The sequence below is a fragment of the Barbatula barbatula genome (genome assembly GCF_947034865.1).
Source record: "Barbatula barbatula genome assembly, chromosome: 1".
Lineage (NCBI taxonomy): Eukaryota > Metazoa > Chordata > Actinopteri > Cypriniformes > Nemacheilidae > Barbatula > Barbatula barbatula.
Genome location: NC_136766.1, coordinates 17602784 through 17668982, shown reverse-complemented (window position 1 = coordinate 17668982; position 66199 = coordinate 17602784). Strand labels below are relative to the sequence as shown.

General features: G+C 38.9%; 2 protein-coding genes across 6 annotated transcripts; both read right to left on the bottom strand.

Annotated features, from left to right (window-relative positions):
- Positions 1–5912: 5912 nt before the first annotated feature.
- On the bottom strand, positions 5913–20306 carry lpcat2 (lysophosphatidylcholine acyltransferase 2). 5 transcript variants are annotated; one of them, XM_079454733.1, is made up of 14 exons: positions 20123–20306; positions 19431–19573; positions 17541–17758; positions 15829–15941; positions 14492–14552; positions 13475–13533; positions 11523–11557; positions 11186–11240; positions 8765–8847; positions 8374–8499; positions 7883–8036; positions 7581–7679; positions 7162–7303; positions 5913–6898 (listed from the first exon to the last, which is right to left on the bottom strand). In XM_079454733.1, exons 1-14 carry the CDS (start codon positions 20231–20233, stop codon positions 6708–6710), a joined length of 1590 nt encoding a protein of 529 aa, XP_079310859.1. In that variant the 5' UTR covers positions 20234–20306; the 3' UTR covers positions 5913–6707. The 5 variants fall into 5 exon arrangements, with proteins under 5 accessions (XP_079310859.1, XP_079310858.1, XP_079310862.1 ...); XM_079454732.1 differs by having other exon boundaries at positions 5919–6898; positions 19329–19573; XM_079454736.1 differs by having other exon boundaries at positions 5919–6898; positions 19431–19560; positions 20123–20286.
- A 1366-nt stretch (positions 20307–21672) lies between these two features.
- mmp2 (matrix metallopeptidase 2) lies at positions 21673–34461 on the bottom strand. Its single transcript, XM_079457484.1, has 13 exons — positions 34088–34461; positions 33579–33805; positions 31754–31902; positions 31527–31655; positions 31156–31329; positions 30851–31024; positions 29658–29831; positions 29078–29233; positions 28780–28906; positions 25245–25381; positions 24749–24908; positions 23352–23461; positions 21673–22657 (listed from the first exon to the last, which is right to left on the bottom strand). The coding sequence occupies exons 1-13, from the start codon at positions 34238–34240 to the stop codon at positions 22554–22556; spliced, it is 1974 nt and encodes a 657-aa protein (XP_079313610.1). The 5' UTR covers positions 34241–34461; the 3' UTR covers positions 21673–22553.
- Positions 34462–66199: the final 31738 nt, after the last annotated feature.

Below are 66199 nucleotides of genomic sequence, written 5' to 3'. Positions count from 1 at the left end.
TTTTGTAGTGAAAACACCACACAAGTTATGTATTATAAAACCTAATGGGGCCAGGGCTCAGTGTAAAAATGTGGGGACATTCCTGACAGATCAATATTGCAAATATTGGCTCATGTGGGTTATTAAGGACAATAGTGTTTACTGTGGCTGGGAGGATTAGCATTTATTTTCTCTATAATTTTCATTAAAATGAACGTATTTGCTTGTCTATCATGCCCTAGGTCCTATGTAATGTTTGATATAGATTGATCCTTATTACTATTCACAATCTTTGAATGAGGTTACACTTTAACATGGAAATCACATTAATAGGACAGTCAGATTGTTTCTAATTTTACATTGACTTCTTGCTTCTTCTGTTTCTATGCAGTGCACTTAAAGTACATTAATACATTTATCAGACATATTCATCCAAAGTGATTTGCAGTCCTTAAAAGCTGTACATTATCTACATTATATCATCAGATGTGATATGCTTGATGATTATCTAAAATTGTTAGGAGTCTATTATTAAAAGTGTTTTTTATATTGTATACATTTTATTTATCCTGTTTATTTGTACTTTAAAATGATCAATCCGCCAGATTAAAAGAAAGGCTGTGTGTTCTGGAGGCAGCATTATTACAAACCCTTTATTTATAAATATAAAAAGTAAAATATACAAAAGATTGTCCCGTTGCTGATATAGGCCAACTTTAAAAGATCTATAAATAAATAGTAATAGTTTATACCCCCATTAGACGTTATTATATAAATGCTAATTCTGAATTTTTTTGGAATGATGTACATTAGGAGAGTTTTAGGCATTTATTATAGTGCAGGTCACGATTAAAAATGTATTCTTGTCTACAAAAACTTGCAGCCTACTGCTTTCAATTTAACTAGAGGTCAATAGAAATGGATCTGTGTGTGACAACCCGCATGACAGTAATACAAGCAAAGGAGTGAATGCATTTGTTAAAGACTAGGAGAGGAGAGACATTACTTCAAATCTTTGATTATTTGTCACTATGAGTAATTTATATTCTGTGTATAGAAAAAATCATAATGCTTTGATAATGTTAAACGAGAAAGTGACTGAAACACATTCAGTTTGAACAACAACAACTTCTCTTCTGAACTAAGGAACAAAGAAAGATCTGCTGTTTCTAGTATCTAACATCAGCATGATCAGACACAGAACTGAAGTTAGACTGAATCTGTTGAGCATTCTGTTCATAAATGTCATATCTGTCACAGATGTCTCATAATAATATTATGGTTCGTTTTAATGCTGTAATATGTTGATTTAGCTAAAATAGTAGCCTAACATAAAAAAAACATTTGGTCCGGTATATGAAATTTAGCGGCATCTATGTGGTGCGAATTGCAACCAATTGCACATCCCCCACTTCCTCTTCCTTTCGATGCACTACTGAGGCTGACACAGAACCAAAATATCGTCACATTTTCGCTTCTTTGTCAAAGGAGATAACGTTTTTACGAAATGCGTTCTTTAGAGCAGTTTGTCTGTTTAGGGCTACTGTAGAAACAACATGGTGAATTCCATGCAGGGGTACCCGCAGGATATGGAGACAGAATTAGCTCATTCTAAGGTAATAAAATCATAACGCCTTATTATCTAAAGACATAGTTAAGTATATTATATTGCACTTCTGTCAATAAAAATTACAGACATTTAATATTTATAAAAAGGAAATAGACAGCGAGAGAAGGGTTTCGGCAGCTAAAACATGGTGTAAAATTGTACCATGCTATTCTCAACCTTGAGATAACGGTTTTGAACGCACTTGTCAATTAGATATAAGGACCAATCAATAAAAAAATACAATGTAAAACAGGCAGTTAAGTTATCAATATTAAACCAACCACAATACAACACCAATGAAATAAATTGTCTACAATGATAAATTAGCAAATTTGATAAATGGAAAAACAGAGGTGAACTGGTGGTACATGGATACCCAAAAGGATAGTAGTATATGAATATGTTACCTACACTCTCTACTCTACTTCTTTATCTCAAACAAACTATTTTCTGTTAGTCACAGAGACCTGGCTGAATGCGGGGGAAACAAGCCCTTTCTCTGAACTAGTGCCCACAAACTGTTCTTTTTTGAACCGCCCTAGACTTTGTGGCAGGGGTGGTGGACTTGCATCAGTGTTCTAAAGCAGTTTCTGTTGTAGAGCTTTTAAGATTGAATATTTTTCAAGTTTTGATGTACTTCTATTCCAGTAAAATTAACATAAATTAGCGATCGCTATGGTTTATCGTCCTCCAAAACCAGATAAGGTTACTTAAAATAATTGTCAAATTTCTTAGGAAAGTTTTCTTAGATATGACAGACTTTTGATCGTGCGGGACTTCAACATTCATGTTTGTTGTGAGCTAAACTCCCTGGCCAAGGATTTTATTAGTTTGGTGGACTCTTTTGATTTTGCTCAAGTGTAGATCTTGTATTGTTACATGGTATTTAAATCTGTGAACTTGAAATCCTTGAGTTAAGATTTTCTGATCATATGCTTGTTATATTAACGTGCAAATCTTTAATTTAGATTCTATAAAAAATCCGACAAGTAATGTTTATTTTAATACTGTACATCACCTGCAGTATGTGACAGCTGTATACATTTTTTTAAAGATAAAATAGTTGACATAAGACATCATATTATACTGTACCTCCAATATTGTGATTGGTCTGATCCCTCTCTTTGTACTTCTAACTTTTATGAATTCCAGACAATCTCTTTAAAATCCTTGAAGCAGCTAAAACCCACTACATGTCCGCAATACATTATTCCTACATGGTTCTTGCTTCAGGTCTTGGAAGTTATTGGGCCAAGTATTTTAGCTATAGTAAACACGTCTCTTCTTACCTCAAAAGCATGCAATTGTAAAACCCTTGCTTAAAAAATCTAATCTTGATCCTACCATCCTATCAAATTGTAGACCCATTTCAAATTTACCTTATCTGTCAAAAGCCTTAGAAAAGTTTTTTAGTCAAACGATTTCAAAAGATTTCAATCTGGGTTAAGGATAGCACTGAGACTATATTATATTTTATTATTTGTAGATTCAGGGGACTCTTAGATTTAAGTGCAGCATTTGATACTATTGATCATAGAATCCTTATATCCCGCCTTGAACAACGTGTGGTCATTACAGGATAGGCTCTTGACTGGTTTAAATCCTACCTTGAAGACAGAGTGTTTTCTGTTTGTCTTGATGGTTTCTATTCATCCAGCTCTGTCTTGCATTTTGGAGTTCCCCAGGGCTCCGTTTTGTCCCCTGTACTGTTCTCATTATATATTCGTCCTCTGGGGTCCATTCTTTCCAAACATGGGGTGTCAATTCAATGACACCCAAATCTACCTGCCCTTGAGGAAGAATCATAAAAGAGGCTAAGATTTACTGAATACGTGTTTGTTTGATATTAAGTCTCGGTTCTCTTTAAACGTTTGGCATCTTAATGAGGGCAAAACAGAGGTCTTTGTGTTTGGGTTTTCAAAAGTTGGGTGTTACTTTCGATTCTGCACTCAAGTTCGATAAACAAATAAATTCTGTAGTCAAAAGCCAATAGTTTTCTATCATTTCAAGAGTTCAAGAGAGTGATCCATGCCTTTGTGTTATCATGGCTTGATTACTGTAATTCCTTATATCTGGGAATAAGTCAATCAAATACAAATCGACTTCAGATGGTTCAAAATGCGGTTGCCAGACTTCTGACTTGCACTCGCAAATTTGATCATATCTCCCCAGTATTATGCTCTGTGCACTGGTTGCCGGTCTGGTACAGAATCGAATTTAAAATGTTACTGTTTGTTTTTAATGCTGAGTGGAACGGCTCCTGAATATCTCTGTGATCATTTAAACCCAAATACATCTGTTAGATGGCTGAGGTCCTCTGAGCAAAGAGTGCTGATTGTCCAGAGATCTAGATTTAAGTTGATGGGGGACCACCGTGCTTTTTCAATTGCTGCTCCGAAACTTTGAAATAGTCTTCCGGTCTCCCTCCAATTAGTCTCTTCCGAATCTGAATTTAAATCCAAGTTAAAAAGTATAACTTTTTTCCAAGGCTTATGACTCTCCTTAGAGTATAAGGATCTGTGACCTATCAATGTTTGTTTTTGATTCTTTCCTTTTTAGTGCGGTCCAGACTGTTTGTATTGATGTCTTTTTAGCAAAGTTTTGTACAGCACAGTGGTCAACTAGAGTTGTTTTTATTGTGCTTTCTAATTACATTTTGATTTGATTTTTTAATTTACTGTACAGTCCCAATTTACTTCCTATCTTCTTAACTAACAAGTCCACAATGTCTTTCCTCAAAGGGTAAAACGATTCTGATGATGCTCTCAACTATGTTCTTTAAGACAGGACAAGCAATACACAACTTTGAGGTGAAGATACAACTGTTGATAGAATTAACATGATTTCATCCACAGGTTTGATGGAGGATAATGTGTAGGTTATGTTCTCTCTCTGAGAGGAACTTTATGATGATTCCTGCCACTGTCAGGGCCTCCTGCTCTGTGGCCAGGGTCACTCTACCTGTGTAAGCAAATAAAGAACACTCATAAAGAATTGAAATATATAAGCCACAATGATTCAAAACAATATCCTGACAAGGGAAATTAAAGCTACTGTAAGGTCTTACAGACGGACAGAAAGAAAGAGAATATAGCGAATAGACAATTCATTGCAACATTCATTGTCTGTGTGTGCGGTGGGAGCGAGGGGTCTGAGATTTGTAGTAATTTCGCAAGTCGTCAATTAAGTGATCAGCCTGTCGGCACTGACCTTTTCAGACGAGCCCCTTCATCTGTTTCAGCACAGACTGCCCTGCCAAAGCCTTAACAGCAAATGCTTGTTTGGTGTTGTGCAAATAAAACCCGATTACTTGGTCTGATTGTCCACAATTTGACTAGGCAGACTCACCTCAGGCCGAAATAAAAATGAATGCAGTAATATTGGGTACGAAAAAGGGCCAGCGTGTGTAAATGGAATAGAAACCGATAGAGAGAAACAGAAGCAACAATGTGACTTAATTGATTCCATGCAATCTCATCAATTGTGATTAAAATGAAATGCCCCCCTCTTGTTTGAAAAGGTTAAAACAAATTGACGGTGGAAATCACAGCTGGTTATCGCTGCGTGTGGAACAGCAGGGCTTTAATGAAGTGAACACAATCTCATCCTTCATCCTGCTGTATCTGAGGAAAGAGAACATTAGCTGCTCAAAGGACATCATCACTATAATCGTCCCTGACTTGCCCTATGATGACATTTTATTGACAAATGTACTTTGTAAGTCACTCGTTTAAAACTCTCTATTGTGCTGTAGTAAACAATGTCCAATAATGTCTAGTTACTTGTAGAGATCAGTATGGCAATACCTTTTTGCCTTAGTGTTATGTGGTACTTTGACCTTTGACCCTTAAAAAGTACTGATATACTGTATACTGTATGTAGATAAGATGAATATCATTTTCTATGTATGTCGTCGCTGTCCTTACAAAACCTTGGATGCTCAAATTAGCTGATTTTCAGGAAATGGAAAAAAACTGTACTATTTAAATGTTTAAATACAGTGTTGTCAAAGTTTACAATCATTTTAAATACGTTTTAGTGGTTAGATATTTGCCAAACGCAGTGACAAGCATGAAAGGTGACCAATAATGATGATTTATCTCCACAAAATATGGAAATAAAAGGTTTCAGAAGAACAGCAGTGACATGCACTTATGACTCCAACTGTAATACTGTGAGCTGCTGACACCAAGTGGTTGTTTTAGGTATGAGTGTAAGTGTTAAAAGTCAGCTTTAGCAGTTTTCTATGGTCTCTTGATAATATAAGTGTAAAAAATCTGGTAACAAGTATTCATACAGTCAAACATAAAAGGCAAAACAAATAATAGTTGAAATTCAAAGGATTTTTTAATTGCAAAAGAAGCGATTTATTACAAAAATCATAATTGCATACTGTATGGCTAAATAAATACGACTACATTGGGATATTTTGGAACAAAGCCTCCATTGTGGGTGTGTTGCAATGCCTGTTTGCTCACAAATTGGCCTATTTTCAATGGATGCAACAGGGTATTAGTCTGAACAAGCAGCAGGGATAGAACGCAAACTCAGCAACATCTTCTCTCAATTGGAATGTAAATAAAAACAACATGCAAAGCAAAACCTTTGATTACAAACGCACTTACTACACCAAAGTCCCTGAGTACTTGGTAAGAAAAACAAAAAACTGTTTGAGAATTATGTATGAACAATCTCTTTTTAAACACTTTCATCTCTATTTAAAAATATTCCCTTTTAGGGAAAATGTTTGTTTTCCTTTTAGGAAGACCTACATTCAAAGTTCAAGATAACCACGTATTTGATCAGCTTTTCTTTTAAAGGTTAAAAATAAGGTTTGAGTTACAAAACTTTACTTAAAAAAACAGAATCTTTGTTGAAACATATTCATAGTTTGTAAACGCTGATACAAAAAGCCTTTAAAAAAAACATTAAATATTTTATGATAAATGATTGAGTGGACAGAAAACCCAGATTTTTTAACTGTATGACGCGCATATGATTGTACAAATAGCACTCCACCCAAGCTTAAGGCACATTTTTCTAACGGTGTGTCAGAACTTTAATCTTACAGATGAACACTTGGCCTTCATTTTATGTTGCTTCACCATCTCAAACCATGTCAGTCATCTTTCTTATCAGAAGCACTGTCCTCTTGAGAAGAATGTACTGCATGAGAAGCACTACAGCCGTGAGAGGTGATGTTATATTCTGGCTCCTCCCCCTGGAGAGCCTGGTATCTCTGTAAGTCGAGGTAGGTGGTGAAGAGCTTGGCATACTCAGGGTGGGTAAGAGCAAAGGAACGGAACTCATCTAAGAGATAGAGGGGAGGAATGATCAGTTTATCTACTCAAGAGGAACTTGAAACAGATAATCTGAGGTCACTAATGTGTAGTAATTATTGGTCTCCACAAATTGTTGGGTTATAGTAAATCAAATTAAAGTAAACTTTGGCATTAATGTATACTCAAGTAGGTATAGCCAATATGCTGTTGGCGTCCTAAATTTGCTTTATTAAAACTTCAAGTATGTAAGATCTCATCACCTCATTGATTCATTAAATTTGGCATACACACCGTAGGTTATATGTCCTGATCCATCCACATCAATCTCTGTGAAGAGGCTGTGGACGTCCAGATCACACACCCCAAGAGCAGAACGTAGCAAACTGCTGAACTCCTCTTGTGTGATACAGTTGTCCTCATCAATGTCAAAAAGCTACAAAGAGAGTGCAGATTTCTAACATTTACTTCTTTCTTTTTATTTTGAAATCATAATGTGTGTGGTTATTGTGCTCTGCTGTTGACTTGTTGCGTGTGCTTCCTCTTTAGTTGGTTAATCGTTTTCAGTTAACCACCACTGATATATTGTTACGTTTATGGTTTAACTGCACATTACCACACTACACAGCTAGACTGTATTCATGGAAAGACTCCATTGAGAATTTATTGTGTGAATAGTCTCAGTTTCACATGAGTATCTTTGATGTCATTACCTTAAAAGCCGTCTGAATTACACCCTCATTGTTAACCGGTCGGCACAGAATTGTAACACCAATGACATACTCTCTGAAATCAATAGTGCCATCTCCATTCTACATAGACACAAAGGAAACATGTGTTTAAAATAGGCCTCAGTGCAAGTGAGATGATGTAGTAGATAAAATAAAGATTCATTAAGAAGATTTCAAATTGTATGACTTTTTGATTAATAAAGACTGAAAGCAAAGTGTAGATCTTTCATTCATGCACATTCTTATGTGTCTTACTCCAATGGGTTGGTTATGAAAATACTCACCCTGTCAAACAAGGAGAATAGTTCCTGCAGAGCAGGGCTGATGGGTAATTTCAGGAAGCTGGCAAACTCTTCAATGGTGATCCTTCCACCTTTGCAGGAACAGGCTATGTTTGCAAAACTCTCCAACTCCTTTTTCACATTGTCCCATTTCAGTCTGAATGCATAATAGAAACAAAAGCTTGTAGGATTTGATTGATCTGTCACCATTTACTTACCCTGTTGTCATTTTAAACCTGTGTGATTTTCTTTCTTCTGCAAAGCACAAAAGAAGATATTTTGAAAAAGTCCCCATTGACTTCTATTATATGGACCAACGATTTTCTGTTACCAACATTTTCAAAATATCATCTTTGGTGTTCTGCAGGAGAAAGACAGTTTGAAATGACAAGAGGACATATACATTTTGAAGGTAAACTATCCCTTATTATAAGCTATAATATTTCATAAAACCAAAATACATTTTTAATGTATATTAGAATAAACTGACATACTCCAGTTTTCTGCTGATCTTGGTAAACTCCACGAGTCCTGCTTCCATAGGCAGAGTCAATTCTCCAGCTGCAATCATCAGACGGCAATCTTCATAAGTGTGATCTGTGACTGACAAACCCAGAACCCTAGTGACACAAATACACATTGACATTAGGTGTTCATATTTCACGAGGACTTGCCATAGACTGAAAGTTTTTATACTGTACAAACTGTATATTGTATCCCCTAACAAACTTTTCTGGATTTTCATTGCATGGGTTTAAAGCTGTTTTCCTCATGGGTTTACCAGGATACACACTGTTGCTGTATTTTAGCAGCATTACAATATTGTTATAGTGTGCATAAATATAGAAACTCACAGTAAATTTAAATAGAATACTGCATACTCACTCTGCCATGACAGCTCTTACTGACTGTGCAAACTTTGCAGGACACTTTTTCTCTGTCTCATTAGGAATCATTGGAGGTAGAAACTAAAACACATGGAAAATCAGATTTGTACAGTAAAAGATTGAGGTGTGTGTGAACTTATCATCATAAAAACGTGCCGGTTACGACAGTAACCTCCGTTCCCTGATGTAGGGAACGAGACGTTGTGAGAGACTGACTGGGGTTTGATCTTGAGAACCTATCATCTCCGAGATAATTAATAAACACGCCAATGGGCTTGGCGAATGGCACGCGCACGGTAGTCTCCGCCCCGTACATACTGGTATAAAAGGAAGATGGTGGCGGTCATTCACTTACCCTTTGTACTGAGGAACCTGAGAGCTCCTGCAGCGGTTCGGCGAAGTACTGTGGCATGAAGACACAACGTTACAGTCGTACCGAGACGTTCCCCTTCAGTCGGTATCTCGACGTTGTGAAAGGTCACAGATTCACTAACAGGGAAATCAGGAGTGAGGAACCGAACATACGGGACGACCCAGAGGGGAGTCACTACGTATGGGGCATTAGTCCACCTGAGTAGGGATGACTCTACCAGTACTGGACTTGGTTCTAACAGACTGCTCCGCCCAGAATGCCAATGCCTAGTGATGGATGTAATGCCTGTACTTCGTCCTGAGCGGGGGACAAGTAGGGAGGCTACTTTCATTTTGGTAACAGACTGGGCGGAGCAGTCTGTTAGAACCAATGGAGGCGAGCGCCATCAAGAGTGCCGTCTTCTTCGTCAGATCAGGAAGACTGGCGCCTCTGAGAGGCTCAAACATGGCCCTGTAGGACCACATTGAGGTCCCAAGAGGGTACGGAGCCCGGTTGAGGTGGATTCACCCTTCTCGCGCCCCTGAGGAACCTGGTGACCAGTTAGTGCTGACCTAGAGACTTACCCTCCACAAAATCGTGATGAGCGGCAATCGCGGCTACATACACTCTCAACGTGGATGGGGAGAGGTTGCTCTCGAGTCTCTGTTGTAGAAAGGCCCAATCGAGCAACTCCGTGGGTTCTCCCCTCGGGGAGAACACCAGGACGAGAAGAGGCGCCACTTATAGGCGTACAACCGCCTAGTGGCGGGGGCTCTAGCCTGTAAGACGGTCTCAAGCTCCTCAAGCTCTCCTCGTCCCATCCAGGGGCCAGGCATGGAGGTTCCAGAGGCCTGGGTTGGGCTGCCAAAACGTGCCCTTCCCCTGCGACAGAAGGTCCTTCGTCAGGGGAATTGGCCAAGGGGGAGCTGCCGCCAGATCTACCAGATCCGAGAGGGCACCACCACCAGAACCTGATGCCCCTCTTCCCTGACCTTGCACAGGACCTGTGGGGGAAGGCGTACTTCCGCTTGTCCCGTGGCCAGCTGTGCGCTAAGGCATCCGTGCCGAGAGGGCCCTCAGTCAGGGAGTACCAGAGCGGGCAATGGGTGGAGTCCGGGGAGGCAAACAGGTCCACCTGTCGCCTGGCCGAACCGCTCCCATTTGAGCCAGACTGCGCCGGGATGGAGCCGCCACTCTCCACGGGGAAGTCTCTGACGAGCGAGCCTATCGGCTGTCTGGTTCAGGTTGCCCGGGAGAAATCCCGCAGGGATTTGGACACCTGCTGACTCCATAGGAGGAGGCGTCGGGCGAGTTGCGACAACTGCCGTGAGCGCCCTGGCAATTGATGTACGCCAAGGCAGTCGTGCTGTCAAACCGGACTAGCACGTGCTTGTCCTGCACGAGGGGGTGGAGCCTCCATGACGACCTCCGGGTGGCCACGTTGCGGCGCGATCTGCTTAATCGCCTCTGTTTCTGGACCGCGGAGAACTGCTGCACCATGTCCTCCATGGTATCACCGAACAGCCCGGCCTGCGAGATGGGCGGGCCTTCTGGGAGTCGCCCATCTGCGCAAGGTTTAGCCACATATGCCTCTCGTGGACATCGACTGACCCAGCGCACGTGCCGTGGCCTAGGTTGCCCGTAGCGCGAGGTCAGTGGCAGTGCGCAACTCGCCCATGCGAGCTGGGTCGGACCTCCCACCGTCCAGGCCCTTCAGGACTTTAGCCTGAAAGACCTGGAGTACTGCCATGGCATGGAGAGCGGAAGCGGCTCATCCAGCTGTATTGTAAGCCTTCGACACAAGTGTCTTCCTTTTATACCCGTATGTACAGGGCGGAGACTGGTGTGCGCGTGCCATTCGCCAAGCCCATTGGCGTGTTTATTAATTATCTCGGAGATGATAGGTTCTCAAGATCAAACCCCAGTCAGTCTCTCTTACAACGTCTTTTACAACGTCGAAAGACTGACTGAAGGGGAACAGCTTTTCACAGCTACCTAATTAGTCATGAGGCTCTTTTTAAATCTCTCTATTGTTGTTCATCGAGAGAAAAAGGACACATACTGTACCTCAATCTCCACAGTTGTATAGAGCTGACAGAGTGTTAGCAGCAGAAGTTTGGCCCTGAAACAGGAACTTGTGGTGAGATTGCGTCTTTATACTCATGACTGTGCAACAGCACTTACAACACACAGTACTCGCAGGGTCTAAAACCAAGATTTTATAAAAGATCTGCAAGATTTGTTCTGCATACTCATATGAGGTGAACAAGATTGAGATCCAGATCTGATAATTTAGTATGACAGCAGGCTCACAACAGTGTTCATCATAATACATCTGCTTGACCCCTCAAATCTCATGTTTCTTTTACAGATTTGTTTTGTGATTATTGTTAATATTACTTACACTTTTGGGCCCTGCCATGTCCACGTGACTGTGTCCTGTAAGTATAAGAAAATTACTAAATGATATGTAAAATCTTCAAATGAAAGATTGAAATAATGTATGTTTCTTGTGCTGAAATACATATTGCTGTTTACACACACAAGATCGTAAGACAGCTCAATTGTACAATAAGAGCTTTTGACTATAAAGAATTTGGTGTCCATGTTTTATTATGTTTTTTTACCTTGAAGTTTACATGGTTAATATGTACAGTACAGATGTGCTCAAATTTGTTGGTACCCTTACAGCTCATTTAAATAATGCTTCATTGCTCCTGAAGAGTGATGAAATTAAAAGCTATTGTTTAATGTATACTTGCATGCCTTTGGTATGTCGTACAGTAGACTAAAACAAAGAAGCTGTGGAAAGAGATGAATTATTGCTTATTCTACAAAGATATTCTAAAATGGCCTGGTTGGTACCCCTTAGAAAAGATAATACATCATTGGATTATACTGATATTACAAACTAATTTGTTTCTTTAATTAGTATCACACATGTATCCAATCTAATCAGTCATTCAGCCTATTTAAACGGAGAAAAGCTGTGCTGTTTGGTATCATTGTGTGCCCCACACTAAACACGGACCAGAGAAAGCAAAGGATAGAGTTGTCGGAGGAGCTCAGAAAGAAAATAATAGACAAGTATGGTAAAGGTAAAGTCTACAAGACAATCTCCAAGCAGCTTGATGTTCCTGTGACAACAGTTGCAAATATTATTAAGAAGTTTATGGTCCATGCAATTGTAGCCAGGCTCCCAGGGCAAGGTCCCAAGAGGAAACCCAACCCCAGATTGAACAGAAGGGTAGTGCGAATGGTAGAAAAAGATAACTGCCAAACAGATACAAGCAGAACTCTAAGGTGAAGGTACATCAGTTTGTGATAGCACCATCCGTCGCGTTTAGAGCAAAAGTGGGCTTCATGGATGAAGACCCAGGAGGACTCCACTTTTGAAAGAAAAACATAAAAAAGCCTAGCTGGAATTTGCTAAAATTCATATTGACAAGCCACAATCCTTCTGGCAGAATGTCCTTTGGACAGATGAGTCAAAACTGGAGCTTTTTGGCAAGTCACATCAGCTCTATGTTCACAGATGAAAACATCGAGCTTTCAAGGAAGTGAACACCATACCTACAGTGAAACACAGAGGAGAGGAGGCTTGGTTATGTTTTGGGGCTGTTTCGCTGCATCTGTCACAGGGTGTCTTGCATCTCTGCAGGGCACAATGAAATCTCAAGACTATCAAAGCATTCTGGAGCAAAACATTCTGCACAGTGTCAGAAAGCTCTGTCTCAGACGCAGGTAATGGGTCCTCCAACAGGATAATGACCCACAACACACAGCTTAAATCGACCAAGAATGGATGAGAACAAAACTATTCTATTCTGACTATTCTGAAGCGGCCTTCTATGCGTCCTGATATGAATCCTATCAAACATTTAAGGAAAGAGCTGAAACTTGCAGTCTGGAGAAGGCACCCATCAAACCTGAGCAGCAGCAGGGGCAAACTACCCGTTAACAGGTGCAAAAGTCTTATTGAGAGCTACAGAAACCTCTAAAGGTTGTGAAACAAAATATTTGGTTAGGGGTCCCCTTATTTTTGTCAATGACATTTTTATTTGTTTTATTATTTACAATAATATGTTAAATCAAAAAGCAAAGTATGATTTCCAATAAATATGGAATAAACAATGGTGGATGCCAATTACTTTCAGTTTTAAGTTATTTCAGAGAAAATTGTGCATTCTTCGTTTTGTGGAGGGGTACCAACAAATTTGAGCACGTCTGTATATGCATCTTACTGTACTTATGTTTAAAATCAACCCATTTTCTTTTTAATTCTTCCGAAAGTACCAACATATGTGATGACAGCATGAGAGTTTTTTTTTGAACTTCTGATGCCTTCATACTGACCAGCTTATTTGGGTATCTGATAAGAACAGGCTGTACCGGCACCCCTGGGACAAAGGCACCTATGATGCAGAAAAAGAAACACATTAGCTCTTTTATTCATCCATTCTTTTGTTTGTTAACCTTCTTCACCTGTGCATACCTCCTAAACAGCTCAGTACAACAGTCTTCTGTCTCTATAGTAAATGATCTGACACTATATTGATCGCTCCATGCCCTACATACTTTATCAGGTCAAAGCTATTGTGGGTTAGGATCTCAACTAGACAAAAACAACCAATCCTTATTAATGAAGCAAACACTGTCCTTTTGATTTGACCTGAATTTAGAACACACATGCTAAGACAATAATAAACAAAAACAATTTGTTTCTGTCATGTGCTGCTGGTTTTGCTAACCCCAGCCAGCAGGCCCATTATAGTGTCTTCAGCAAGCCGAAACAGTGTATCGAGTCTAGTGACTGCAAGCACCTAACATTCATTATGCTTTTTCTGCGTTCTTTGTATACATCTGCATTAGGTAAATAAGTTAACTGATAACATAAGAGCAACATGATTTTCATATGATGCAATTCATGTTCAACATTTATAAATTATCTCCTAAATTATGGACTACAAGATACTGTAATACAAGTGCAACTGAGGCTTAGCTATTTATCTGCATTTTTAGAATGATATCTAATAACATGAAACTTCCTACAAGACAGCAACAGTAAGCACAAAAAACAAGGTAATTTTAGTTAAATAAATATTTGAAAACAATTCTGGTCAGTGAAATCAAATCAAATATTGACCTAAATTGATAATTGATGTCTTTCATAAACTGAAATACATTTACAGTACCAAAGTTATAAAAGTAAAAAAAAACTAAAATAAGAATTAATCTTATATAGATACATAAACAAATAAATTATTAAATGATAAAAGCATTTACCAGTATTGACTTAACTAAATTTAACACAAAAATCTTGTAAAACTGAAATCAAAGCTATAATAACTGCAACAAACACATTCTTCTAACCTTGTTTGAAGGTAATAAGACATGACCTGTTTGTACATGTTCCTTCAGGAAAAAGGAGGACCTGGAAGAAAACCAAATCAGTAATGGGTTCAGTGTTACAGCTGAAGCTACTATTTAATACTATTACATGAACCTTATTATATTGTATATTATATAATAATACTGTGTGTAGCATATTATACTACATATATAATGTATCAGCTTGCTTTTGAGTACAGTTAATGCTTTGTTTCCAAAAATTAAATAAAGCCACAATATGTAAATTTGGACCGCTAGATGGTGCACTTTCAAAACAATAACAAAAGGCGAAGCTAAATGACCTTAGTTAGGAGAGTGGAATTATGGGACATGTCGTTTTTACCATCCAGAGGCGTATGGAGATCGCCCACCATGTTCACAGACAAGGTAATGAATGAATTAGATTTTATGTCATCGTAATGAATTAGCTTGCAAGAAACGTGGAATGTAATGCTACGTTAGCCCGCAAATGACATTGGACTTTGTCATTTGAATTGTTAGCGTAATGCTACACAGTTGTACGTGTTTCCTGCGGCAAGGTTGCGATATGCAACCAACCACTCACTCCAACCCCCCCACTTCCTCTAATCACTAGGACAGCTGACAGAACATGGTAAACATGGCGAATTACACTTCTGAAGAGACATAGCTTTGTATATTATACTGCATTTCTATCAATAGGTCATACCAAAAATTACACACTGGACCTTTAAAATATTTTTGTCTTTAATTGTGAAAGTTCTTCAAATCCACAGTTTTGCAATAATACTTTGAGATTTTTATGAAGACAATTCAGGAACTGGCAGGGGAAGACTACTGACCTCAAGGGTAATTTCCTGCTTTCAGAAATTGGAACATACTTTATTTGGCTCACATGAGGTAGAAGTTGCAACCTCTTTCACCCAAAAATAATTTACTCGCTCTCAAGTTGTCCCGAACTGTATACAATTTTTTGTTCTGTTTCACAAAATATTTTGAACAATGTGGGAAACTTACCAGTTCTGAGGCACTATTGACTAGTAGTTGTTTTTCTGTACTAGTGAAAAAGTCAATAGTGCCCAAGAACCATTTGATAACAAACATTCTTTCTAATATCTTGTTGTTTAGCAGAACAATTTACACAAGTGTGGAACAACTTGATGGTGAGTAAATTATGACAGAATTAAAAATTTTAGGTAAACTATCCCTCTAACCACTTTATTTTTATTTCTTAAATCATATGGAAATAAAATAGGAGATTGAGTCAATTTCATCATTTATGGTTAATCAAGTATGACTGTTCAGAGCAGAACTATGCTGTCAGAATGAAACACACTCACCTGTTGCCAGTGGCCACCTGACTTTGCTCTTCTGTCTATTTCAAGAATCGTGTTTTTACGGGAGTCTGGATCTTTGCGGGAAACAAGCACTGGCTGCACACAGCTCAAAAACCCTGAGAAGCATTACATTCCCTCATTAATATTAAAAGGCAATAACAACACATGCAATACTGACACCAGTAGTAAGTATTTATCTTTGACTAGTGCCTGACATGGAATGTTAAATGTTTTTAGAATTTCTTTTAGGAAATTTCACATTTGTACTAGTGACCACACAAAGTAGATAAGGCCTCGGTGCTGCTTTCATTCTACTTCACAGTAAGTATGCTCCCGATTTAGTTCTCTTCTGGACAGTAGTAGTCATGTAAAAAGATTTGCAGTAATATAAACCTGACAGATCTACACGATGCATGAACAGGTGTTCCCTCTCTCATTTGGTTGAGACTGACAGAATGGGGTTTGATTTGAGAACCTATAATCTCAGATTAAACTTTTGAAAAGGCCAATGAATTTGGCGAACTTGTGCCCATTCATTTACTTTTTAGTTCTTTGGAAGCTGCGAGGCTTATGCTGTGCGATCTTCGATTTCTCCAACTGGGTTTACGATGCAGAGCAGCGGAACTCGTCCGGGCGTTTCTGTAGCTGTAAGAGCTTTCCTTCAAAGAGCATATTTCTAAAAGAGCAAATTCTCTTACAGTGTGCACATGTCGCCGGGTGTGCATGACTGACAACACTTTATCGGTCTCAACACGGGCTCGACCGGCCGTAGCCACACTGCCTTCATCGCTGATGCCGGGGGCTTGCACTGCGTCGGATCCAGCTGTTTCGCTTCACGCCATGGCCATCCTGCCACCAGGCTAATGCGTAGAAGTAGTTAGTCGGGTTAAGCGTGACCCAGTGGTCAGGCAGGGACGTTACGACACGCCTCCCTGCTCGGCTGAGGTGCAGTATGCAACGGGCAGGCAGTGTCGCTGGGCGGGCCCCCACCTGCAGTGGCATCCAATTGCCCGGAGTTGCTGAATGCTTGGCCTGCTATGAGGAGAAACACTCCCTAGGGGCCCTACCAGCAATCGCTTCTGATGATCACTCCCCCTGGCCGATTCCCCCTGAAAAAGTCGTTCTCGGGGAAAGGACATGGCCTGGCTCCTGTGACCAGACCCCGCTGGAACCTCCCCTTTCCTCACCCCTGGACGGAACGAAGAGATCCTGAGTGACCTGTCTCCTGCAGTCCTGAGCACGGTCATTCAGCCAAGAGCTAACCATTTAGCGACTGTATAATTTAGTGGCGCCTCTTCTCGCCAAGTTCATTGGCCTTTTAAAAAGTATAATCGGAGATGATAGGTTCTCAAGTCAAACCCCATTCTGTCAGTCTCGAGACAACGTCTCGTTCCCTTCATCAGGGAACTGAGGCTACACTGAGACGTTTTCTGGGAGGTCCTAAGATGGAACCCAATTTTGTCATTTTATAAAATTTTGAATTTATAATAAATTCTGTGTACTCAACCATAAGAAAAATAAGGCCATCAACCAATTGATGTTGTTGCATTGGAATTTATGATCCAGCTTTGTGTAATTTAATACGTTTAAGGGATGACTCGATACAAGGGAAGCTCACAATGAAAAAATCTGATTTTGCAAATCAGATTTGGTGTTAAAATTTCCTGTAGTGTTCTATACTGTATAAATATATATTGTAAATATCCAATAGTTACTTCCAAAGATTGGTGCTTCCAATGACTCCGAGCGGGATACGGTAGAGGGTAGACCAGCTTCAACACTGACAATGGCATCAAAGAAAGAAGAATGAGGGGCCACCACCAGAATCGGTGCCTCTGCACTGCTGGCCTGCCTGCCCTTCACTATCACCCTGAAGCCCATCCCGAAGAAATAAATCCGGGCCAGAAAGGTCATCACTCTCTGACGCAGAAACCTGCCCGCAAAAGGAATTATGTGTAAACTAACAGGCATTCTTACGTGCACATAAGCACACTAAATGTTTCCTTTAAGTGTCATAGCAGTTTTATCAGTTAATCAGTTGGTAACCACATCCCCACGACAGCAACAGCTGTGTAAAGAGTTAACTCATCTGATCAAACAAAGAAACCAGAAAAATTTGTCTTTTGTGAAAAACAATGAGAAACATGAATTAAATAGAGTGGAAGAGGTATACTTTTGCAACATCCAGTAAACGGTGAAATAGAGTTCAAACCAGACGCTGTGTAAAGGACCAAATATTCAAACCTTCTGATATGAAAAACCACAATGTGGACAAATGTTCATGAACTCACACGTCCATTTTTATTTATATCACATACAGGGAACTACCGGAGGACACACACACACACACACACAAAACAACACAGCCCCTCACACCTTAATGTTTCACATAACTTGAAATGTAAATTTATCGTATGAAACATTTCCTCTTTAGTCTCAAACAAGAATTAAGACAAAAGTAGAAATGGTAATGTTCCGATATAATTTAAGTAGACATGACTTTGTTAGAAAATGTGTATCCTAATCTAGTGTATGCAGTAGTAATATCTCTGACTTTGACATGTAAATCTATAAACTAAAAGATAAGGAAGTTGATATATTTGCTTAATATATTTAGGCATAACCTCACATAGCTGAATAAAGTTTAAATGCAAATGTGGATGTTTATGGCTTGTAGGCAGAGGTGGACAATAGTGAAGTATTTTTACATACTTTACTAAACTCTATTATTTTTTATGTGCTTGTACTTAATCAGCATAATGAATCATAACATCATGATTTTGACTTAACTACATTTCATAATTGTATATAAATAAATAAACTGTCATAATTTTAACAAAATTAAAATTGTACTACATTTAATATTCAATTCAATTTTATTGATATAGTGCTTTTCACAATTTGCATTGTTCCAAAGCAGCTTTACAGGGGAAAATAAGAAAAACTCAAAAAAGGTCAAACACAGTAATGTCAGCAGTCTCCCGATGGTTTATTTTGCATATTTTGCACTAAGTGAATGCTTGGCTGAAAAGATGTGTCTTTAATCTAGATTTAAATTGGGCGAGTGTGTCTGATCCTCGAATAGTATCAGGAAGGCTATTCCAGAGTTTAGGTGCTACGTATGAGAAAGCTCGACCCCTTTGGTGGATTTAGTTATTCTAGGTATTATCAAAAGTCCTGAGTTTTGAGATATTAGAGAGCGTGATGGCTTGTAGTGTGATAGAAGCTCTGTTAGGTAGGTAGGGGCTAAACCCTTTAAGGCTTTATAAGTGATTAAAATAACTTTAAAGTCAATACGATACTTAATGGGTATCCAGTGAAGGGTTGATCAAATTGGGGTTATGTGATCGTATTTTCTGGACCTGGTTAGATATAATTCGTTTTTTATGTATTTACGGAATGTAGTGAAGTAAAAGTATGATATTGTGCTTTTTAAGTGAATCCAAAGAAAAACATCCTGATACAGCAGAGATCCGTGAAAATGTACTTGAGAGTAAAAATACCTCAGCTTGCAGGTAACCCAACAGCCCAATGCCAGAAACGGTGTCTTGAACTTGTTTTGGCCAAGTTTCTGGGAGAAGAACATGTGAGTGAACAGTATGTACCTTCTCCAGCCTGTCAATGGCTCCACGACTCCTTTCAGAGACTGTCTGAATGTTATCATGACAGCAACCGGCCACAAGACCATCAGGACAAGAAGCAAGATAACAGAACGGATTGGCACGAGGATGATTCCTAGAAGAACACACTACACATAGAGATGGGAGGATTAACAGACAAGGAAAAATCACATCATGTTATTTGTATTACATTTACATTTATTCGTTTGGCAGACGCTTTTATCCAAAGCGACTTACAAGTAGTTTAATACAGTGGCACATTACTGCAGAGCAATCAGGGGTAAGGTGCCTTGCTCAAGGGCCCTTCAGTCATGACCTGCTGGCACTGAGTATTAAGGCCAAGACTGTTGCAGCTGTATTAACATTCAACAGGAATCCAACTTTATTGGCATTCTTACACTTTATAACAGTAAACTTGGCATGAGTTAAGGAGAATATGCATAAAACAAATAGGATATTAGAACCTCAGTCGTTACCCGCCGGATCAGAGAATTGAACCGGCAATATTCTGGTCACGAGTCCGACTATCTAACCAGTAGGCCACGTAATTAATCATTATAGTTCTCAAGACAAATAACCAGACAACGAATCGCCATAACAGCAATTGTTTAATAGCCACATTTCATACTCGTGACAGCCCTAATAGGCTTTATAACAAACAAACGTTACAAACTCACTTTGACTGTCTCGGCTTTGGTTAGTTTAAGTTGGTGTACGAATGGATTTAGGATGGCCGGAAGGCGGAGGGAGTGTTGTCTGGGCAGCGCGACCACTCTTTGCAGCGACATCTTTACAGATCACAGCATCGTCTTCATGTGTGAAGTCTTCCCGTGCGCGCCTCTCATTGCACAACACCGGTCTGAGGCTGGTCTCAATACTTAACGAGCTGCCTAACTAGACAGCATACTAATGGGCCGTTTTGGTCAGAGATGAGTTTGAAGTTAGATGAGCCGGCTTTATTATAGTGAAACCGCAGGAACCATGTTTTCTGGCATGTTTTTTTCATAAGGGTAGTTAGTTGTTTGTATTCTGACTCTGTGCGCGGCTGTAATGCATCGTGTCTATGTAGACAGCTCGCTTGGTTTTGAGCGACCGCCCGAGCGTGTTTACGCCCCACCTCCCAACAACCTTAATCCTGTTTAGCCCTGTAGTTACAGGTGGTGCCCTCGCTTTTGTCTTCTCAAAAGGGAAGTGTTAGTTAGGTAGATAGAGACTTTATTCATCCCAATGGGAAATTCACATGCTGACAAACGTCAGAACTAAATTATGGAAGGCTCCTCTTTTCCACTGTGGTGAAACAGAACTCTACGCATTATTTTCAATAATACCAAAAATCTTACTTCATAAACAACTCAATGAGCAGATGCTAAATGTAATGGTGTACTGCGAAGTTGGTGTATTATAATATTACAACTATACTATTTATAGAACAAACCACTAGATGTCGCTGTTTGCCTAGAAAAAGTCTTGAGGTAGCGCGTAATAATTGAAACATTTTTCATCAAATACCCGTTGTTTTCTTTATTTGTAGAAATCACAAATGCTTTTAAAACAATAAGATTTTTTAAGGTAGCCATGAATTCCAGTGTTTGTACAACGAACGGGCACTATTGCTATAAAATTATGTTGTGGTGTTTATTCACGTTGTTTATAGATTATTATGCAGAGTGATAATATGCATTTTATATAATTGCAAAAAAAGCAACTTCACAGGTGTCAATCACATATAGAGAATGTGTGGTCAAACGCATTATTCTTGGGTAGCCTAATAGCCAATTTCTTGCTGTAAAACTGCTAATTAGGTCATGCATTATAAAGAAATCTAAACTAACAATGAAGTATAGCATACTATAATGCTGTAAAAAATAAAACTTAATTTATTTTGCCCATATCCTTTGATGCCTCAAATATAGTACAGTATATCCAGAGGCATCACAAGTGTTGATTATATAATATTGGAAATAATCTTTCAAATTCCTGTTGAAATTACTTAAATGTTTTCTATATAAAATAACTTATTAATGCATAACTGTTAACTCTACCTGTGATTAGTTATATTAAGTCTTCTACAATGCTTTTTACAATTTGCATTTGTTGTAGATGTTTAAAATAGGGTTGTTAAATACAATTCTAAAATTAAACAATTATTACCTCCAGAACTTGTTTCCAGCAAACAGGTATTATTGGTATTCATGCGTTCTAAAAATACTAGAAAGTTAAAACCATGTGTAAAAGGATAGTTATTTTTTATTTTAAGACAGATAGTGACAAAGTGCACAAAATATATGGATAACAAAAAAAACAATCAAATATAAACAGATTGCATATGTCATTTACAAAACTACCAAAAAGAGAGAAAGTAGTAAAAATGATTATTAATCAGTATTCTCATGATACTTGCTTGACATGAGTCCATCATGCAACAAACCCTATACAGTCTTCAGGCAACCCGTGCCATGAATCTTTCTGTATCACGAGAAGAAACAAGATTAACAAAAACAATGTGCTTTGACAGTTATTTGGTCTCTGTGTCCACAGCACAATTATCGTGTATAAAAATGTGTCCTTTTATAAAACACATTTGTTTTTTATGTATAGTATTTGCTACATTGTAAAACATAACTTTTATACTATGAAAATATTACAAATGTGCTTTTAACACACTGTTTGGATGGACTTATTTTGTGCAAATTAATACAAAACAAACAAACAAACATCTCACTGCCACTACTGCCACCATTATATGCAAAATGGTAATATCAGCAGTCCTTTAAAATCAGATACGCACATATTGTAGGTTACATTTGTTGGGGCAGGAACCACGATACACACTTAAAAATGAACACGAAATAAAACAACAAATATAAAAAAAAATTACGAAAAGCCTTGTTTGCCTATATTTAGCATGCAAAGATGATCCAGACTGTCAAGATAACTGCCAGACCTCTCTGGTAAGCTAAAACAGGTTATCAACTAGTAAACTCCGAATAACCAAGAGGGGCAGGAAGGTAAATGTGAGTGCTGTCATTTGGCAAGGTACCGCTGACCTTGTTTACCTAATGATGAAGGTCAGTACAGAGTGCCATGAGCTGAATCTTCTGTTTACATTCAGCAGCGTAGCCAGTCCCTTTTGATCTCCCCAACCTTGATGATTTTCAGACTGCTGTCATCCATTTTCAGATAATGGGAATCTTTGAAGAAGTAGCTATAACCTGAAAACACGGCATAAAAAAAATCAAAATGGGAAACACTTAGAATATTTCATGAGTAACACATTTACTGTACAAATTGAACATCCAGAGTAGGCAAGTGCTGTATAGTGCTACAATCTTGAATGTTGGCTTTAATTCAGAACCTAGAGAAGCTCTTCCTGCTTGCTTCGCTGCAAACAGCCCAATTACTCGCACAAACAAACACAAAGAAACCTTTCAGAGACTACACAGGCTTCCTCTATGAGGTGTGTATATATGTGTGTGTGTAAACTTGTATATTTGCGTATGTGTAGAAAAGGAAAAGGCATGTGGTGGTTGTAAAAGCATGTGCTGCGATTAACTTCCAGTAAACCTAAACAAAAAACTGTTATATCCATCACCCCTCTCATTCTTTAAAACTATTCTTTCATTTTAGGTTTTTATGTGCTCTGCAGTCTGTTGCTGGAAAATCTGCATCTTAAGCTGGGGAACTATATTGTTAAGCTTTTTTGTTGTTGAAGGCCTAATGCAAGCAGTAATTGGGTTGAAATTAACTGCCAACAATTCTCTACAAAGCTCCAGCCCTAGTGTGATCGATACAAATCTTTTCTCATTGTGAGAGCTAAAAGAAAATTCAGAGGTTAACATATCATAGTTAGCATAGCGGTACAGATAATGTTTAATCAGAAGCCAAGCAGGTTGTCTTTAACAGTACCTTCACCATTAAGACTGAGGGCGGCATCCAGGTCATCAGGGATAGAACTCCAAGAATCAGCAATAAGTTTAGGGAAGCCTGGATCCATCTTCTTTTTGCCTTCGTTGTATCTGAGAGGTTATGGATAAAATTAAGCTTTGCACTATTATGGTTCTCGCATGTCTACTTATCCTTATTTCTGAAATTTCTACAAATGCTTGTTTTAAAAGCAGCCATGAATTCCAATTTTTGTACAATGAACTGACACTATTGCTATAAAATGACAATCCTACAATCGTGGCCAAAAGTTTTGCAAAGTTTCTGCTTAAACTGTTGTGGTGTTTATTCACATTATTTATAGATTATTATGCAGAGTGATCAGATGCATTTTAAATAATTGCAAAAAAAAGCAACTCCCGAGATGTCAATCCCATGTAGAGAACCTGTGTTCAATCCTCAGAAAGCGAGTGGATAATCTACAAATACAGTAGCAGCAAACTTTGCAAAACACAAAATGTATGCCATTGCAAATTCTTTATTAAAAATAAATCAAATAGACTTGATTAGGCCCTTTACATCTATATTACTTAATGTCTTAATAAATGCTATAAAAGTATTGTGCATTGTTATGTCATGTTAGTTATTCTTGGGTAATAGCCAATTTCAACATATACACTTTGTTCTAGCTATACAATTTAAAATGATTTCATGCATTATAAACAAATCTAAACTAACAATTAAATAGAGCGTACTAGTGAATTAAAATAAACCTTGATTAATGAATGCTGTAAAAATTAATCTTTATTTTGTATGACATATCCTTTGGATATATTATACTGGAGCCACAAAGACACAAGTGTTGATTATATAAACAGAATGTTGATTATGAGGGAATGTTCACTGAAACTTTCAAATTCCTGTTGAAATTCTTAATGTTTTCTATATAAAATAATTTATTAATGCATAACTGTGGTCTACCTGTGTTTAGTTTATGAAGTTTTCTAAAATGCTTTGTCCAAATGACATTTGTTGGTAGATCTTTAAAAAAAGCAATAGTCCCTGCTCAGACCACCAGTGACTGTGTCGCTTGTCTCTTGCTGAGAACACGTTCCTAGCTTTAGTTGTCCTAGAAACATTTAAAAACAAACCCTGTAGTAACAGATGAAAGAGGGATGAGATAAACTCGACTGCTGTACTCCTATTGGTAGTTGCTGCTGAACGTCTCTCATCGCTTGCATAAAGTTGAGCATATCACAACTTTGTTGAATCGCTAGACTGTCGCTCGTGTCGCTAGGCTACCTCTGAAATTAATGACATTGCGTCGCTTTGTCGCTGGGTGTTGCTGGCGGTCCGAACGGGCTTTAAATGTTTAATGTCAGTTGTTGTTAAATGGTATTCTAAAACTAAAAAAGGATTACCTCCAGAACTTGTTCCCAGCAAACAGGTATGTCTTCTTGCTCTTGTGGAAGGAGAAAGCAGCATCAATACCCTGTAAATCTGAGGGAAGACCCATGGTGGAAATCTTCTGGGGATAGTCTCGCTCCAGAGTACCGGCCGAATATACCCACATCTCATCACCTAGAAAGCAGTTACAAATTATTTCATATAACGTGTATTTTAAGCTTGTGTCTGGTCTGTTCCAAACACAAACAAACATGCAGCCTCAAATTGGTGAGACCAAAATAGGCTGAAATAACACTTACATAGACCCTAAATAGAAAAAGCAGTACGTAGAATGGACAGATGAAATCAAAATAGGGCCTTCACAATAACATGCAAACTTTCAGTCTGATATATGTTATCTACAAAGTGTTTAGACTCAATAGGAACAGGCTCTACTACGAGGCATTGTCACAACTAACACAACATCTACAATAAGTTTAGGTCCGGGTTATGGTGTATGTTCTTCTTTACCTGCAAAGAAAACAGTCTTCTCCTCCAGCGGATTCTCATAAGCTGCATCAATTTTCTCTGGAAGTTCACTCCAGAATGTCGCCACCAGCATAGGACCTGTGGGCTTCTTTCTGACATCAGGCGTCCTGAAGAGGAATCTGCAACAAGATGGGTTACAAAAGAGGGAAGAGAAATAAGATCAATCGTTACATGTGAAGCATATGAAGACTTAGTTCCAAAATTAGATTACTCTAATCTTAAACTTTATCAAAATATTCCAATTAATATCAATCAAACTGCAGTTTATTTATTTTTAATCAAGCCATAATAACTCAAAAATACAGCTCACTAACACGAAAAAACATGATAAAATAATAATAAACATGATTTTTGAAAATTAGTTCTCATTAGTACTCAAAAAAGTATGATGTGTGTGTGTTTAAAAACGCCCTCACCGTTTAAAAAAATGTCTAAAAGCCAAGTGTGTAATATGTGAGGAGTAGAGCCATAAAGGGGGTAGAACGTTCTGAGAGAGAGAAAGAGCTAGAGTAGGATAGAGAGAGAGAGCTGTACTTTGGTCACAATAAGGTGATTCACTGAGCAGCTGTTTCTTGTTATAGTTAAAGAGCGCATTAAGACATGTGCAAACTTGCCTGCTGCCCCAGCATTAACCACAGAAACAATACCCACCACCCCAGACCTCTTTCCATTGACCTATTTTTCAAAGGCCAACGTTTTAGAGTTTCACCGAAAAATACAGACTTCCAGATTGTAGCTCAGCAGACTAAAGTATTCAGTAAACTACTCTGTCAACAGTCATTTCTTTGTCCATGCATGCAAACTTTATATCACAGTATCAGGTTAGAAAGGAGTTTTTAATCGTTTTCCCCAAAGGTCCATTCCTTTAGCTGCACACGTCTCTAAAACACGTTAGAACAGAAAAGAGACACTAGTTTAGTTCATCTGAAGACTGCGGCTGTCCTATAAATGAAACAATTTGAGACATTAGAGGAATTTATTTTACAGATGCCTCAGATGTAGCTTGCAATTATGAGCCAAAGATAAGATACAATAAAGACTTTCTGGTGCAGCTGAATAAACAAAACCTTAATAAACCTTTTGGGGGTGAACTTTCTGCCCTTAGTCTTTCTCTTTATCCATCCCTCCTTCACTCTGAAATGGCTTTAACAGCTGTAGCATTTATCCAGCTGGGTGAATATCTGAGATCTCAAGTCATATTGCCCACACAGTAAAGTGAGATTCAATGGTGCAGCGATCCTCAGATTCACAGAATTATGGTGTAATATGATCATAACTCTATGTTAATGACATTTCCAGAGTGAAACGATTTTACTCACAGCTGCCACAGACTACTTATCAGTGAAAATGGAGAGAGGTTCATGCACTTGAATACAAAGCCACTTTGTCGTTTAGATTTATATATGGTTTTAACCTAAAATGTCACAATGTAATATTATATTAAAGGGGAGGTGCCATAGTGTTTCATGCATTCTGACTTCTTTACAATGGTAAACAATGTTTTCTCATGCTTGACATGATCAATTTCTCAAACAACGAGTTGGACGAATGACAAAGTATTTCTGTGCTTGATACACTCTCCCGTTCGTATATGTTTCAGAAAGGTTTTTTCGAAAATTAAATTCCCTTACGTAATAACTTACATAATCCCTTTTGTCCCTCATTCAGGGCTTAATTTTGAAATCCGATCCGGCACCTAATTTGGCAGATCCCTCTCCTAAAGCGCTAATGGAAACCATTCGTGCTGACGTGTTGCTTGCATATATTTAATTAAAAAGCACGTATAATAAATAAAATGTGGTGGTTTTAAATTTTTTTGCGAAAAAGGGTTAATGCAAATAATTTGAGTTGGAAATGCCTTTGCCACATAAAACCCATTCACGTAACTGCACTATGAGATGGCGTAACCGGACTAACCACAGTACTGATCTTGTTACAGAGCATCAGATTTTTTTAGTCTTTCTGTAATTGCCTCTTAGACCTGTTACGAATGTGTTTCACAAACAGCAGGCATCCACAAAAGCACCACATTTATTGTGTTTCGTAATCGTCTGCTTGTGTTTTATACTTTTTAATACTATGTTTTGGTTAGATATGAACGTAAGTGACCAACGTAAAGGATGACTAATAATAATGATTTATAGCAAAAACTAAATCACAAAATATGGAGATACAAGGTTTAAGAAGCACAGCACCAATGTGTTAGTTCATATGTGGGTGTTATATGAGGGATCTATAATGTGTCAAAAATCATTAGTTAAATTTCTTTATTCCGATTAATGGTATCTAAATGATCTGTTTTAAATCACTGTCTCAGGAATTTGTTTAGATAAGAGACCATCAAGCACTATGCAGACAAACTCTTTTAAATTTGTGTGTGTGTGGTCCTGTGATGCTCACTGTAACCGCAGAACAGTCAGCTTTAATACTGGAGGTGTTCGTAGGATAGTGGGTGGTACATTTTCCTTCCAAAGATCCTGACCCAAGAGCATGTTGAACCAATGACAGCACTCTTTATACTCTTCCAATGTTTGCTTTTCACGTATTCACATAACTCAAATTCATATGTGTGTTTTTCTTTTCAGTGTTTCTCTGGCACTCACACAATATCAAAAGGTTAACTTACAAATTAAAAAGAGATATAGGGCAGAAAGGAGCCACTTCTGAGACAATCGTGTAAACAACACTTTCTGTGGTTTATGTCTGTCTCATTAAGGTTAAGTATGTGGTTTTTCATTTAGAGCACAAGACTGGGTATGGGTTAGATTTATACAAATAATGCTAAATTTCTTTTTAGTTTTTCTTTTAATTTGCTTTTAGATCTAAAGTTTTACATCTCCCATAAGAATAATCTTTAAAAACAATTCATGTTGCAAGTGTTAAATAAAGTATTCAGCAAAGGACTCAGCAACTTCAGTCTCACAGTAAACCAACTGTGTTTTTGTTTGACTTACTGCTAAAAAGAATCCCCCGAAATAGTAATGTTTGCGGTCAAGTGTTTTCATTTTGAGATTCATGGACTTTCCCTGTGCAGTCCATCGTGCTGTAAGGTCATGGTGAGTATGAAGGGTTCAACATTAGCATTCTGAACTAACAACGTGGCTTCAGCATAGCTTCAATTATGTTGTTGTTTAAGGCCTCACATTCTTTTTAGTCTCTATATTGTCATCGATAATGATTTAAAAAGCTGTAGTATTTTTTTGTTAAATGGCAAATAAACTAGGTCATAAGTTTTCCCAAGATAGCCATAGGGCCATTTCCTGTGCATGGGAGCGGAAAGAAGTGGTTTTGAAACCACTGAAAACAGATGAACTGAGGAGGACCTGCCAGGAAACGCATGAAAGAAATAACTTTGACTTCTTTTTGACTGGTGAAATTCTTGCATAGACATTTCATGGAAAAACCACTGCTGTGTTCCGCTTTGAATCTACCATTTGATATTAACTTTTGAAAAATATGAAAAAATACTAGATTCAAGACATCATTTTAAACTGGATGGGATTTGTGCTATAATTACCTGTCTTTGAAAAAGAAAATCTCTCCTCTGATCTGGGCTACAGCATCAAATATGATGTTCTCATTACATATGTCCATTGGAGTGACTGGTGGCGTGTCAGTGGGCAATGGTTTGTCTGTTGGTACACCTGTAAAAAATGGAAAGAGAGAGAAATAATAGAAGTCACAAAGAGATAAAATACATTCACTATTATTCCTTAATGAATATCAATGTTTCATTTTGCAATATATTAAACATTATGCTTGTCCTAGCACATTAAACATATAATCATTTTAAGAGTACTGTTTTTCTCACTTACCGTAGAGCTCCTGTATGCCCTTGATGTCATCATCAGACAGCCTTAGCGTTTTGGTAAAAGTGTACATAGGAGCCATGAGAGCACCAGGGTCCTCAGAGTGTTCCAAACCCAGAGCATGACCAAACTCATGGGCCGCCACCAGGAATAAACTATAGCCTGTGAAACAGAGACATGGGCTGGTTTAATATTTTGGATAAATTCATAAACCCAGACAGATAGAATCAGATAGGAATGAGACCGGGTGTGAGTGCAAAATATAAGGTCTGCTGATTTAATATGTACATATATGCTGTACGTATGCAACAGATTGCTGAAGGCACTGTGTCATTGCAACACCCTAAGGCACTGTGTCCACCTAGGCGTTTATGCCGCCGGACAGCATGTTTTTTCCATCGTTTCTAACAGTAAAAGCTGTCAATTTTCAGATTAGGGCAGAACACTCAGATCGTATGGGCTGCTGCGTGCGTTTTTAGACGAGCTCTTGCCGTTTTCAGCAGTCTCCGTGGACACAGCCCTTAAGTAGCCTACTGAATATTTAGCTAGCAATAATTATACAAACATTACAGCACTAAATAACCACCTTGGTCAGGACAGAAACCCCACTTGCGATCATCATCAAAGCTTTTGGTGACGCCGCACCACATCTTTCCATCACTGCGGCCAGAGGTGGTGCAGGAATCATAATTGTTGCCCAGGAATTTAAAGGGGAAGACACAAGGAGCACCCTCAGAATTACCTCCAACAGTCGACAAAGCTTTAACGAAAAACACATACACACAAACATGCTTAAAACTGGCAATAATTGAAGTCCGCTGAACATGTAAAAAGATCCACTACTCAAAGAATGAAATATTGTGTAGAATAAATAAATGAATAGAATACTGAGACAGTCAGAGTTGCGGGTATATGGAAGTCTGTGCATCTGTTACTGAAATCTGATGTCAAAAGCTTTACACTGGTACTTAGTGGTAAAACTGCATATTACCTGCTGTAAGTGTTTTTAGATCACAGTGTTTGAAACTAAATGACTCAAGCTAAGAGAGGCATTAGAGAGGTCTTTCTGACGTACCAGTCTCAAAATGAAGGTAACAGAGCTGTGTTGTTAAAGACAGGCTAAAACAGTGAGCTTCGGCTTTTCTTTAATGTAAAGTGATGGCTTGCACAACTCTGGTGTTGTTGTTCGAAGAGACACTTTTATTCAGCACACACACATAAATAGGAAGACAGGGCTGCATTCCCAGAGAATTACAACCAGATGAGGATTTCTGTGCTCTTGGCTTACTTAAACCAGAACGCCATGGAAAATATCTCCTAATAATGAGAGAAACTTTACCAGCCTACTGGAAACTTGAGAGTAAATTCAGACTGGTTGTTTTTGCATTTATTTTCATTCATTTGGTGTCTTGTCACCCTCACATCTGGAGCAATTCTAACACAATGGAAATTATATATTCCACAGAGAACTGTTCTTTGATTAAGAAAATTGTTGTGCAACTTTTTCCAACAACACAAATGAAATGTTCAAGCAACTCAATATTACTAATATTAATTAAACCACTTAAATAAACCACAACCATATCAGTGTTTAACCATTCTCTGATCTCAATAATAAAGTAATCTCCTAAAAGAGGAAGCTGCACTTTGCAGTTACTCAATAATACAGATTTGTTTGATAATTCATTTGCGATGTTGCCGTGTCGTGCCAGTCGCATCCGGTGTACTAGACACAGTGTTAGCAATTGGTGAAATGAAAGATTTATATTGGACAGTTACCTGTTTCTGGACAGAATCCATAGGACTTATCCTGATCATAGTTTTCTGTGGTGGCACACCAGCGGTACCCATCATCCCTGCCTGAGGTAGTACAACTATCATATTTCGCTTCCTGGAATGTGAAGGGGAACTTACAAGGGGCTCCATCTCCATTACCACCCAATGTGAACAGCACTAAAACACAGGAGATGGATAAATGTTTATGGCATTTTTAACATTTCTTTCCCATATTACATCAGAGCTAAGCCTCCTAAATGTATTTGAAATATTTTGTATTGTACCACAGTAAAACAAAGGGTACTTACACTCATGAGGACAGAAGCCATACTTTCCGTCTTTTTCAAAGTTGTATGTGGTAGAGCACCACAGGAATCCATCATCTCGACCCTGAGAGGTGCAACTGGTGTACTCCTTACCCATAAACAAGAACGGAAACTTACAGAATTCCCCTTCGGCATTACCATACTTGACCTTTACCACTGAATCAAGGAGAGAGAACTTTTAGTTATACATTCAATGACATTTGATGAATAGATGCTTTCTTCATGTCAGGTTAAGATCTCACAAGTTAATTTATCTTAGATGAACTACTAAATGGTTTTCAAATAGGACATTTCTTTAGTATTTGCATATATTTAGTATCAAATTGTTACATAAGCGACTAGGGAAATGATACCTTGTCCCTCTCCTAATGTCCACAGCTCATCATCATCAAAGTGAGAGTCTCCTCCAATACCGGCTCCGGGAGCAAAGGCATGAGCCAGCAGACCATCTTTCCCATCAAATGGGTAACCATCACCATGTTCTACAAAAAAAAGAACAGATTTAACCCTTGAGTGAGGGCAACTGACAAAGTACTTAAGCTACTTTAAGTAATACGAGAAAAATTATTCTATGATCTACCATTCCGGCCAAAGTTAACCATGATGTCAGCTTCCCCTTCTGTGATCCTGTGGAAGCTAAGGGGTGTGACATCACTCCAGACTTTAAATGCACGATAGAACGCATCATCAATTGTTTCTTCATCCAGATCTGGAGTGTGACCTAAGATCCTGTGGATGGAAGAAAACTTAATGTACATCATTCAGTATGTAATAATTTCTGAAAGATTTATGGGAAACCTCTTTTAGATCCAAGATGTTGGTAGTTTGTGAATCGAAACTGGTAAAATAAGATGTAAACCTTTGAATACCACTGATTATAAAGGCAAAAAAACTTCCCATGCTACTTTTCCTTATTGTCATACCATAAAAATGACATTTCACCAATTTATCTCAGAAGCAAGATGGCCAAGGTATCACCATTATAGCCAGGTCAATACAATCACCCTAAACCAGCCACCATCAGTGATCAATTCTGCACTTACACACACCTATCACAATAACGTTTTACTGATACACTGATCACCTGCTGGTGTGCAGCATGCTCTGGTTTCTCCTAAGGAAGATGCTCCACCAAACCAAAACCAGCATTGTCAAATCCAAACCTGAACTGGCATTACAAGGCAGGTTGAAATGGTCCCCAAAGGACACCTGATGCAGAAGATAAATGGAGCAACATCAGAGGTTGCTAACATACCGTATTTGGCACTTTCACAAGGCATACAAGATCATTTCTTATGCCAACCATAAGGGAGTCATCATCACCCTTACTTAGATTTTTATTTATTAAGAAATTAAGAAAAATGTAATATGCCGTGTACCCCAACCAAGGTATATTTTTGCAAGGCTGATACAGGGCACATACTTAACAAGAGTCAAAAAGAGGAACTCCGCTGGAATCTAAGACACACTCACAAGCCGTTTACTGACGACCCAATGAACACAAAAACAATCTTGATTTAGGCTGATCAAATCTTAAAAATGTTCTGTAACATCCAGGTGTAGGGGCACATCTCAGAGGAAAGTTTTGTATACATACTCCGTGTTGTTGCCCCCTGATTTCCAGTCATTTTTTGAGTGAAACCATGAATGTTTATCTCTAAGGACTGTTTGTATTATGTATAAGAGTGCAAAGTTTTAGTCTAGTAGAAGAGGAGTTACCAAATTACCAACATAAATGTCTATATGAAATTATATGTTTTCAGTGATTATGCAAGAATTCTAGATGAGTGAAGCCTATGTTGGCAGCAAAGCAGAGGTTGAGCCATTTTTTCCCATAAATCTGCATACTCGGTCTGAAAACTGGCTACTGCTTTAAAATAACAACATACTTGTGGTCATGACTCAACGGAAACACTGCCAGGGCTTATAGGCCAGTAAATCTTCTTAAGCTCCCAAGGTTGTCCTTACTTTTTTACAATATTTTATAATAAATATCAAAAGCATATAACATATATTCTATAACCTGGGGACCAATTAACACACTTTTCAATTTTAAAATACTTTGCAGTAAATAAATAAGTCAAGATAGTCATTTATAACCTCTAATCAGTTTTGTTCCCTCTGAAGTTCCACCTTCATATTTTGTGGAAGCGTCCTGCTGGGAACATTTGAAAACTTATCTTTTATTTGCGCTGTGTTTTTTATCAGATTACTGGCTCAGAACACACAAAGTGTTCTTTTCTGTAACATAAAACACTAGCTTTAAAGGATTTAACAGATTTGGAAGTCACTTTTATGCAAAGCAACTAATACATTCATGTAGCCAGCAGCATGCTCTAGATGGGCCATAAAAATGTCATGTCTGACAAACAATGGGGAGCCATAACTGGGGAGTAACCACACACCTGTATGTGACGTTCTTCTGCCCCCACTTGGGTTTCCTGTGAAAGAAATTGTAATTGGCCACATCAGGAACTCCACATCGTGGCTTCTTCATGATCTCTACTGTCTGCTGGTCAATCTCCCCAGTTTCTGGCAGAGCAAAAAACTTTTGCATCTTCTTTAGTGTGTCTTTCAACACCATCAGATTACACCTGTCTTCTGGGCAGCCATAGAACTTGTTCAAATAGTGCTGTGGAAGAGAAAATGTGCAGAGAAATACAGTAAAAAGAGAAAGGAACCCTAACTGGAAATGATCACCACATTCCATACTTCCCAAAAATCATTACATTTCGATCGTGTGGTTTAGAGGTTCAATTTAACAGTGCATCAACTCAAAATTGAAAACACTGCACAAATATTTTGGCCCATACAAAATGTGTCAGGAAGGAAAATTTAAGAAATATAAAAAAACACACAAAATGCTTGATAAACATCCGTCACAAACTTTAATATTTCAAGTTAATGCACTCACCAGGGCCACCTCTTTGTCTGTGTGAGAAGTATCGTCGCCTGGGAACCTTATGATGGGTGAGGGCGCAGCAAAAGTTTGCAGGGAAGCAAGAAATTGCACGAGGAAAACTTTAAGAACAACATGCCTGCAGCTGAGAAACTTACAGCACACCATTTTGGTCCCGTTGAGAAATGCCTGTTTTAAAAATATGATGGTAAGTTAAACAGGCCTTTACAATGTGTTTCTCCGACTGCACTGCAAATGTTCTTTCTGTTCCTCAGCGACACATCCTGCTCAGTCCAGTGTTCTGTGTTGCTGTATGTTCTGCTTGCACACGCACTTTTCTGATGCTTGAAACTGCGCAGCCTCCAGATCCAAGAATTCAGAAGAGTAGTGAAATAGGAGACGCGACAGGGGGAGCGAGCGGAGAGTTGTGTGCGCGAATCAGACAGACATGCAGAAGGAGAGAGAGAGAGAGAGAGAGAGAGAGAGAGAGAGAGAGAGAGAGAGAGAGAGAGAGAGAGAGAGAGAGAGAGAGAGAGAGAGAGAGAGAGAGAGAGAGAGAGAGAGAGAGAGAGAGAGAGAGAGAGAGAGAGAGAGAGAGAGAGAGAGAGAGAGAGAGAGAGAGAGAGAGAGAGAGAGAGAGAGAGAGAGAGACTGGAAGTTTACGTACGACCAAGTAAGGTTGTTCTTACAAGAATGTTGTTTTGGTGAATAGTTACCAAACGACAGATACACCAATCAAACACAACAAAGTCGCCACAAGTATTGCGCATACTGCACGATAAAACAGAACTGTGATAGCGCACACAGGAATATGATTCATATGTGTTATACAAGGATGTTAGTTTGTTTAGGATTGAAACGGTTTTTTATCTGATTCCATGTTGTTTTTGACATGTACTCTGAAACTCGTAGGTTTCAACGGTAGTAGATTAAATCAAATGCGCACACACCACTTTACTATTAGCACAACCATCCGTCTGAATATCTACATGGATTTGTGTGAAGGTAGTTAAAATGCGTAAATATTTAAGTAGGGCCTATATTCATGTGCTGTTAGAATACAAGTAACCCCAATCAACCCCAATTTCATACGTTTTATCCTCATTATTATAACCAAACTTGTAAATACTCACGCACGTTTAACTTTGTAATTTTGTTACATAATATAAACATGTAATAAAATAATATAATTTATTGGCATTGCGCAATATACAGTAGGCCTATTTAGGCATATCATATTATGCATGTAAACTAATATACTGCTTATTGACACTACATTCACATCGTTGTATTGTACTTTGTATTATTTTCTGTTTGAATTATATTGCCATTTTTTATATAAAATAAAAATTTCTGTAATTTTTATAGTGCACCAAGGAAGACCCGGTTTGGTTGTTGAATAACTGTCGGATAAGACCACAACTTGTATGAAGAGTCAAGTTGCAAAAACAGAAAATCAACTGTTGAAATAATGTTTTTATTTTGTTATCATGTTTTTTTGTTAAGTTACGCCAGCTGTATTTGTTTAGTTTTAGTAAGTTATTTTTACTTAATCAAAACAACCCACCTGCAGTTTTGTTGAAATTAATTTTGAACAGTTGTACCTGTTGTCTGTTTTTACAAATGAACTCGTCATTCACGTGTTTTCAACAGACAGATTTTAGCAAGGTCCAATGTTTCAAGTAAAGCCTTCCCTCTGGTGGCGTGTTCGTGAAAATGCATTATGGATTAGACCAGAATCTCTGTCATTTCACAAACCGTTGTTCCAGTGATTTCTTTTTTGTAAATAAAGAAAAAAGTTAAACATTGAGAGGTTCACGACCCCAAGGAGGCTTAAATTTTGGGCAGAAACAGAAACAAGCCTGAATAATATAAATACAGTGGGTACGGAAGTATTTAGACCCCCTTAAATTTTTCACTCTTTGTTATATTGCAGCCATTTGCTAAAATCATTAAAGTTCATGTGTTTCTCATTAATGTACACACAGCACCCAGAATTGTTGACATTTTTGCAGATTTATTAAAAAAGAAAAACTGAAATATCACATGGTCCTAAGTATTCAGACCCTTTGCTGTGACACTCATATATTTAACTCAGGTGCTGTCCATTTCTTCTGATCATCCCTTAGATGGTTCTACGCCTTAATTTGACCCCAGCTGTGTTTGATTATACTGATTGGACTTGATTAGGAAAGCCACACACCTGTCTAAGACCTTACAGCTCACAGTGCATGTCAGAGCAAATGAGAATCATGAGGTTAAAGGAACTGCCTGAAGAGCGCAGAAACAGAATTGTGGCAAGGCACAGATCTGGCCAAGGTTACAAAAACATTTCTGCTGCACTTAAGGCACTTAAGGATTATGGGGCACAGTGGCCTCCATAATCCTTAAATGGAAGACATTTGGAACGACCAGAACCCTTCCTAGAGCTGGCCGTCCGGCCAAACTGAGCTATCGGGGGAGAAGAGCCTTGGTGTGAGAGGTAAAGAAGAACCCAAAGATCACTGTGGCTGAGCTCCAGAGATGCAGTCGGGAGATGGAAGAAAGTTGTAGAAAGTCAACCATCACTGCAGCCCTCCACCAGTCGGGGCTTTATGGCAGAGTGGCCCGACGGAAGCCTCTCCTAAGTTCAAGACACATGAAAGCCTGCATGGAGTTTGCTAGAAAACACCTGAAGGACTCCAAGATGGAGAGAAATAAGATTCTCTGGTCTGATGAGACCAAGATGGAACTTTTTGGCCTTAATTCTAAGCGGTATGTGTGGAGAAAACCAGGCACTGCTCATCACCTGTCCAATACAGTCCCAACAGTGAAGCATGGTGGTGGCAGCATCATGCTGTGGTTTTTTTTCAGCTGCAGGGACAAGACGACTGGTTGCAATCGAGGGAAAGATGAATGCAGACAAGTACAGGGATATCATGGACGAAAACCTTCTCCAGTGTGCTCAAGACCTCAGACTGGGCCGAAGGTTCACCTTCCAACAAGACAATGACCGTAAACACATAGCTAAAATAACAAAGGAGTGGCTTCACAACTACTCCGGGACATTTTCTTGAATGGCCTAGCCAGTGCCCTGACTTAAACCCAGTTGAGCATCCTTGGAGAGACCTGAAAATGGCTGTCCACCAACGTTTACCATCCAACCTGACAGAACTGGAGAGGATCTGCAAGGAGGAATGGCAGAGGATCCCCAAATCCAGGTGTGAAAAACTTGTTGCATCTTTCCCAAAAAGTCTTATGGCTGTATTAGATCAAAAGGGGATTCTACTAAATACTGAGCAAAGGGTCTGAATACTTAGGACCATGTGATATTTCATTTTTTCTTTTTAATAAATGTCAATTCTGTTTCTCTGTCAATATGGGGTGCTGTGTGTACATTAATGAGAAAAAAGGAACTTAAATGATTTAGCAAATGGCTGCAATATAACAAAGAGTGAAAAATGTAAGGGGGTCTGAATACTTTCCATACCCATTGTAAATGCAATGCATTTTCCGGATTCTTATAATCCCTTGGACATCAGACACACTTAAATAGCATTCTTTTTATACTTTCCTGTGTAGGAGTTTAAGCCTGTGTAAAGGTTTGTCATTGTCTGCCACAAAAATATGGTAATCTGACAAACCTTTGCATCAATTTCACCACAATTTTCACCTTGCTCTAGCTTTATATTTGTATTGTCTCCTTTGTGATATTGGTGATACTGGTCTTATTTTGGTGTTGGGACAGGAGGATACATAAGATCCTATAGGCGCAGATGTCATTATTAGTATCTGTGCCCTTGAAATCTTAGAAAGTGTGCCCTCTGGTGGCAGACGTATGTCCTTGCATGCTTTGATGTGTTCTCAGTGGGGTATATTGAGCTTCAGCAGGCCTGCAGTTCACCCATGGATTTCCTCTAACTCCTCTTGACATCTCTTTTTCCTCCAGTTGAGGGATTAAAGTCGACAGTATATTGATGTGGGCTCTTTATTGGAGAAAGCTGGAGGACTTTGCATTGAAATCGTGGAGGCTGAAAGTCCTCTAAAAGGATTTCTACTGCATATCCCACCTCTCAGTTCTTTTCTTCCTGAGAATAGTTAATCTACTGTTTGCAGATTGAAAAAGTAAAATGTTCATTTTGCTGTGATGCATGAGTGTTCATCTTTTCCAGAGACAAAACTCATTCATGACCAGGACCATAAACAAAAAGGAAACATTTTCTCACTGAACCTTGGAATGATTCTCTGCCTCTGTCTTCTCTTTCCCCTTTCTTCCTGGCTGTGCACTTCTCGCTAGCTTTCTCCTTTTATGTGATGAAAGCCACGCTTTGGCCTATATCAGTCAGCGACTAGAACAGTAAGAGTGTCCTGTTCCCTCAAAGCTTTGGATGCATTTGTGCGTATGAATGCACAACAGGCATAGGGGGACTGAGATGATAAACTCTGATTTGTATGCAAATTGTTTCTTTTGTTCTGCATGTGTTGACTGCAGACATCCTTTTCTTAAAGCGTGCGCTCTCCTTTTCTATTTCGCTCACCCCCATACATGCACATACTCGACCAGAATGCAAATGCAAACCGATTCATCTGTTGGTTGATAAAACATTTAATCAACATCCCTGGCAGAGATTGAAACTAAATAGGCTACATTCATAAGATGACTCTGTAGGACTCAAAAAAGCCTTTGACAAAGTGAAAACATCATATTTTACGCTGTCTGGCATTTTTCACTGCCTAGTGCCTCTGGGCCAATCTCTGTGTCTGTTCAAAGACCATGTCTCCCTTTTCCACACACACTTACACATTCTCCAAGTTGTTGCTAGTGTAGGGGAATACATGAGGCTTGCGACGGTCCTCGTTCACTTTCGCTCATGTCCAGCTGGCCCTTGCTTCTCTTCTTGAACCAGCAGTCTGATTCTTGACGCCAGAGCTCCTAGCTGGTTGAATCAGGCCAGTCACCAGGCCCAGTTGGTCCTGGAATGGGCTTTAGGGTGTTGGGGATTCATTTGGGTCATGGCAGAAGATCTGTCAACACATCAGTCCATTTGGGACATGTTCTGACTGTGTTCTTGTGTGCCACAGAGCAGTGACCTGCTACACTGGGCACTTGTGGTCCTGTTCCAATTTGGATGTAAAAGTGTACAAATGCTCACAACAAAGTGAATACATTTTTCGAGAAAGGGCAAATGTACATGTCGGACCTACAAAGTGAATTTTAGAGCTGTTCATCCAAAACCCTCACCGAATGGACATGATTTGCATTTACTCAGAACATCTCATCATTCCTTGTTTCGATGACATTTTTAGGTGACCATATGATGAATAATGTTGTTTGAAAATTACTCTTGATATTTCTGAACGAATTAACAGGATGAATTATACATCAACTAGCCTGCTATTAGTTAAGTTGGTGAAATGGGTCTGTGAAAATAGGCATGTGCATGCTGTTGACACATATTATAGCGCAGTGATAGGAATATTTTCCATTATTGAACATTATGCCCTTATCGCCATCATAATTAATTCATAAGTGCTTTAACAGTGATTATTTCGCTATTGTTGTAACTATTTTCCCATGAAAAAGCAAATCCTGTCGATGCTTCTAAGGGTTTTGCTTTGATTGACATTGCTCAGGAAATCCATCCAGAACTGCATTCGTGAATTATTTTTATTTAACGCATTTTTGGCGTGCTTGTTTCTTTTTGGACGCGAGCTTGCGAACACTGGTGGAATAAGTCGTACCATAATGACGAAGTGGGCGCGCAGAGTGTCTCACGTGGTGTCTCAATAATAGGCCAACAACTGTATTTAAAAAATTAATCACATTTCTTGGCAGTCGCAAAGGTTAGCCCGTTACGCTTGGAGATGCAACCGGAGCACTCTGATCGGGGGAAAATCTCGGCGGAGATGAACGGAGCTGCCTTTGATGAGACGAGCATGTAAATGATTTGTGTCTTTAGTTTAAACGACAAGCGTGTGCGTTTTCTTCACCGACGTGAGCGCGCTCAGCAGGCGGGAGTTTGAAACAATTGTTTCAAGTGGTAGATTGCTTTGCCTTTTGCTGTGTGCGCATTTGCCCGGAACACATACATACATACGCCTCACAGAGCAATCAGACTGTGACTGACATTTAGATTAGTAGGCAATAGTACCTCATCTAACGTAGACATATTCATAGTGCCATTTGCTGTTGGTGCAGACAGTGGCGTAGATGAGTTTACAGAAGAAAACGCAACTCACCCGTCAGGCCTCTTCTCCAAATCTGTTAACCCTTTGCCACTTTAAAATATTGATGTTTTCTCAGGCCTCATACAAATTACTCTGAGGGATATCAAGAAGTGTGTGAACATTAAGATAAAATATTCATGGCTACCTTGAATGGCTTAGTTATTTTCGTTTTACATTTACGCAATTGGCGGACGCGATTTACATTGCACTATAATTTTTGATTTGTTTTTGACTATGTGCAATCCACTGGGATCGAACGCCATGTTTTGAGCACTGAGCCACAGAAAAGCTGTGTTAAGTTATTTTAAAATATTCACATATTTTTAGTAGTTAATTCTTAGGCTGACAGAACAGGGTGCCTTTTAAATAGGGCAGCTGCACAATATTGAAGAAAAATGCAATGTTTGATACATAAGTGCTTTAAGATCGAAAAAAAGAGTGTATTTTTTGTTCGCGCTGAATTTTAAATAAAACAATCTGGCCAATCAGAGGCCCCTAAACAGGTGGGGCCCCTAGGCTGCAGTTTAGGCAAATTTGTGCGTTAATCCGCTCCTGCATGTATCACATTGCTTCTGGAAAAGAATCTGCATCACTGCTGACTTCTGAAAAATGTATAAACTATTATACTGCAAATGCGTGTGTGACGTGAAGATAATTATTTAAAATGTGATGTGTTAACATACTTCCATACGTCCATCTGGAGTTGTGATGGTCTGTTTCTCTCTCTGTTTCTGAATGCCAGGACATTAATGTAGTCACTGTAACTGTCTATTTTGTATGAGATTAGATGAGTTTGCTGCCAGTTTGTCTTGCATGGATAAATTTGCCCTATTTCTGCTTAGTCCTTCTGTCCTTGATTGTTGACATGTTATTGTATTTTGTTATTTTCTTTACATTTGTCCCTAAGTGTATAGCAACTGTTGACTTTTTTTCGCATCATAAATTCCAAAGCAGATTTCATGTTCTTGTCAGCATTCAGTTCCATTTCATTTACTATTTTCCGAGTTGTCCTGCTCAGCTTTACTCACAAGGAAAATATGATATACATTTACATTTATTCATTTGGCAGAAGCTTTTATCCAAAGCGACTTACAAGTAGTTTTGTAATAATACACAACACACTCAGTGGTAAAGCTAATTTGTTTACCTTATTCATTGTATCTATTATTCAAAATAGTTCTTGATCAAGTCAGAGAAATAAAAAAATGTTAGAATATTTGCTACATACTGTTTAGTTTATATAATTTATGTGCAAAGTAGATTTTCTACAACATATGTTTTTTAACATGTTGATAGTTGGCAAGTCAGAATTTATTGAAAAGAATGAATGCGGCGCCCCCTACTGCCAATCTTAATCCATTTTTGCTTTTCCAAGAAGTTCCCTGGTTATGACATTAATAGGCATATTTTTAATAAGACTGGACAAAGTTCTCATCGGATGTTGTTTAAGAGACCTTACAGATGTAGGCAGAGAGGGTCATATCCAGGCCGGAGGCTGTAATTTGGAGACGTAGGTTTCAGACCAGAGTCAGTCACGCTAGTGGTTTTCTTATTAATGTGTGGGCCGAGAATAGCAAAGTGGCGTCTGTGTCTGCTGCATAAAACTAGCACCTCTGTTGTGATGTGTGCATGTGTTTAGGAAGTAAAGATGTTGATTATTCGTCGTCTAGCAGGCCTCTTGCCTCCCCTCATTCCTGTTGCCTGTGTTCTAACCTCAGTCTAAATGGTCTCCTTTTATTTAAGCACTACCTGGCACGCAATGCCTCTCCTTTTCTTCTCACTCGCCCTCTGTCTTCCTCACTTACTATACCTTTCTCTACCCTCACATTCTCGGTTCAGGATATTGAGAAGGACCTTTGTCAGGAAGTAGAGGCCCACGGGGTGTTGGAGGAAAGAGACAAAAATCGAGATTACTGGATCACTTTTCAGAGTGTACCTTAAACAGACGCTGTGTTAACTTCCAGGAGTCTCTCGGATTTTTCTGACATTTTCTTACACTGTATATTTGTTTTGTTTTCTGTACTTTTAACAAATATGATCTATTTTTATTTCTTTATACACAATTCTGTACGATGTAAAGTGGGAATAAATAAATAAAAGTAATTAAAAAAGGAAACAAGTTTTTTTATTAGATTTCTGTAGAAAATCCATACTTTATTTGACCTTTTAAAGATTTTTATACATTTTAACGATCTGTAAATATTTTGGTTAGGCATGCACCGATATGTCAATTTTGGCCCATAACAATAACTGATAATAAGCGATATATTTAGCTGATATCCACCTTTTTGGCAATACACGCTTAAGACATCCGGTTCGCCGCTTGATCCCATTCGTTAGGCATTACAAAGTTAGCTTGAAAGCTTTTAAACTGGCTTTTTAATACCTTTATGTCATTTAAAACCGGATAATGTCAAAGAGCAGTGTCTAAATTATTTCTCACACGTGCATGAGTTTTTATCCTAGACCGTAAAAAGCAACTTTGGGTCTCGCCACAAGAAGTTGGACAGCGACTTCTACTGGGATGATGACAATTAACTCCTGCCAGCAGGCACATTTGATATATTGTCTTATGTATGAAGACGGTCAAGAGCTTTACATTTATAAAAACACTTTATAAACACCAGATATAAATAAACCTGATCACATCACGTTGAATCTTTTATTAAATAACGAATAATAAATACATGCATTATACTATTATACAATGACAGTTAGTATTTGCCTGAAGCACTTCTGCACTTTCTACTAATGCAATTTTTGCTTTAGTGAAACGGGGTGTCAATAAATAGTTTTTAGGCATTGTTATAAAAAAGACATTGCAATTTGAGCGGTGTCAGTAGATCACATAACTGCCACAGCAACATCTTAGATTAAGACCTGTAAAAAAACAGAAGGTCAATCCTTCAACCGTAATCTTTGAGAAGTAAAGGCTTGGATTATAAAAAGTCGTAGACTGTGACTCCAGTATTACAGGTGCTTCGGTGTTAAATAAATACATGCCATGCTCTGAGCTGTCAAATGTTAGATGCAGAGCATTGTGGCAGCTGCAAGAGGTTCTGACAGCATATGAATCAAAAGTAGAGCTGCACCGGCATCCATTAATATGCAAACAGAGAAGGCGGCTTAAGTTAAATTTATATAATATTCTCGGGATCTTGCCAGCAACATTTGGCCTATAAAGAAATTACCTTTGTCTCCTTGTTAAGTACAGCAATGCATCAAGCTATAATCTCTGCAATAGGTAAATCAAATTTCATATTATTCAAAATGAATGTATTCATATTTCATATTTTTCTAATTTTTTCTGTCTGACCATCTGTATGTATTAAGTCTCAGTAGATTAATCTTTTTATCCTATTGGAGCAGGAGGCAGGTGTTTTTCCTAATACATCTATGAGTAAATAAGGCCTAGTATCAGGGCATAATCCCCTGCATTATTTTTTATATCTTGCACCAATGTCACAATTGCGATTGCGTGCATGCGTATGTGAACGGCGGGGGTAGCATATGCCCAGACATTTCCTAAGAGCATCATTGTGAATATCAGTGGTGTATGAAATTGCCTGGAATGTCTCGGGATCATAGTGCTAAATCATTTAAAAGCTCCTTCCCCATGAAAGGGGATCAGTCTTGACAGGAAAGTCTGCGTACATGTGTGTATATGTAAGAAATGAAGGAATCAGAGGTGAGTTCAAATAGAGTAGGCAAGGGTCAAACTTATCATGACCCATATCCGTAGCTACATTACCGGCCCCTCTGTAATTATTCCTTCTATTCCCGAATCACCTTCTGATTCACAGCGCCTCATGACAATGACCCCGGCATCACTTCATAATGCAGGCTGATGGCTTAAATCCGTTTGTATCTAGCTGTAACGTTGCCCTTTGTTAGATATTTTCTACATAGTACATAGTCTCGTTGCAGGGCACTCACATGTGTAGAGACGTCTGTTCAGAGGCACTACCGATTATGATGGCCATTTGCTATATGAAAATGAATTCCTGAGCCCTCCGTTCTCTCATCTGGGACTGATATCAGGTCAGGCACTGCAAGGCTTACGCACGTTGGGTAATTCATCCTTCATATCTCAATAATGATAAATTCCTAGCCTCATGAGTAGAGATGTATCTGCTGATGAAACTTTGGATGTTATTTAGGAAGGGTTTGGATCACTTTTGCCCTCTAATCCGATGGATAATGAGGGCTGTCGCCCCTACGGATTCTTATTGTAATTGTTGAGAGCAATTTACTGTATGTAGTAACTGCAACTACCATTATGCGGTGCAATTGTTTCATCCTTTTAGGTCTGTGCGATTTATGAGCAAAAAAGCTTGTTTGATATGAGCTGTAATACTGTAAATTGCTCCTTTGTTTAGATACATCTGAATATACATAAGTACTGTACTGTATCTTTAAAGTCTACACGTTTTGATGTTTTCAAATTGACAATGACACAACATTGTTCAATGTTCAATGACAAATCTTAAAGTGATAGTTCATCCAAAAATGAAACTTCTGTCATCATTAACTCACCCTCATGCCTGTACAAAGGCCACTGTTCTGCTGAACAAACAAGAAGATATTTGGAGAAATTTTTGCAACCAAACAGTGCACTATTGACTATGATAGTCAATGTTATCCCAAAACTATTTGGTTTCCCAGAGTCTTTAAAATATATAATTTTGTGTTCAACAGAAAGAATAATGAAATTTAGACGTGGTGGTGAGTAAATGATGTGACAATCTTCATTTTTGGGTGAACTTTCCCTTTAAAGAACACAATTCACAAGGAGATTATGGGGAATTCAAACAGCCTCAGAACACATGCCGTGACTGTGATCGTTGAAATCAAATTAGCATCAAACCCCATTAGGAACAGTGTTGATGTGTGTGTGTGTGTGTTTAAGTTTAGGCTTGCCTGTCAGAAATTTTATTGATGACTATTGGGTGCATTGGGTCCAAGGGCATGGAAAATCGCCAGGAATGTCCCTGTTGCGTGTCTCTCGGGCCTCTCGTTGAACAAGGAACACTGCAAGACTGGCAGGGACACTACAACTCTACATGAAGTGGCTGGGTTACACCCACCCTCCTTCCTTCCTCCCAGCATGCATTTGGCCTTCTAACCAGCAACAAGGTTAATACCTGCATCTGGGGAGTAGCACGCCGACTTTCTATCTCTCCTGATACATGCATGTGTCCTTTGCTTGCTTGTTTCTCGGAACCTGTGCTCTCTCGCTGTTTTCTGGAAGTCAGACTAAGTAAAAAGGGTGATCTTGTTTTCTTTTCATCCTTTGTAATTGGCTTTATATTATGTCTTGAATATAGGTGTTGAATATGGTAAAGCTTTGGTTGAAATGCTTAAAGATACACATAAGAGCTGTGACTCCCGGCTGGCATTCATTAAGGCTCGTAATTGATTGCACATGGCGGCTGAGCATGTGATATGTATGTGTTCCCTCACGCAAAAGGTGCGGAGGGGAAATGCCTGGTCGTAGCATTGTTTGCCGTCTCCTGGGGGGGGGGCAGATTTCCTGTGCTTGCTTTGCACGCGTGGCATGCTGTTAATCGTGCAACGAGCCAGCGGTAGAGGGAAATACCACATGTCAGAAGTTAAAATCAGGTCTGACAGTTTAGGCTCAGAATAATGGGCATCATCTCCATATACATAAGAGAATTAAAAAGAAAACTCATCTACCCATACTTTATCATATCTATGAAATGAACTTAGGCAAATGTTGATGTAAAAAATGAACATTGGCTTTTTAGAGAAAGAGAGACAGATCAGGTAACTGCTGGTACTGGACATGTGTATGCAATTACAACGTGATGTATACAAACTCTTTGTCGTCTGCAAGATGACTGAGGCTGTGAGTAATCACCACATCTGAAATGTGATCTTTAGAATTCTTTGAAACCACATCTGATCTGGATGTCAAGGGACTACCTGAAGATATCACCATGCACACATTCAGAATTTGCAATGATAGAGGATGTGTAAACTAAAATTGAACTGTAAATTGTTTGTTATAAAGTAATGTAAAATGTATGTTTTGTCTTTTTAATTTAAACATATGATGTATATCATGCCTTCACATGCGCATAAATTCTACAATATCAAGTCAAAAAACAGAATCAGAAATGCTGCATAGGAAACCCTGAAACCTTCGGTTGCATGCATTCTTCATGCCCTATAGCAGGTTAGCATAAAAAAGGTTTTCAAGGGCCATAACCTCTCTTCCTCTGCAAGTAATCTCCCTAGAACCCTGTAATCCTGGGCGCATGCAGATGCCGCCGACGGGAATATTGCTGTTCATATTGTTAATCTGCTCTCAAATGCCTTTCTGTACCCCTGATGAAGCGTCCCTGCCACCGCGTTTCACAGGGAATTAAGTGTACTACACAGGATTCACGCAGAGGTAGATATCAGTGTCTCGCTCTGAAATCCAGCTGAGAAGGAGGTTGTGGTGGAGCTTTGAGGAACACCCGTGCTCGCACGATCTCTGAAGCCATATTTCTTCATAAACGGAGCGTATGAAATTGTTAAGGTATAGGAAAGAAAGACAAGGAGAAAAACGAAAACTGGCACTGCCATGTTTCCGGCACGGGAAATTTGAGGAGGAGTAAAGCTGGTCTAAGTTGACCTGGTTAAGATGCATGACTTTCATGTGACAGAGAGAGACGGGCTCACACACCTCATTGAGACTAAATATTATGCATTATCGTCTTTTAGAGTCGACAGGTAGGCAGATGGAAAGACACACAGAACCTCACATCAGTGCCTTGTATAGCCTTGAGTTTGTTTGCAAGATTTCCATTAATCACCTTCAAGAATTGACACACAGTCATTCATGTAAATATTAACAACATGTGTTATATATCTGTAACTTGCCTAACAAATTGGGCTGTCAAATAATAAATCGCGATTAATCGCATCCAGAGTAAGTTTGTGTTTAGATAATATACTGTATGTCTGTCTGCTGTGCATTTACTTTTGTATTTATAAACACAAAAACATACATATGCATGTATAATTAGGAAGTACATAGATGTATTTACATTACCAATTACTGAAATGAAATATAAACAGTTATGAATATTTATGTTTTATATTTTTCTTAAATATATGCATGTGTATGTGTTTATAAATACAAAATTAATATGCACAGTGCATAGACATTTGTTATGTAAACACAAACTTATATCCTAGATGCGATTAATCACAATTTATCGTTTGACAGCCCTTATTAAAAATTGTAGTTTAGCAATTCGGTGTATTTTTAAACAAGTAAAAATATCGTCTTCTTGAAATTTACGCATTTTGTACAACATTTAATTTAGACTTGGACTATACTGTATCGTTATGCTATTTTAATTTCTATACAAATTAACTGTTACAAGAAGTTCTAAAATTGCAGTCCACTGCATTTTGTTTTTTTTGTAGGTTTAACAAGCTCTTCTATAGATTCTACCATTGTGTGTGTGTGTGTGTGTGTGTGTGTGTGTGTGTCAGCAGGTGAGGTCTGTGTGCTAGCGAAGTGTAAAATGTGCCAGTTGTGGATTGTCACCCAAATGACAGATACCAGTGAAAAACACTCCGGATTCAGACACCTTATTCTCAAGGAGCTAAAACAAAACACTATCAATGGCTGCGCTCATGAATTGCCATGCTCTGTTTATTCCGTTGTCGCCATTTCTGCCCCACCCCCATTACTCAATAAAACATGGAAAAAGACTAAAATGTAGCGAAGAGAAGATTTTTTTCATGAAGAAACACTCTCAATTATAAATGTATTGAGGGGAGCCTGTTCAGCTCACCAAGCGGAACTAGGGGGCGATGGCGTGTGATGGAAACTCATTCTTTGAGACGACATGCTGTACATTTGCATGTGATGCTTCTCTGTAAGCTTTGGCGTCTATGTGTGTGTTTATTTGTTAATTCTTTGAGACCAAAAAAGAGTAGCAATCCTTAGCTCTTGCAGAACTACTTCACAAACAGCGGATGTGGTTGGTTTGTTTTGTGCACGTTTTGTTTATATCGACCAGGTTTAATTTTTGTTGCACACTTCTCAAGTGCATCCACTTAATTGTCTCCGTCCCAATTTCAGTGCCTCGCACGGAAAAGTGCTGATTAGTCTTTGCTTTCTAATTACTCCTTCAGGTCACCTTGTAAGGAGGTATGGTTGGCGGTGGCAGTCGAGTGCCACACACACTCCTTAAGACTTATGAGTGCATCATAACCTTGACCAAGACAATCTGTTCGACGACACTTTGAGAAGATTCCTCATGATGTGCCTCTGAGCCATTGGGACTTAGCTCCTCTGTTCTTTCCATGCGCTATCAGCTCGGCGCAAGATCACCCTCCGTGCCGCAGAACAGCCATTACTCCATTTGCAAGATAAATCTGGAGCACTCCGTCAAATCAATCACGACATTAATTTGAAGCCTTTTTGCCCACGTGCATTCCAAATAGTCATCAATTCTCTGCTATGTATTCATTGTTTGGTTTGACAGGTGTGGGCAATGAATGATCAGGTAGTTTAATTTGAGGCGCGGTGGGTCGGCTCGGACTCTAGGCGGCAGTTGCTTGATAAAACCGGCCGTTCTTTTTCAGTTCCGAGAGAGCGCATCTCATGTTGAGCGTGCTATATCTTCATCTGCTTAGTTAGAGGGAACACTATTATTTCCTGTTTTGCCTTTTTCTGGAATGTTGTCATACATGTGTAGATATTGTCCTTTAGCAAGCGTATGAAATGTGTATCAGGGTAAATATTTGTGTGCTGCCAGGGCTGGGGGACGGAACAAACAAGTGTTTCTGCAGACCATTGGTGAGGGACCCTACAGGCTTACAGCATGTCTACAGTACGGACACAGCCGAAAACAGTCGTTCTGTTCTCAGGCCGCTGTTTTATCCCTGTCCTCCTTCTTGTTGTACAGTAATAAACATGCCTTGTCAAATAAAGGATGACATGGAAAAAAGATTTAGTCACCAGCTGAGGGATATTATTTTTTTATTACTTGAACATGTCATTCCTTTTTGACATTGGATTAGGAATGTTAGTTTAAATAACATGTCTTTTCAGCCGATTGGGGTCACCAGAGGGTGTGTGACAGATATCTTTTTTCGGATGCTGGATAAAATTCCACAACCGTCCAATGTTCGATATTTTCCGTTCTATAAAACATAGCGTAAACAGCTAACACAACATATTTTTAAGTGTATCCTGACAATTACATAAGATATGCTTATGGAAGATAATCCTCAAGCGTGTAACTCATTTACAAGCACTGTCAGTTTACCTAATGCAAAATCACAAATCACTTTACTCTCACGGTCAGAGTCGTGTTGCTTTCTTTCACTTTTTCTGACTCGCCTTGCCAAATGTGCTATTGTGTTCCACAGATGAGAAATGAGAGGCTTTCTCTGCTGCTGATACCTGTTATTTGATATCACAGAGCCCTGCAACAATTCATCCTAATGTGCTGTTTAAAGGATTTGTTGGCTCATAATGCACCGATATTAGTTTAAAATATTGCTACTTTGCAAAGCCGCGCAGATGGGCCAGGCGAATGCAGCAGGCATGGGGGAATTGGCTGAAATGCTCAGATATGAGATGTATTAAATGCACGAGTGATTCTGATGCGTTTTACTGTAATTGATTCTTTTCAAAGGCATCCCCTCATTTTTCACCACCTTACTCTCTCCCTCTATCTCTCTCCTTCCCAATCTTTCACATGTTTTTAAGAAGCAGTGGAGTGTAAAATTATGTTTAATATTTACATTTCAGTCTTACTGAGGTCTGAACTCCCAAAGGCTGGTTATTAACCTAATGCATAGCATACAACAATCATTCTGTAGCAGCCTGTTTTCGTTAAATCATTTAAAAAACATGACATTTATGGATCATACATTTTACAACTTACAGCAGGTACTTTGATGGTGGGTGAATTCAATTGATTTATGACTGACTATAGCGCTTTTGTAAATTTTTCATGGTTGCAAGATTGCTTTACTGTAAATACATATTAGTACAGAAAGTAAACACATAAGATAAAACTGTTTTTTAGAAATGTGAAATGGTCCTGTCACATTAGTTTCTGTGTCCTGTCATTTTTTTAGCAACTTAAATAATTAATATTATTGTAAGTTCTGCACCTGTCAGCACTCTGTGAACTTAGTCATCTTTTCTAAATAAAATAATATTTAAATTTTGTCCTTAGGGGTTTTCATTCACCCAGCTAATTGTAATATTCTCGCGAGCTGTTGTTTTTATCAGCGACAGGGTAAAACTGGGTGGTATCGGGATAGTGTAACAGTGTGAAAAAACAGTCACATTATACCTACATGTGCTGTATTCGTAAACAAAGCCCAAGTTATTTTAGAAATGAGGTAATTAAGCATTTCCAAAATGAAGCGAGCGCTCCCTCTCAGCATGTCATTTGCATGCCTTTGAATATGCTGTGTAGTCTCTAAGGGGGTTTCCTGCTGGTGAGATTCTCAACGCCATGCTGTCTTTGTTTTAAACACAGCAAACAAACAAAGGCATCCTGGATGCCAGACTGCTCTCTCTTTCCCCACTTTTTCTCGTTTCTATTCAAATGACCTACAGCCTGGTCCTACCTAGTAAGGACGTTTGCCTGTTCGAAAGGAGACACAATGAATAGAAATGCAGAGAGACAGAGAAGAAATGGGGGACAGAGAGTGAGGTTGAGTAACAGATATTTTCTTTTGGTCTTAATTAGAAGGACCATACATCAGTGAGTCAGTACGTCTATTCATCTAACTGATTGGGGACATGACAAATGAATAAGGGAATAAACAGGGTGTCATAAGAGAGAGGGAGAGATGGATGGCGTCTTTGTGTAAAGAGAATGGGTACTGGGTACAGTTTACCATGGCCCTGGTCCAAGCCCTCTAGTCTGCTCCTCTCACCTCACCCCTCGGGCCTTACTCAAGCAGACACGCCTTGTCCCAATTCCTGACCCTGCCTCCACCTCTGTTTATTAGGGAAATCAACAACCTCATGGGGAAACACACACACATACATAAAATACTCTTATATTGAATTGTTTTCACAGTGAGCTAATGATATTACTATCCCCCAACCAGACCCCTTTTTCTAAAACAAACCCTTATAGAGACTTTTTGGCATCTTCATACATTTTCATGTAGACATGGTTTAGTATGAAGCCGTTAATTTGATGGCATACCCTATATACAAATGTGAAGTTTTCCTTTATGTTAGCATTTGTGTTCCAGTTAGCTCTTGAGGGAAAAGACAAACAATTATTATCTTACAAGCATATCTCTGATGTCCTTCTGAAACCTCAAATCATCATATTTCATGAATCATTATTATTAGTCACCCTGTATACATTATACGTCACTGGTTTTGCAAATATCTGACCAATAAAAAGCATAAAAAATTGAAAAACATATCAACTTTGACATCAAAAGTACAGATTTATTTTCGGGGTTCGGAAGGACAGCAACGATATCATAGACTTCTTATTTTAATTACTATAGACCAACCTTAAAACATTTCATTCTTATTTTTTTTTTGCATTTTTACTAGTGATGACATCCTTAATGTCACATTTAGCTTACTTTTAGGGCAGAATTTGTCCCCAAAGGATATGTGAACAGACACATGCCTTCATCGCTATGCATCGCAGTTCCTTTACACCTAATCTCATTTAAGGGATAAATCAAATGATAAAAAATGGTTTACATTGTAATTTAAAGATCTGCTCTTCAGTTGCGAGTTAATGATTTTTTTCTTTTCTGACCTCTGCTGGTTGTGATATTCACTGAGTTCAAATGATTGAGTGCAAGTGAACGCGTAGCACATGTAGTGAAGATGTAATTATGAATTAGACACGGTGATAACAGCTGCAGTATTTGAATAGAGTAGATTAAAGTCTGATCACACACAATGCTCTGTTAAATTCAACCCGGCTCCTTTTAGTATTTGAGCCGACCAGACTAATGGGTTCATTCAGATTTTTCACACTGAGTGAAAGAACCAGTGACATTGTTGTGAATTAGAAACTATTAAACTACAGCAAAGGAGATAAAATTTAGGCCTCTTTCTTTCCGTCTCTCTCTCTTATTCTCCACTATCATTTATAGGAATTAACCCGCAAAGTTCAAAAACTGGGGGGTGGAATAATGTTTAATAGTTTTTTCTTTATAATTTTACAAGGATTAATGTAGTTCTCTCCGTTATCTTTTCATCTATCTATCCATCCATCTATCCAACCACCCACTCACCTCTCAAGCAGACTTTGGGCTTTCATTAGAAAATAAATAAAAAAACTGAATTGGTTTTTCCATTACTGCAGTTGTGCAGAGTGGCACACTGGCTAAACAAAGATGTTCAGGCAGGAGCAATGAGACAAGTGAAGATTACACATTACCTCAATATCCAATTTAATAACTCGCATTTCCTTTTATTGTTTTTCTATTTTCATTGTATTTCTTTTCCGGAGCTTAGACAGCCTAGCCGAGCTATGCTTTCCACAGTCTGTGTTAACAAAGACATCCAGAATGAGGTCTGCGTGCCAGCTGCAATACAGAGAATCCTCAATCAGACGACTTGAAATTGGATTCATACTTCACTTCATTGAAAGAAGCAGAAAATATTGAATTATTTTCTTTATTAGATTAAATTAATTATAGAGAGACTAAATATTAGATATAGGCTAAAAAGGCTTTTAATGTGCTCAATAAGAGCATTCAGCCTTTGTTGGAATAGGCATAAATCTATCTCTGCTGCATATTACAGACTGTTCCTTTCCACTGCCTGCTTTTATTTAAAGTATTATTCCTTTTTAATAGCAATATATGACTTTCAGACTTTTAATCTAGACTCCAACGTTTCCCAAGCACACACATACATGCACACACATTTCTTTTATTTTTAACACTTGACCTTTATTCATATTACGCGGCTTGTTTTTTTTAACACCCTGCATGAGCAAAGCCTGTACTGTGTTGTTTGCAATGACCACGTGACGTCCTCTTTTGATGTAAAACTTGACTCTAGGAAAAAAATCATCCACTTGGGCATTTGTCAGTGATGTTATCACAAGTTAGTAGCTGTGAGATGGTGGATGTGCATCACATTAAACCCAGAAATATTTTGGCTGAAACAAAATCAAATAGAGAGATTGACTCTAAAGAGAGTCTCAATTTCACTAAAACATTAGATAGACAAATGGCACCTTGTGCATTGTTGAGAGTGTGTGTGGGTCAGCGTGTGTGCATTATAAAGAGAGAGGGAAAACACAGTTTTATTCTGATTTTCATATTGTGTGTGTTATGTCATAATATCAAACCCTGTGCACAGAGGCAGAACAAGTAAAATACATGTATGCTAGAGATGCTATAAAAAATTTTTTATTACAAAAATATTTATTTTGTCATTCATCATTGCTTTGTAATCAAAGCTGCAAACACATAGAGACACACAGTACGAAGTTCCGATTAAGACACCGGCCAGAATAAGGGCATTGATATAAATCTGTCATTTGGATATTCCCCATGGTGATTTTCTTTTTAGTGATGCAACTAAATAACCTCTAATCCCTCTGGGGTTAAGACCTAAACATGTTAAAATTTTTGAGGCAATCAGAGCTTATTTTCTGATTTTATTTCTTCGGAAGAAGCAAATTCGAGAGGACATCTGTTCTGTTATGAATTTCACATAATCTTAAGCTTTTGGATGCTTCAAATGAGGCTTCATTCAAGCTAAATGAATGAAACATGATGGTAAACCCCTCACGCGCTGGAGGTTGTCATGCAATATTGAGTTGCGTATAATCACTGTGTAATCTGTCTGTGTGCCAGGGGAGGGTGGAGCTAAATCCCCTTATACAACAATATCACACCAAGATCACAAACTCGATCTACTCTCTTTGGTAATGAAAAGCTGGGAGATACTTTTGTGAATGTCAAGACATTGGTCTTTGGCAGATTAATATAATGTTCAAAGTGCAATATTTGCTCCCATTGTAAAAGCTCAGTTCCTCTTTTTAGATACTTATTTTTTGCACATTTGTCTGTTTCCATTTTGACATGGGTTCAACTAATTTTTACAGAAGAAACTTCAGTTGGGTTTGTGTCACAGTATTTTAAAGAGACTTAAAAGTTTGGCAGACTGCATGATGGCTTGTTAGGAATGTGAATGGTTTATATTGTTTTTATCTGGTTAAGTATAAGTGTGTGGTAACCACAAATTTTGCTCTATAAACTTCTGTGCTTTTTGTAACCAAACATTGCTAATTTTCAACAATTTAGCAATTTTGTGATTTAAGATGTGAACAAATTTATGGATATACAACTGCATAAAAAATGATAAGAGACCATTTAAATTTTTTTCAGTTTTTCTGAATTTTCATTGTTTAGGCAAATATGATAATTTTTCTTACATTCTGTGAACCACTAAAAATATATATCAAATTTCAAATCAAAATGATTCTTTGAAGAAATTGACTGCATTAACATGTCAAAATAACAGAAAAGATGCTTGGTATTTTTCACTTTTAAGTGAATACAACAGTAATATATGTGTATTTAGAAAAGTTCAAAAATTATTGTTTTATGCAATAACCTTGACTTTTATCACAGTTTTCATGTGTCTAATCATGCTGTCAGTCTTTCACATTGCAGTTGGATGACTCTGTCCCTCCTGAGGATCTCATTTCATTGAAATTTAACAGACGCTTGACTAAAATGGCCACAATACATCTAGAAATACTGATTTAAATGAAAATTCGGCATTGCCTCATATATATATATATATATATACAGTAGTGTACCAACTTGTGTTATTCTTTATTACTATACCTTTATATGTGTAAATTATTTTACATACTGTAAATTGTGTATAATGCACCCTCATTGGGTGCTCGGGTATCTAGTTTCTGTATTTGAAGTAAATGTTTGTGTTCATTGTGTTGATTTAAGCACAATTAACCTCAATTTCTACTGTTAGCTATAACTTTCACTGTAGATCTAGACCACAGCCTGGCCTAGTTCAGAGAGCAGCATGAAAGCTTTCCTGTAGCTCAGTGGTAAGAGCATTGCGTTAATAACGCAAGGTTGTGGGTTCGATCTCAGGGGATTGCAGATACCTATGTAAAATGTATAGGATAATGCAATGTAAGTTGCTTTGGATAAAAGCGTCTGCCAAATGCCTAAATGTAAATGTCTCAAGTTTTATCAAAAGTTTGGAGTGAAATCACATTTGTTAGGAGACGAGGACTCAATGTTTCAGCAGGTTATATACATATTTTTTAATTTAGTATAAAAACAGTAATTTGGCCCTAAAGATGCAGTGCTCAATGTACATATTGTACACATACAGCAGGATTACAGAAATTGTCCTGAACATGTATGACAAGCTGTGTGTGTAAAACATTACTGAAATGTTAACCAGAGTGCACTGCTATAAGAGATGTAGCCTTAGCATAGCTGAGAAGAACATTAATACGGAGAACTTAGAATAATAAAATACATCTTTAGTTCTTTTCTTAGTTTTGAGTAGACACTAAATGTATCAACATCAACAAAAGTTTCAGCAGCATGCATGGTTTGTTACTTTTTTTATGCTGGTCAAATATGCCATATTTACACCAATATTACATATGATATATTATTATAATTTAAAGTGCAAGTTATATGCTAAACATAAATGATAAAGAAGACAAAAATTCCTATTGATTCCTATAGTATTTTCCCTATTGGCAGTAAATGGGGGAAGAGATCTGTTTGGAGACTGACATTGTTCAATTACATTCTTTTGTCTTTAGCAACACAAATACATTTATACATGTTTCGAACAATCTGACATTGAGTAAATGATGACATAATTAAAATTTTTCCCGGCGGTCGAACTCAAGGTGAGACTGACGCTGAGATGTCAGCCATGCTTGCCCGGGCTAGTGGTATCTGGGGTTCGGAGCGTGGTCAAAAGCCATGCACTGTCCTGGTGCCATTTTTTCCGGGGGTGCATGAGGAGCTCGCTTAGTCCTGGAATGCAGGACTTCGGGGTGCATTCCAGGCTAGCGGGCTCTGTGCCTGTGACTTCCCTGGATGGCAGGGTGGCCCAAGCCTGCGTCGACTTCCCCCAGGTGGAGTGTGCAGTCGCAGGGCTAGGCTTTCCTAGGCTTCCGTTCAAGGCTTGTAGGCTTCTCTGTCGGGGGCTTGCAATGTCACGGGACAGGCTGCTTTAGATCTCTCCACTCTATGGCGGTCCTCCAGGTTTTCCAGGCTAAAACCCTGAAGGACCTGGATGATGGGGAGTCCGACTGAACTTGCATAAGCGAGTTACGCACTGCCACTGACCCATAGGTTGTCATGGTCCCTAGGGCAGTCTGCTTCCCAGCAGCCCCGCCCCCCCGTGGCGACTCTGGTTTCAGGGCACTCCCAGAGGATGGCCCATCTGTTCCCCGTTGGTTGACGGAAGGAACCTGGGGAAGATAACATCGGGCCCGGCCATACCAAAGCCGGGTCGGAGGGGACACTACCTGGTGCGTTCCTGTCAAGCTCGGGCCCTTTTCAGGCCCGGTGACCAAATTCTCACTAAGATAAACTTTTCCCTGGGTTTTATTCCTCCACAGCACTCTCGACTCGATGGTGTCCAGGGCACTCGCGAATGGGGCACTCCCGAGATGTTGTAGCACAAGGACCTTGTGCTTCGGTACCTAGACCGCCTGGGCCTTCTGGTAAACTGTGAAAAGAGCTCCTCTTATCTCGGTATGGAACTAGACTCTGTCCTTGTGTCAGCTTATTTCACCAATAACAGTCAGTGCTAACTGTCTGACATTGATGAGACAGACTTCCTCGGCTCCGCTGAAAAACTTTCAGAGGCTCCTGTGGCACATGGCGTCCTCGACAGGGTTAATCCCTCTCGTGTTGATGCACATGCGGCCACTTCAGAGTCGGGTTCCCTGGACGGTGCGGCACACCAACACCAGACGGATTAAGATAAGTGTTAACTCAGCCCTGATCAGATTTGACCTTTCTCCGAGCGGCGGGTTGCTGGCTGTCCTTCTGGCACTGAGGAGGCTCTGGCCCCTCGTGCAGGACAAAACACGTGCTAGTCTGGTCGGACAACACGACTGCCGTGGCGTACATCTATCGTCAGGGCGGCATACGCTCACGGCAGTTGTCGCAGCTCGCCCGACGTCTCCTCCTATGGAGACAGCAGGTTACCAAATCCCTGCGAGTCACATTTATCCCGGGTGACCTGAACCAGACAGCCAAGGCGCTCTCTCGTCAGGGGACGCTCCACGGAAAGTGCCGACTCCATTCCCGTGCCGTCCGGCTCATATCGGAGCTGTTTGGACAGCACAGGTAGACCTATTTGCCTCCCCGGACTCCACCCATTGCCCGCTTTGGTACTCCCTGACCGAGGGTCCCCTCGGCACGGATGCCTTAGCACACAGCTGGCCGCGGGACAAGTGGAAGTACGCCTTCCCCCCCAGGGAGCCTCCTTGCACAGGTCCTGTGGCAAGGTCAGTAAAGAGGGGCATCAAGTACTGTTAGTTGTGCCTTACGGCCCAACCAGACTTGACTCTCAGACCTGATGGGTCTGACGACAGCTCCGCCCTGACCAATTCTCCTGACGAAGGACCTTCTGTTGCAGGGGAAGACAAGGGTTGGCACTCCAAACCAGGCCTCTGGAATATCCATGCCTGGCCCTGGACGGGACAAGGAGACCTTGAGTGGCTTGCCGCCGGCAGTCGGAGACCATCCTGCAGGCTAGAGCCCCGTCTCTTCTCGTCTTGGTGTTCTTCCCACGGGGGGACCCAAGGAGTTGCGATCAGGTCGGTGTTGACCTTCTTACAGCAGATGCTAGAGAGTACTTCTCCCCATCCACAATGAGTGTATGAAGCCGCTATTGCCGCTCATCACGGAGGCTTGCGTGTGCCACTCGCCAAGCCCATTGGCGTTTTTAAATTCCTCTCAGAGATGATAGGTTCTCAAGATCAAACCCCAGTCAGTCTCTCAACACGACGTTTAAGGCTGATGCCTGAGGAGCATATGATCATGTAATAAATATTTAAAAAACGGTACTGGAAAAAAGGTGATTACGATTATATTTTAACATTGTTTTGCATGTCATATTCTTATAGGTTGGGCAGACAAAGTATTTTTGAGTGATTATATTGCAATTTTTGCATTAATAAATAATCTAACTAAGGAAACGTATATTTAATCTGGAAATAAACAGAAAGCGATCACGCGTTATAAAGGATTGAAAGGACTGCATGAAACTCCAGTTAATACAGTAAATCTGTATTACAGACAGGGTCTGACTGATCATATCTGCTGCTCTCTGCGAGCGAGCGAGCCGCAATAAAACTCGTCTACAGCGGTGACTCATCTAAACTTCTGATTGGTCATTACGTTCATGCGCTCTCTATGATTGGTTGTGATTCTCAGCGTGAACAGGGTTAAATGCATGTGTCTCACAGTGAGTGCGGAGACTTGAGAGCCCTGCTTCTGTAATATCTTAAGAAAGATCTCCATTCTTTTCATTCTGTTGTTGTTTTCATGCAAAGCACTAAGATGAGAGCAGTGACACACAAACACATCTAAACTAGGGAAAGACCTCAGTATACCTAATTAAAATTCACACAGAGACTGTCTCTATTTTGTTCCCTTCGTACAGCAGTATTGTTCCTAAAGACCATGAGCAACTCCAGCAGCGCTACGCTATCCACGCTAGTGTTGCACAGTTGCCCTCTTGTCTTGAGATTTAGCCTACTTTAGCCCAAGACTGACAGAAATTGGTTGACTCTTTAAAAAATGGAAATATCATCATCATTATTCTAAAGACAATTAAAAAATTGACAGATTGAACACACATATACACTGACAGTTATTTGTGTTCTTCCAAAAAGAAAAGTCTAACAATAAGGCTACTGTTTAATTACCCGATTTTTCATCCAGCACTGGTTTCAGAATTCAAGAGAACATACAAGATATATGTTACTTCTGTCTCTCTCTCAAGTAATCCTAATTCTCTAGGCAATATTGTATGTGTGTGTAGGTGGGTTAAGAGTGAATCTGACATCTGAAGGGGTCTTGTCTTTACCGCTTGATTCTCATTCACCTCTGTAGATTCACATCAAAACAAACCAACCTTTTAAATCCTGAACTGTCTTTGAAGTGATAGTCTCTCAACCTCTCTTTTCAAAAAATTAACAGCCACACATTGACTGCAGGCCTCTTTGATGTCTACAGATTTTTCCTTTAGTTATTGTGGTTATTCTGGACAACATGCACTCGTGCTGTCAAAACCCTGAGGAAACATCATCTTTTTATTGCTTGTTGGTGGACTGAATGTAATTGAAGAAACGTTGTTCTTATTTTACAAAAAGCATCAAGAATCTATTGACAGAAATGCACAATAATACACATCTATGTGTAAAACTTCACATAATGAAGCGTAATGTTTTTATTACCTCAGAATGAGCCATTTCTATCTACATACACAGCGGGTCCCCTTACATGGGGGCACTTTAGGGGCACACCTCGTGCCCTGCATTGCCATTATTAAAATAATAGCTGTATTACCAGCCCCGGATTCATGGGCCCCTGGGCACAAGTGTCTTGAAGACACCCCCCCCCCATAAACTCGGGGGCACAATAAAGTTTTGAAATTGCCTGCAGGGGACAACGAGGAAACACCTCTATTGTTATACAGGATTACATTGCCAAGTTACATACTATGATCACAACCTGAAGGACAATATCAACACCTGTACACATTCTCCATCATACAGGATTTAAACCACAACAATGCTTTTCTGGACCAACAACAACAATATCAAGACATTTCCCTGCAAACTGTAACTCACTGGCATTTGCAAGCACACACTGCCTCACCTTTACCTATTAATTCAGTTCTATCAAATTCTTCCATAATTCACACACAAACACGCCGTATTCACAAAACGATAACTTCACATTAACTTAAGAGCATTCGCCTGTTGTTCATTCTTGTTGTGATCGGATTCAGCGCTGTCTCTAGTAATCAACAGATAAATGGCATATTCTGAACTCCTCCTTTTCAAAGTCTCAAATATCAAATCGTTTGTCCTCACGCTCAAAAAATATCAAATCGTTTGTCCTCACGCTCAAAAAATCTATCACAGCAAACGGCAAATCATAGAAATGCGCTCACGTTATGTCTGTGAACTTATCAATGATGAGCTGAGCTGTGACCAACGTGACGACAGCAAGTAACATCCGTCACCCAGCCGCGCACACTGGTGGACTCGCAATCTACTCGTCTTTTCAAACGAGATATAACAACTAAAATAAAATCTAGGCATGTCTCACATGCGCAAGTAAATACGCCCGTGCTGTCTCAAAAACTGGAGCCCTGAAATGTTTTCTTTTGTTTTCGACAGAAACAAAATATATGATGTAACTCTTCCTACTATGGGGGGGGGGCAAAATCTGTCTGGTTATAAGCATTCTTCCAAACATCTTTCTCTGTGATCATCAGAACAAAGAAATGCATACAGATTTGGAACAACTCGAAGGTGAGTAAATTATGACAGAGTTTTCATTTTTGGGTAAAGCATTCCTTTAGTTGCGGGTCAGCCACCGTAGTGCTTCGAAAGGGAGTGGTGAGGGTTGGAGTGACCAGTTGGTTGCAATTCGCAATCTCACCGCTCAGAGCAACTAATTTGATACACAGGACCTTTAAATTCATTTCTCAATCATAAATTAAGGTAATTTAATTTAAATAATATTTATTTATTTAATATTGTAGAAAATAATGGTCAACCTTAATTCACTTTCACTGTGGTCCGTGACAGGGGAGCTATTAATACCATGGGAGAAAGTCTAAGACGGAAGGAGGGGAAGAAACTGAAATCCTTATTGAAACTAATCAGGAATATTAACCACACAATAATAACAAGCTCTTCCTATTGATGTAATTTGCTGTGATTGTGGGCTTGTGTGACTTTGATTAAAAGGGACGGAGGGCAGTAGATCATTAAGCCCAAGGGAGAGCCCCTCATTTTCTTCCAAAGACCTCGAATTACCCCCGCCACACACACATAGGGAGCATCGGTCTGGTGTCTCCAGACGGAAAGTTTCAAATCCTTTGCAGGATACTTAATCCCTGCACGAGTGTCTTTTCCTTTTCTTCATCTTCTTTTTCTTTCTCACTTTCACTCCATCTTGGCAGATTGCAGAGACGACTGCTATATTAGGGTCAGTGCACAAAAGAGCAGTTGAGATGCTGTGTTTTGAAGATCAAACAGTCCAGTAGAATTGCGACCTTGATAATTAGGTCAATAACTTCAATTGTATGCATACAACTTACACGCATGACCAGTTTTTCACATGTAAAAGTGTCACCATGGAATTCCCTATTGTTTTAATTCACCTTAAATGTCCATAAACAATATCAATTCTGTTCCCAGGTTAACCTGTTTACTGTCACTTTTCAATATTTTTTTGTCAGACGCTAAAACTAAACACAGCAGGCGAACATTTTTTGACACTCTACAAACTGTATGAATATTTAATGCGATCATTTCTGTTTACTCTATGATTGGTTGTCTTTGCTGAACAACATTTCACATTGCACATGCATCTTTAGCAGTTTTAACCCCAGTTGAGTGTTGCTTTTCCCATAGTAAAGTGTGAAAAAGCGTCCCAACTCCCAGTGTACAACTTCATCATTCAACCACATCAGTAGCAGTCATATTCGGTTACCATCAGCCGGTGTCTTCAATGGTGTGTACCTGAACATCGAAGGACAATATAGGATATGTTCCTTTTTTACAGAGAATCTTTTTTCTGCCTCGTAGGAATCTTTTTATTTAATGCTATGTCTGCTCTTCACTAAATCTTGACACGAGCAGTGTTGCCTGTAGCAGTACTTTAGACACTTTCACATGCTGTCTGGCTGTAGTCTGCATGGTCACGAGTATCGTGTTTGCATGTGTTTGCTTTTGTACAATTGGATTCCACTTTTCAGTCAATCTGTTCACCCGGGTAAAAAAGTGCACAAAGTACACTTTAAATACACCCCCATAATGTACTTAAAGTGAACTTTTCTTGCACATTAATTAAAGTTTTTTGTATGGTGTCTCAAAGTTGAGTACACGTATTCTGAAACTTATCATACTAATTATTTTGTATTATAAGCACAAAATTAGTGGGCGAAAATAGAGCACTTTAAGTACATTTAAGTATTTTATAGAACACTTTCTTCACCTGGGCAGAGAATAGAATGTGAAGAAGAGAAGAACACATGATGTTAAATTGAGGCCACCAGAATAGTTTAAATGGTATCTGAAATATCTAGTCATTTAGTCACATGAAATTGGTCCCATTAAGGTCTAGACATCTTATTTTTTAACATTTTTTGTCCACAACCTATGCAGAATCTTGTTAGTTTATATTAGTTCATTTTAAAGCTCTAAAACTGCAGTTCTGACAGCTCCATTTAGTTCATTTTACCATGTCGAAATCTTTTCCACGGATATTCCACATTATATTCCACAGATTTTCCTCAAATTCAGCATAGAAAATGTGAAAGACACAGAATCTGCCATATGTTCATTTTGCCCAAGATAAGCATCAGTCAGACTCTGTCTTAATCACACGTCTCTAGTTACGCTGAAAAATTTTCATGCTGGATGTTGAATTAAATAATTTTGACGTGCTTGAGCTCGGTAAAATAAATTAATTCATCCCTTGAGCCTTGTAAAGATGTAGTCCAGGGTTGGTGATGAACGAGAACAGCGTCTTCAGTTTCTTTTCATGAATAACGTCTGACATAATTCCATAACAGCTGTTATAAAGGATTTATTTTGGACCGGACATCTTTGCATAGTGCTCCAGTTTTAAGATTTTTCTAATCCCTGTTTTAATTATTTCTAATTACAGTTAAAATGGTCAATGGATATGGAAGAGTAGATCAAGGCCAAGACCAGCTTAAGATTTGCTGTTTTTGTGGCCTCTTTTAAGATTTGCTATAAATTTCATTTTGGCGGCGGATTTTATCTTTATGGTAAACGTCAATCATTACGGTTCAGACATGGCACACTTGAATGCTCAGAAATGTTGTTTATTTGTTGATTTTAAGTGATATCCCATCTGGTGTTTTTACACTCTGAAATCTTGTTTATAAAAACTACAGAAGCAAGGAAAATATAACCTGGCAAACTAAATATGTAGGTTTGTTAACTTAGATTTATGTGTTTGCTGAGCAAATAAAATAAGGGGTGAAGTAATGTAATTTAAAACGAAATGAAAACGGCCAGGGTTTGGCTCTGGGCTGTCTGTGCGGAGTCGAAGAGAGAGAGTCAGTGTAGCTCTTGTGAATAATCAGAGCTATCCAGTTGTTTTCACAAATGAAATTAGGAAGAGGATATCCAGAGGACCTGATGGTGTCACAGACACGATTGTGTCATAAACAATGTGTGTGAAGAATTTAAGTGGACTATCCATCATGAAAAAAGGCACAAACCTACAAACACAGTTTATTTTTATAAATGCAGATGTATACATGCATATTCAAATGTACCTCCATCTGTACCGGCAGCACTTTTGTCAAATCACCTTTTAATTGTTATTAAACGTTTAATTAGAATCACTGTCGCCTTGTTTCTCATTCTCTCGATATCAAGTCTCTCTCCCTTCTTCTGACACACACACCTCCTTTTCCTCAAGAATTGTTGCTGTAAACATGTTGACAAATGGTCCTTTGAAAGCCCAGTTACAAATGACATTTTTTCTGCAACAAAGCGGTTATTTGAGTGGCCTCCCTGGGCTTGCTTTACACCCACTTCAGTGATCAGTTGTCTCATGGCCAAGCACCTCAGGCTTTCGGCCCACCCATGACGATGCTTTCATGAAGGATCTTATTTAGAAACGCAGCCGAGGTGAGGTTTTTTAAAAGCGCTGCTTTTACAACTTTTTTCTGCTAATGATGCTTGGCATCCTTTAGTGTTCTTCAATAACATGTATGTACAATTTGTCTTGGCATTCTGCAATATAAAAAAACCAAATAAGCATGAAAATTTGACTGGCAATGCCAAGTGGCCATTAGCTTTTGAGTTATAGTGCTGTGTTTTTTGTAGTTTCACTTCGAAAAGAAAGCTGTGATTGTCATTATTGCATTTCGTTCCGTGGCATAAATCAAATTTTTGTTGGTACTTTAAGGAAGGCCTTTCTTTTCTCTAACCCTTGTTGAACATTAGGATTAACCCACACACTTTAGCCATAAGTGATAATCTTCTCAATAATATTCACATTTTAAAGAAACCCATGCCATTACAACTAATGTAATTTCTTTCTATTTATTTTCCATTGGTGACCACCACTTATCACAAAGAAAGTATTTTTAAATATTCTAATGTGACCTCATATTAAGGTCCAATTCTTGCTATTAACAAACCACTAAGGACTTTTAGCTCCATAAAATCCTACGTTCTTCCTTATAAGTAAATAGTAAGGTAGTTGTTAGGTTTAGGTATTGGGTAGGATTTGGGATGTAGGATAAGGTCATGCACAAGATGTGCTTTATAAGTACTGATAAACACCCAATATTCAAAATACCTTATTTCGTATTTAACAAAACAAAGATTAAAAAAAAGCACATTTTCCTACTCTAGTAGTCAATGGTGGGCAAGAACTGTTTGGTTACAAGAATTCCTTCAAATATCTTTCTCTGTCTTCATCAGAACAAAGAAATGTGTACAGTTTAAGAAGAACTTTGAGGTCGAGTAAATGAAGACAGAAGTTTCATTTTTGGGTGAACTGTTCCTTTAAGTACTTTAACTTAATGGCAGGTAATACAAGCTATTGTGTCAGTATCGCTTAGCTTTGTTTCTCGGGTATCGTTCTCAGGTACCAGGTTGTGACTGCATTTGAAGGAACACTTGTATCTTTTTTGTGCATTAGGGGAGCAGCTGTGGAAAGACTATAGCTGTACGGCATTTTCAGAATTAAACTGCATTAAACACGTCGCACACAAATGCATCTGAGTGCAGTGACACCAGTGGATTCGGTCTGTTTCATAGAATCAAATGTTGATAAAGAGTGGAGTGTGTGCCTGTGGAAACTGGGCATTCAGTCTGTAAGTGTGAGAGCTTGGGTTATTCAGTTTGTGTATGTAGAGTGGATATACTTTCACAAAGTATGTGCGCTTGAGGAGATTCGGTGACTGTGAAGCTTCTTTTTAGTGGACCATTGCCTGAGTGAAGAGCTTGGATACTAGTGGATGGCTGGCCAAAGACAGAACAGCCTTTCATTCACACCCACAGTGGGGCTCCAACCTGCTATAAATGAACATTCAATCTCCTTGAGTTTCTGTTGCGCTCTCACTTTGATTTTTTTCTCTCTCTCTCCAGTTACTCACTTTGTTCAGGATGCAGGTCAGATGTCCATGCATGACCTGACGTGTGGATGGAGATGGATGTAAAGGGAGGACAGGGAGATGTGGGGATTCAGAAAAAGTTGAAAGAGCAGCTTGTGTGTTCTGGAAAAATCTACATCGCTGCTTTTGACTTTTAACTGTTTTTTTGAGTCTCGGGGGCTTGAGTTTAATTGAAGCATGTCTCTGTTCACCATGAAGTTTCTCTCTTTGTGAGCAAACTTTGAAGGAAGTGGAAGTGGCTTGTTTATCTTTTATTAGCCCCCCGTAGAATGAGCATTACATAACCCTGAATTTAATTTAACCTGTGGCAGAATCATCCCGTTTTGTTTCCTAGAGTGTGTGTTTGACTCTTTACACCCAAGCTAAAGCCAAATATATTTGTTTCTGTCTGAACGCTCCTTTTTATCTTTGTATTTTTATTCTGCAGTGTTGTTGACAAGAAAAAAGAAGTGTGAAATGCAATTATTACATCTAAAATAGAAATTAAGACTCCA

Bases quoted from the DNA above. Each gene is read 5' to 3' on its own strand.
- mmp2 (XM_079457484.1), bottom strand. From the start codon at position 34,240: ATGGTGTGCTGTAAGTTTCTCAGCTGCAGGCATGTTGTTCTTAAAGTT. The intron at 29,234-29,657 runs GTGGTTATTTAG...TCTGTTTCACAG, and splicing joins GGGTTTCTGTCCTGACCAAG to GCTATAGTTTATTCCTGGTG. The intron at 25,382-28,779 runs GTAATTATAGCA...ATCTTGTTGCAG, and splicing joins ATTTTCTTTTTCAAAGACAG to ATTCCTCTTCAGGACGCCTG.
- lpcat2 (XM_079454732.1), bottom strand. From the start codon at position 20,233: ATGTCGCTGCAAAGAGTGGTCGCGCTGCCCAGACAACACTCCCTCCGC. The intron at 11,558-13,474 runs GTCAGTATGAAG...TTATACTTACAG, and splicing joins TCAGATACCCAAATAAGCTG to GACACAGTCACGTGGACATG. The intron at 8,500-8,764 runs GTGAGTATGCAG...TTGTGTCACTAG, and splicing joins GTAAGAGCTGTCATGGCAGA to GGTTCTGGGTTTGTCAGTCA.